Genomic DNA, 71010 nt, shown 5'->3' with positions numbered 1-71010 from the left:
CTCAGAGCACTTGTCCTCACGCAGCCTGGGATAGTATTGTCCTCGGAAAGGACCTCAGGGGGCCGGGCCAGTGGCCCAGGCGGCCACTCACGGGCGATGTGCAGTCTATGACCGGGGGCGCCGGCCCCTGGAGGCAGGCTGTCTGCCACCTGCCGGCTCTGACTCTGCTCGGGGCAAACAGTGTCTCTGGGCTTTTCATGAAAAGCAGCAGTAGCATACCCCCCCGCCCCCTGCAACTCCCGCCCTTCCCACACCTGCCTGCCCTTCCGAAGCAGGTAATCTCAATCAAGTCACTCCTCTTTGTGTTTACCTCCGTCTCCTCCACAAAACACGCTTACACTGCTTTTCCTTGACTTTTTTTCCTTTTTAGATTATATACGTATCGATTTCCTATTATGGAGAGTGATGGTTTCATTCTCCCCCGCTTCCCCTCCAAACCTGACAACCTTCTCATAAAGGGGTTTCAATCGCCTCACCCCCTCCCCTCGGCAAGACCGGGGCTCAGCCTCGGCAGCCCTGTCGATATGCAAACAGCGCTCGCGGCTGTCACGTCAGCTTTATTTCCTGTAAAACATTTTGTTGCCCTCGTGTTAATATTTCCTTTCTGTGTCTATCACCCGTTTATCAGGACGTTGGCATGAAACCTCTTTTCTGAGGAGTCAACGTGCCAGGAATCCTGGGACCTCCTCTGCCCTCCTGGACACTCTTTCCAGAGCCTTCTAACTGCTCAGCCGGCCACCGAGGCTCCTCGCCTGGGGGACCCCCGCCCTCCTGGACACAGGCTGAGGTCAGTGCAGCACCTCTGGTTGTATCCTGGGAACTAAAAGTGATTACAGCTCAGACGCGTGCTAAGTCGCTGCAGTCGAGTCTCTTTGCAGCCCCATGGACTGCAGCCCGACAGGCTCCTCTGCCCCCGGCATCACCCGGGCAAGGGTTCTAGAGTGGGTTGCCATGCCCTTCTGCAGGGGACCTTCCCCACCCAGGGGTTGGACCTGCGTCTCCCGTGACTCCTGCTTTGCAGGCACAGTCTCTACCGCTGAGCCGCCAGGGAAGCCCATTAGAGCTGGCATGTCTGCTCTCAGGGGTGAGGGGTAGTTGGACCAGCGGCAGAATTCCAGGCTGGAAACTGCTGCCCCTCAGAGGCTGGAGGCACCGCTTCTCCCTGAGCCCAGGGGTGCTGCTGCGAATGGTGATATTACCCTGACTCGGGTCTTGTTAATGTCACATGACTTGCCTTCCTGTCTTTCTGAATTAAAAAACAAAACAAAACTATTTCTTTCCATCACTGATGTTCTGAAATTTCACAGGATTGCGCTCTTGGAGCTGGTCTTTTTTCAGGCACCTGAGAGCTTGTCTCTGGACTTCCAGACTTAAAATGCAAGTCCTTCAAACCCGGGAGAAGTCTTTTCATTCGTCTGACGCCTTCCTTTCGGCATCCCTGCTCCTGCTCCTGGAACTTCTGCTTTCCTGACTAAACCTGCGGGCTGGTTTCCTCTCGACCTTCACGCCCAGGCCCCTTCGGGACACCTTGGTTTGCTGTTCTGAACGGGGCGTATCCTCAGGGTCGACTCCTTCCTTCAGTCATGTCTGTGTCTGCTCCCATATTTCCAGTTTCCTCCTTGTTCTCCGCGAGCCTTTATTTCCACCCGTCCTGGCCTCGGGGTGAGGCTGTCGACTCTCTGGAGACGGGACGTGTTTCTGTCTTGCCCGGCTGCCTCTGCCTAGGGGCCCAGGTCAGAACAGGGGCTGGGACCCGTCTCCCTCTACTCCCCTCTGCCCACCCCATGGCCCCCACCTCGCTAGTCTCAGTGAACCTGCGCCGTCCTTTTCAGAGGGTCACTCTGCCGCCGGCTGCTCTGCAGGGAGGGGACGGGGTCTGAGTGTCCCTCCTGGGGATTCTCCATGGTCCCCCACCCCGTGCTGTGAGCACATGGACCCCGCCTTCCGGGGGCCTCGCTAGCGACCTGTGACTCCTGGCGCCTCCGGTCTGCGAGGCACCTCCACCTGCAGATATCTCCTTGGGTCTCCGTGGGCCTGCGTGGTGAGCCCGCTTCTCGCTTCCCCTGAGCCCCTCCCGCCCTGGTTCTCTTTTCTCTCTGGTGTGTGTGTCCTGTGGGCGTCACCTGGGGGGGGGGGGTGGTCACTGCTGAGACAGAAGCACCCCGTGTCGAAGCCGCAAGTACCAGGGGTCCTGCAGCTTCCTGGGTACATCCAACCCTCCACCCCACACCCAGGGCCTGCTGCCCCCACACCTCCCCCCACAGGGAATCAGCTGGGATCCCCCCAGAGACCCCAGGACCCTGGCCCGGGGGACCCCAGGTACCCACCCCCCAGAAGTGGTTTTCCTGAGCCAAGGTGCCTGCACATCACAAATGGGGAAGATTCCTGAAGCCCGTTTGATGGACGTCTCCCCACCCGCTCAGCTTTCCTGTTCTCAGGAGTGAGACCTGACGTGGCTCAGCTGAGGGTGATGGGGATGATGATGGCGGTGGGTGGGGAGCAGCAGGCGCGAGCCGGGCACCGGTTACCTTCCTCAGCAGGTGAAGGCTCGCCTGAGACCCGCAGGGAGAGCTCCCCGGCATCCCTGTCCCAGGGAGCTCTGCCTCCAATAGCTGAGTCCAGACGCCAAGGCTGCCGGCGCTGTTTGCCAAGATTCTCCTACCGCTTCTGGGCAAGTTTCCCCCCGGGGGCAGGGGCGTCAACAGGAGCGATCAGGTCGCTGCCACTTACCTCCCGGGCTCCCTCCGCCCCCTTGCACGTCAGGCTCAGAGCACGAGCTGCGAGCTGAGCTGCGTGGACACGGCAGGGTCGGGCCTGGAGGGGGCGGGCGTCCCAGGCAGAGGAGTGGGGTTTCTCCCGGAAATTCTCTGAGTGGGGTTGGACCCAGTGCTGGCCAGAGAGACGGTCCTCGGTCTGGGATCCTAAGGGACAAACGTGGGGTCTGAGGTGGTCTTCAGCTGGACGCAAAGTCACACAGAAAACCAGGTGATTAACATCAAACCAAAGAGCCTGCCCAGGCAGAGCCAGGACACCGCGCGCACCAGCCGGAATTAATTCAGTTCTGTTGTCTGCGCTTGGGGCCGGCGGGGAGGGCGAGGGGGTGGGGGCCGGCGAAGGGGGCGGGGGAAGGGGCGGGGGGGGAAGGGGGAGGGGGGGGGGGGGGAGGGGGAGGGGAGGGGAGGGAGGGGGAGGGGGAGGGGAGGGGAGGAGGGAGGAGGAGGGGGCGGAGGGGGCGACGGTTGGTGGGGCGCCGGCGGGGCGGGAAGCGGGGCAGGGGGGCGGGGAGGGCGAGGGGGCTGGGGAGGGGGTGGTGTCGGCACCGCTTGCAGGCGATGTGATTATGTTCGTATCTTAATTTCATCTGCCTCCTCTCACCCCCAGACAGCTTGCAGAAACGCCTAGATGAGCGCCACACGCCAGCGGCTCGGCCCGGGGCTCCTGGGTCCCACCGGGAGCCGTGCCAGCCCCCGGGGCAGTGAGCCGGCTGCCCCGCAGTGGGGACGCCTCTGAGCGCAGCGAGGACCCTTCCTCGGGGAGTGCGCAGCGTGGGCAGCCTGCCCCCGCCCGCCCTCAGTCCCCGGGGGCGCCCCGGCCCCTCCGCAGGGCACCCGGAGCTCACCGGCCCCAGGACAGCTCGCTGCCCGGGCCCCGCCGTCCCTCAGACCGAAGCCCCTCGGAGGTTCTGGACGCTCTCCGCCCGCCCCCATGCGCCCCGGCACCTCACACAAGCTGGGGGCTTGTCCCCAGCCTCCCAGCTCCCGCCAGGCTCTGCTCGTGTTTGCACCCTGCCCGGCCCGGGGCGTGGGCTCAGCAAACGGCCGGTGGGGCATAGGGAGGTGGCGCTTGGGCACAGGGCAGAGCGGGCAGAGAGGACCAGCCAGCAGAGGGCGCCAGCACAGCGTCCCGCCCGAGCCTCGGGGGCGGGCTTGGGGAAGCGAGGGCGGGTCTCTGGGCTCCCGAGCTGTGAGAGGGTTTCTGTGCGGTCCTGCCCGCGGGGTCCTGCCCCCGCGGCCTGGGACACTGGCACCTGTGGGTGAGGAGGGCGTGACCTTGGGCGGGGCCCCTGGACAGCCCTGGAGGGTGGTCCCCGCCGCTCCCCAGGGAGGGGGTCGGAGCCCGTCCCCAGGAGGCGGCCCCCTCTGTCCACTCCCACCGGGATGGGCCAGGACCCCTCCTGAACTGGGAAGGAGGCGGCCTCCCCTCCCAGGGGATCCCTGCGTCCCCAGGACTTAGCTGGCCCGGTGCTGGGTCCACCCCCGTGTCCCCTGTCTGTGCTCCCGGGAGCCTGGTGAGAGATGGCCCTGTCAGCCCGGTGGCCGTGCTGCTCCGTGCCGTCCCCGCGTCCCCGCCCCGTCCTTCCTCCTCCCGGGATACAGCCTCGGAGCCGCCAAGCCCGCTGTGCATCTGTGCCCTTGAGAAGCAGCAGAGGAGAAGCCGGCTGCCCTCATTAGAGGCCTGATTAATGGCCCCAAACAGCCGGCCCGTGAGCGGTCCCCGCCCGACGTGGCCGAGACGGCAGCTCTTGGCATCCCATCCATTGCAGGCCTGATGGCATGGGAGAGGTGAGCGGGAGGCGAGGGCAGAGCCGGGCGGACGGACGAGGCATCCGGCGCCGTGGGCCATATGGACGGCAGAGAGGTGCGACCTGCAGGCTGACCTCAGCGGAGCAGGGGACTCAGCTGAGCTTCAGAGGAACAGGTCCTTGGGGCAGAATCTCTGTGCGGACTACGGGAGCCGCCCAGCTGGTCCTGTGGCCCAGTGCCTGTTGCCGTGCTGAGCCTGGCATGGTCAGTGCCCCCTGTGCCCGGCCAGCCGGTGGGGCCTCACCCCGGCCCAGGAGAGGGGGCACAGGTGAGCATCGGGGATGGCGAGAGGCGAGGTCGCAGGCAGGAGTCCCGGGGGAAGGGCTGGCAGCGCAGCCCTGGTGGGTGGGTCAGTGGGTCAGGCAGGAGCGAGAGGCACTGACTGCCTGCTGGCCTCCCCAGCCTGGCATGGCCCCCGGGGGCAGAGGTCAGCGGGGGGCAGGGGGTGCCAGCAGGACCTTGCAGACAGCCCTGCCCCTCCGGTCTGAGCCTGGTTTCCTGCTCTGTAGATGGGGTGACGCGGCGACTTCTCGTCAGTCGTCACAGGACGACACGGGTCCCTCCGAGTATCTGGGAGCAGGCCTCATCTCCAGAACTGTTAGCTGGGACCAAGGTCAGGAGTTTCAGGAAAACTGCAGCTACGGTTAGAAACGGAGTCTCACCTCAGACACGAGGACAAAGTCATCACAGTAAACCCTGAGAATGCCCGGTGCTGGCGTGTTTGGGTGGAAATAAGCTCCCCCAGGTTTTCAGGAGGGGATGGTTCATCGTTTTCATCTTGTCGGACCAGAGCTGGAGATTTTCTTAGAGAGAAGTGGCCAGGCCCCACATGAGAGCCGTGTTCTCGCGGTAAAACAAAGAGAGTGGAAGGGAAGGGCAGCAAAGCCACACAAGGCGCCTTCCCGGGACCCGGCACAGCCGTGCAGGAGCCAAGGTTCAGCCACGGCTCGCCCACCACGCAGGGCTGACGCACCTGCAAACCAGCCTACACGGCGAGCAAGGGAATCAAGGACACTTCATGCTCAGGAAATGCTTTAAGTGAAAATAAAACAGTGATTTGTATATTGTTAGCAGCTTAATCCTCCAACTGAAACCGAAGGAGCCCATTTTCCATAACCAGGTGTTCATCATCTCGGTGTTGTCCTTCACGCCGTGCGTCAGACACTATTTTTTTCTTTTTTTGTTTGGGAAGATATAAGTCATTTATTGGCCATATCACATGGCATGCGGGATCTTAGTTCCCCGAGCGGGGATCGAACGCGGGCCCCTGCGGTGGAAGCGGAGCACTGAGCCCTGGGCTGTCAGGGAAGCGCTAGACAGTTTCTGGGAGAGTTGGGTCAACGTGTGCTGCTCACAACGGATGGCGCCTGCGCAGGCTGCCTCTGGGTGGGGGCACAGGAGGTGCTGACGGGCGCCCCGCCCGCCCTCACCTCAGGGTCTGCCTGGAAGGATGGGCGGGGCGGAAGGGCTGCACACACCGGCACCGCAGTTTGTGTGGCCCCGGGCCACACGCAGAGACCTGGGCTCCTCTGTCCTGAGCTGCTCGGCGGTGGCAGCTGTCCCGCTGTGCGCCTTCCTTCCACAAAGCCGTGGTGGCCAGACAGCGTGCGGCTGGTGGGAATGAGGTGAGCGGGGCGGGCAGCGTTAATTTCACGACTGTGTATGCACACACACACACATGCGCACACTCACACACACACACTCGGGAAATCTACAGAAAGACAGGCCAGCGTCCCCAGGCTCCCCCGGTCCCCCCGGAGCTCCTTGCTCATCGCCTGGACCGACTGCCCGAGGGGCTGCAGAGGCCGGGTTCGCTTCCGTCCTCTCTCCTCACATCACAGCTGCGCCCTCCAGAAGCGGCAGTTTCCTCCTCGACCCTCCTTGTGCAGGAAATCGGGCTAAGTGCCCGCCCGTCCTGCCCCTCCGTCACCAGTTTTTTGAGTAATAGGGCTATTCTCTGGTTTTCCCTTAAACCAACCAGCTTTTTTCTGGCCGGGGGTGGGGGGTCATTTGACATCCCGTGTCTCACGTGTTTGATCTGTTTTAGCTGAGTGCCACTATTCCCCCGATACTCAAATGGCTGCGTCTTTTCACCTGCCAACAGCAGCACGCCAGCGCGGAGGCTTTGCTGGCAGGCTCTGCACTGAAAGCAGGGCTAAGCTACTTTCAGCCCCAGTCTTTTTCCCACTAAGGATGGCCCATCACTTATCGTCCAGAAGTCGTGTAAGAGTTCCTTCCGTGCAGTTCACCTTCTAGGTTAATGCAAACTTCAGTTCGTTTCTTTCATCTTTGGAATTTTAGAATTGCCTTTCACGTCAGTTTACCTTTGGTTTGTAATCATGTAAAGCAGGTCAGGAAGATCCCTGGAGAAGGAAATAGCAACCCACTCCAGTATTCGTGTCTGGAGAGCCCCATGGGCCAAGGGGCCAATACCCAGGGCCACAGTCCATGGGGTCACGGAGAGTCAGACACGCCGAGCCACTCGGCGGCGGAGGCATGTGAAGCCCTCGGGTGCCGGGCGCTTTATTCCGACGTACGCTTGCCCGTGTTGTCTTGCCCACACAGGGAGCCAGCTCTACCCTCATTTACAGATGGGGAAACTGAGGCACGGGGCGGCCACGTGTCCTGCTGGGCGTCACATGGGAGGGGAAGGGGAGGCCGACCTGGGGCAGCTGAGGCCTTGTCAGTGGGGGAGGGCGGCCCTGCTGAGCCTGGAGGTCCAAGGACTGAGGTTGGGGCAGGCACAGCTGCACTCCACCTGTGCCCACCCGGGGCAGAAGGCCGGCCCAGAAGGGGACGCGCCCACTGAGGCAGGGTCTGGGTGGGGACACCTGGGGCTCCAGTGAGGAGAGCCAGCAGCAGTCAGGTGACACCTCTCCTCCGCCACCTCCTGGTATACACGGGGGTGCCCAGCCCTGAGCATAGGAGGCTGGGGGCACCCTGGGCAGGGGTGGCTCATGAGCTGTGCTCTGCCTAGCGGGCCACAGGCCACTCAGGGCCGAGCCCGCCCGACCTCCCCACCCTGCCCCCCTCCTTCAAGGCCTGGGTGGAGTGATTCAGCTGCTCTGGGCTCTCGGCCCCATCGCAGACCAGATCCCGAAGCACAAGCATCTCCCACGCAGCCAGGCAGAGAGACAGGGACCCTCCCTGGTGCCTGGGAGGGGAGAAGCAGACACCAGCCCACCACCATCTTCCTGCCTCCACTCACCCTCCTCCCTGCCAGATGCGCCCACCCTGAGGTGTGGCGGGTAAGCCAGACCCCACTGAAGTGGGGCACAGAGCCTCCTGGGGCCAGTCCACCCTCGCCTGTCCTGGCAGCCAGCCAGTGCTGCGGCCCGTCTGGGGTCCTGACGAGGCTCCCTGTGTCTCTGGCGCTTCCGGCCTCCACCGGGAGCTGTCCAGCTTGACCTGCCCCTGTCTGCTCCCCTGCCTGGCTGCCTGGGACGCCGGGGTCCCCCTCCCTGCCTGGAGCCCCTCCCCACGTCTGGGCCGCCTGTCTCTAAAGGCTGCCATCTGGCCCTTGATAATTCCTCCTTCCAAAGAGACCTCATCTCCTGATTGATTTTTCAGCAGCTCTGGCTTTTCTCCCCCAAAATTGAAAAGGGTTTTACACAATTGGCAGATTATAAAAACAGGTCTATCAGAGTGATTTATCTTCTCAAGGGAGCGGCTCCTCTTCAAGATGCAAGCAGCCACTGTGCTCTGCTTGCCTGGGGCTGGGCTGGGGGCTGGGCTGGGGGCTGGGCTGGGGGTGGCATGCTGGCCAGGCTGGGGGCCGGGCTCGGGGTGGGGTGAGGGCGCATCATTTCTCTTCTAGGAGAAAGAGAAACACCGCAGTCTCCAAATCCATGGACTCAACTTGTTCTGAATCCTTGCCGGGCACCAGGGTAGGGGGAGGGAGGTGGACACGGCTGCAGCCCGCTGGTCCTGGGGTCTCACCTTCCAGACAAATAAGCCCCCTCCAGCCCCTGGGTGATGCCTCCCTCTCGAGGGTGGGCCGGCCCCCAGCCCATGCTTCCAGCAGGGACAAGAAGGGGGTCCTGAGGGGCAGGGCACCCCTACTTCCTCCCCAGGGTAGCTGGGCGGCCAGGATGGTGTCAGGCAGCCTGCAAAACACTTGAGACGCGTTCTTCCATGAAATCTCCACCATGTGTTGTAAAGCGGGCCTCCATGAGGCCAGGTCATGGGCCCAAGGTCAGACCCCAGGACACAGCTGCCGTCCTCTCTGCGGTCAGTCCGATGGAGACACGACGTCCTCAGCTGCAGACAGAAGCTTTCTGTAGCCACCCGCCAGGGAGCAGCCAGCGGAGGCTCCCTTTCCCGGATCATCAGAGCACAGTGCAGATAGAAATCGCTCCCAGCGCACACGGCAGGCCTGGGGCAAAGTTGACTCCACGATTAGATAAATTATAAACCATCCAATTCATCTGCCCATCTCTCTAATTAGCCTTCCCGCCTGTATCTGCCGCAGACACTGGGATCCACACCTTTAATAAACGGAAGGGAATGAGGCTGCCCTAATCTCCCGGCAGCTGGAGATAAAAGATTCACCCTGTTTACTTGGGATTAGAGGGGAGCTTTGACCTTGAGCAGGGAGTTATTGTTTTCCGAGTCACTTTCAATTGGAAACATTGTTGTCTTTCAAAGGAAACCGGGGACTGAAGATGTAAGGAGGCTCAAACAATGCGTGGTCTGCTAGGAGGGCCCAGATAAATCCGGAGCCACCTTATCGAAAGAAAATAACTCATTTCAAACTGTTATTGCATCCGGAGACCCAGCAACAATGTTTGCTAATCTGGTGGAGGTGCAGCAGGCTGATCTGGGTAGTGCGTGCTTTCGCAGTAATTAGATGCTTAGTAGGCTAATTATTTTGTGAATAAAATCAAACACAATCAAGTAATTAAACAACAGGCAGAGACTGTCTAAAGCCCTGTCCTGAACGCTGGTGGAAACCCGATTCCCTGGGTGCTTTGTGGCCAGAGGGGGTCTTCATCACCGCAGCATGCCTGTCACCTTAAACTGGAGAGGGTCCCCGAAAAACAGGAGCAGGGACCCAGTGTTCTGGGAAATTCTGGGCGAGCATCAGGTTACACGGGTCCCAGGAGGGCTGGTCGTGTTCTGCGTCAGCCTGAGCCCTGCAGGTTTCCCTGTTCTACGACACCTGTGCAGACGCTCTGCTCATGGACGCAGGGGTCCACAGGGCGGCTGCCTTCTCCCTGCCTCCCCCGCAGCTCCCTGTCTGCAGCCCCTGGGCCGCCTCCTTCTCACTCTGCGCTGGTAGCCCTGGAGGGACTCGGCAGAGTCAGGCCGTGTGGGATCGGGCCCTGCGGGACAGCTCAGGAGCCGAGCCGACCTCCTGTGGGCCTGACCCAGGGGCGGAGGGGAGCCGCGCTCACCACCTGGGCAGGAGAGGGCATCGCTGAGGACGGGCCGGGCCTGCTGCTGCTGCCTTCTGCTTTCTAAGCTGGAGAGACAAGCCCATCCTCCCTGGGAGGACCCTCTGCTCTTTAGTTTCCTGATTCACGGGATCAGCTTAGCCTTTACTCAGTCACCGTTTACCTGGGGTGGGTCTGGGGACCCAAGGCTGACAGGTGTGGCCTTTTCTCTTAAGATGCTAAGTACCCAGTGGAGACAAGGGGTTGACCCACTTGTTTTGTAAAGTACATATTAAATGAGTGCTGTTTACTTGCTAAGTTGTGTCTGACTCTTTGCAACCCCATGGACTGTAGCCCGCCAGGCTCCTCTGTCCCTGGGATTTCCCAGGCAAGAATACTGGAGTGGGCTGCCATTTCCTTCTCCTGGGGGATCTTCCCGACCCAGGGACTGAAACTGCATCTCTGGCACTGCAGGCAGACTCTTTACGCTGAGCCACCAGGGAAGAACACATATTAAGGGGAGTAAAGGAGGGCTTCAGGCTGTGTAATGTCACCCTGCTTATTTAACTTCTATGCAGAGTACATCATGAGAAACGCTGGGCTGGAGGAAGCACAAGCTGGAATCCAGATTGCTGGGAAAAATATCAATCACCTCAGATATGCAGATGACACCACCCTTATGGCAGAAAGTGAAGAGGAACTAAAAAAACCTCTTGATGAAAGTGAAAGAGGAGAGCGAAAAAGGTGGCTTAAAACTCAACACTCAGGAAATGAAGATCATGGCATCTGGTCCCATCACTTCATGGGAAATAGATGGAGAAACAGTGGAAACAGTGTCAGACTTTTATTTTGGGGGCTCCAAAATCACTGCAGATGGTGACTGCAGCCATGAAATTAAAAGACGCTTACTCCTTGGAAGAAAAGTTATGACCAACCTAGATAGCATATTCAGAAGCAGAGACATTACTTTGCCAACTAAGGTCCGTCTAGTCAAAGCTATGGTTTTTCCAGTAGTCATGTATAGATGTGAGAGTTGGACTGTGAAGAAGGCTGAGCACCGAAGAATTGATGCTTTTGAACTGTGCTGTTGGAGAAGACTCTTGAGAGTCCCTTGGACTGCAAGGAGATCCAACCAGTCCATTCTGAAGGAGATCAGCCCTGGGATTTCTTTGGAAGGACTGATGCTAAAGCTGAAGCTCCGGTACTTTGGCCACCTCATGTGAAGAGTTGACTCATTGGAAAAGACTCTGATGCTGGGAGGGATTGGGGGCAGGAGAAGAAGGGGACGACCGAGGATGAGATGGCTGGATGGCATCACGGATTCGATGGACGTGAGTCTGAGTGAACTCCGGGAGTTGGTGATGGACAGGGAGGCCTGGCGTGCTGTGATTCATGGGGTCGCAAAGAGTTGGACGCGACTGAGCAATTGAACTGAACTGAACTGAATGGTTAATTCTATGTTGTTTTTCAGTAACTAAGCCATGCCCAGCACTGCGACCCCATGGACCAGGCTTCCCTGTCCTTCACCATCTCCTGGAGTTTGCTCAGACTCACGTCCATTGAGCCGGTAATGCCATCCAGCCTCATCTGTTAATGCTATAAAGAGGCAGGATGTAAATATTTCAGGCCTCACGGGCCATGTGACACTCGGCTCTGCTGTTTCAGTGCATAAGAAGTCATAGACAATGAGTAAACAAACGGACAAGGTTGTTTGCCAATAAAGCTTTATTGATAACAAGCAGAGGCCTGGATGTGGCCTTTGGGTTATCCTTTGTTGCCCCAGATGGAGATGGTAACCAACTAGGGCCAACTGGTCAAATCCACCCTCCTCTTTGGGCGGAGGGGCTTCATACCCTCAGGTGTCATCTGCCCCCATCCCTGCAGACCGCTCGGCTCTGAGCCCTTTGCCCAGGACCCATAGACATGTCAGCCTCTGCACACGGGCTCCCAGCCACAGGCCAGCCATCTTCAGCAGTCACGGCACAGGGGACTCTCCCTAGAAAGACTGTCGCCGTCCAACAGTGATCCTATGTGAGGCATCAGTGGATTTATTATCTTATCGAGAACTGAGGAATCAAGTCACTTCAAACCAAACACCTGTCGTGGAGCTCCTGTCCTTTCTAGGAGGCAGTGGAGCAGATGGTTAAGGCCAGTGAGATTAGAGCTCTAAGACTGTGCTAGTGGCCCAGGGGTTAAGAATCTGCCTTCGAATGCGGGGGACGCAGGTTCGATCCCTGGTCTGGGAACTAAAATCCCACATGCTAGGGGGCAAGTAAGCCCACAGGCCACAACCAAAATCCCATACAGGCAAATAAATAAATAAAATTTTAAGAAATGTTAGAATCCCACAGAGCAGTTCCTTACACTCAGCCTCACTTCTCCAAAGTCTCAGTTTTTACATCTGTTTGTAGAGGTGTTGCTCAAGAAAGACCGCGGCAGGTGTTCAACGAGACAGTGATTTTGAAACGCTCTTCCCACCATTTCCAGCGGCCAACCCTGCCCGGGAGGAACCCACGTGGCGTGAGACGTACGGGCAGATTCACCACCCACGAAGGCAGCGTCTTCAAGCCTCTCAGTTCTCTGCAAAAATCTAAGGCTTGAAGTCACAGCCTCACAGGGGAACAGCTGCTAACTCTAGCATCAACTGCACGCGCAGAGACTTGGCACTTGGGATGCGGGGAGAGGAGTCTGGCCAGGCACCCTAAAATAGGCGGTTATGTTCAATCCTGGCCCAAAACACAGACGCCACGCTGGTGCAGGCACAGCTGTCTGTTTCCATACAGTCTGGCAGGTCTGGAAAATAAGCACGCCACCCCTCCTCCAGTCTGGGAGGGACTGAGGAATCCGATTAAGCCCTTTCCTCGGAGTGGAGCTGTTCCAACCAGGGTAAAGTGGATTTGGAAGGTACAGCATCCTGGCTGTTAAAATGCACAGTGGGGGAGGGAGGGCATTCATTCACTTCAAACTGGCTTTAAACGTTGTCTGCTCTTTAATTAGATTCCACTTTATGAAGTTATCCTTTGCGCCCGGGGAGCTTGCCCACCCCTCCCATCCCAGACAGTGGGCTGGCAGAGTGGCTGGCTCACTGAGGCTCTCGATCCTGGGCCGGGCTCTGGGTCGGGCAGGCAGGGACCAACCCACCGTTGGCACCAAGGCCTGGGCTGTGTTGGCTCCAGGGGCCTGCCCCTATAACAGCAGTGTCTGAGCGGTGCCCTGGTCCCCAGGTGCCCACCAGCCTTAGCTTCTCTTGCCCCGCCCCCTCCTTCCTCCCCACCTCCAGAGGCGTCACCAGCCCTGCTCGGGTGGGGGCCCAGCAGAGAGCATAAAGGGCCAAACCCAGCACACAGGGAGGGTTCCCTTCAAGAGAAGGGGCAGGCTGTGGAAGGAGTAAAGCAGAGAGCCCGCGGCTCTGTCGCCTGTGGTCAGTGGGGGCTATGAGAGACACACAGTGGGGGGAGGCGAGACGGGAGGGAGGTGGCTAAATTTCAGCTTGGACAGGTGAGGGGGGCCTTCCCAGATGGTGGATGTTGGTGGATGGTGTGGATGTGCAAACGAGGGAGGAAACGGCCCTGGGGAGACGGCAAAAGAGCTGAGGCCCTAAGGCACCTCCAGGATCCGAGGTTGCCTGGGGGAGGGGCAGGGTGGAGGGGGTGGCCTTGGGGATCGACGTTTCCTGGAGCAACAGCGCCAGCCTGGGGGGCAGGAACGTCCCCCGAGTCACAGATCCCGGGGTCACTGGTGGCTGGGGGTTGTCCGTGGGGGGGGCGCTCTGGAAAACCACCAGTGGGCAGCGTGCTGGCTCACCCCTCCCCCACCCTCTACCCCTCCCCACCCCCCGCCCCCCTGCCCCGAGGCTCCCCTGGGTGCCGGCATCAGACCTCTGCTTTATGGCACCTGGGGTCACAGCGAATGGTGGCTGCCTGCCTGAGCCCTGGACGCCTGGCTCCTGCAGCTGGTCTTCCTGACCGCTGTGTGCAGCTATGCACACTTCCGTGTGTGTGCGTGTGTTTGCTCATGTGTGCTTGTCTGCGTGTGTGTGTGTGTTTCTCTGTGTAGGCACTTGTACGTGTGTGTACAGTGTGTTTCTGTGTGCGCAGGTCTACATGTGTGTGTGTTTCTCTGTGTATGTGTGTGTCATGCGTGTATGTGTGTGTCATGCGTGTATGTGTCATGCGTGTATGTGTGAGTATGCGTGTGTGCGCGCGTGTATGTGTGTGCCTGCGTGTGAACGTGTGCGTGCACACACCCGCACAAGCCTGTCCGCGTGGTGTGTGTGACTAACAGGCCAGGGTTAGATAGCAAAGAGCTTTCCCATGCCGTGGGGTCAGTGAGCGGCTCTTGGTGCCCGAGGGGACAGTGAGCCCCGGGCCGGGTAGAGACGACGGCCTCCCGGGGAAGCCCACCCCCAAGGCTTCCTGTCTCCCACATGCTGATTATACTTGGGGAAGCCCCAAGAAGGGCAGAAGGTGAAGCGCCAGTGGGAGGCAGAGAAAGAGGACCAGACCGGCCACCTCTGCGCTCAAGGAGGGGAAGGAGAGGCGCGTGTGGGCCCCAGAGCGGCAGCCACACTGCCCTGACCCAGACCAGCGCCAGCTGAGTGACCAGCCCTGTGGATGGTCTGCATCTCGGAGAGAAGCCCCAGCCCTGCAGTGATCACGGTGACAAATGGCTGCAGCAGCCCAGCCACTGTCCAGTGACCCCAGAGGGATAGATGCGGGCCGCCCCGTCTGACCCACAGCCCCCAGGAGAGGCCCTCCCCTGCGGCCTGCATGCAGGGTCCGCCCTGGCCATGCAGGAAGGTCCTAAGGGCTGTTCCTAATGATCACGAAGCCGGCTTTCACCAAAGCATCTGCTGATGGGATGCCTTCCATCCAGGATAATCAAAGTCAGGGAGGAGCGGCCCAACCCCAGAGCCCCCGACCTTAAATCTGCAAAGCGCCCCCGCCACGTCACCTGGAGAACATCCCCCGCGGGCCGCGGGGAGACACCCCCCCACCCCGCCAGGAGGGTCCAGGGAGAGCTGCCTCTTCGGGCTCTAAGAGGAGATGGAAAGCGACCACTGTCCCCTCCGCTGAGGGCTGGCCCAGGTTTGGAGCTGTTGGTCTCTGTACTGTGGGGTGGGGATTCTTCCAAATCTACACCCGCTAAGCAGGATCCCTGGAGATGCCCTGGGCCCTCACCCTGGCCGGGAGCTCTCAAACCTCTAGCACAGAATGCACTGCTCAGAAAAGAACAATAAGATCGGGGTGCACTCCGGCGGGGGCAATGCCAGTGTCAGAATCCCAGGACAGAGGGAGGCTGGGAAGCAATAAAAATGTTCTGGAGCCGGAGCCGTGGGGTCGTTGCAGGAGGCTCCGGACGGGAAATCAGTGGCTCCCCTTACACCACTCTTTGAAAACAAGATGGTTAAACACACGAACCCTTGAGCGCTAATGTTGACACTGAGGCTGAGAAGGTCTTAATTCTCTCCTGTCAGACCTACGCGGCGGCCTGCGGGCGGCCCCAATCCCAGGGCACTATTCTCCAGGTGTGTCCTAAATGGGTCTCTGTCCCGCGCTGGGCGAGAGCCTGTCCTTAGTGCGTCAGGAGCTGTGACAAGCACCATCAGGGGGACACACACCTCTGGAGCCCCTCCCCCAGATGCCAGGGCCCCCGTACTCCTGGTCCCTCAGTGGGGAACTTCCCCGAGGACAAGAAGGCTCAGTGCAGCCCCCAGGAGCCCCTGGAATCCTGGAGCACCCAGAACCCTCTGGGGAAGCTCGCAGACAGAGAAGCTCAGCAGCCCCTTGCTGGCGACTGTCCCTGCCCCATGAGCTGGCCTGGGACACTGCTCTTGGCCCTTTCCAGGGCACGGGGCAGATGGGACGCAGGACTGACTGGCTCTGTCAAGGTGCGCAGCTGAGTTTATGGTCCCCAAAGACCCGTGTCCCGAAACCTGTAGAGGTGGCTTTGTTTGAAAAACGGGGTTTGCAGATGTAACCCAGCGACGGCTCTGGGGTGAGGCCATGTCAGGTCAGGAGGAGCCCTGAACCCTGTGCCCGGTGTCCTTGTCGGAACCCGGGAGGGGCTTGGGCGGAGGGAGACGGAGACGGGAGGGTGTGGCCGCAAGCCAAGGGATGCGGCCAGGAGGCTGGGAAGGACCGCCCCTGCGGGTGGAGCGAGCGCGGTCCTGCGCACACTTGGCCCTGGCTCAGGCCTCAGCCTGCGGGGGAAGGGGCTTCAGCCCCCGGCTGTGGCACCTCCTTACAGCGGCCCCAGGAAGTGTGGCAAGGAGCAGCGCCCGAGCCCCAGCCAAGCCGGCCCCTCCTCCAGCAGGCGCGTCCCACCCCCAGGGCGCCTCTCTGGGACCCCCACCTCTGCCCCGGCCTCAGGGCGTCCTCAGGGGCAGAAGGAGGAGGCGGCCCCTCCCCGTGGGCTGGGCACCCTCCCCTCTCCACCTTCTGAGAACCTCACCTCAGGGGACCCGTGTAGACCACAGTGGTGTTGGCCGAAGCAGATGGAAGCAGATGGCCGCGGCCGGCGTCTGTCCCACGCCCTGGGACTTCTCGCTTCTGGGACTGCTGAGGCTCTCCCGAATCTGGACCCAGCACAGCTGCCCGGAGGGACCAGAAAGGACCTCTGTCCTGTGGGCTGGTCCTCACCACGGGGCGGGGAGTCAGGGTCACGCTGACCGGGGTCCCCAGTGGCTTTCCCTAAGAGGGGGGCTGAGGGCTCTCGGACAGGCGGGCATTTCCGCCTCGGCTCACGGGGTCCTGGGAGTGAGCATGCAGGGCTCACTGCCCACTAACAGAGGGGGCTGGTCAAGGGCCTGCCCAGGGCCCGGCCGAGCTGGACCCGACCTGGACCTCTGCGGCCCCTGAGCTCCCGGAAGTCCACCTCCTGGCCTGTCCAGCGCAGGGCCAACCTCGGGGCTCGCCCCAGGACCAGCCGGGCTCTCAGCCCGAGACCGGAGGTGTTGCAGAAAGGAAGCCAGTTCGGACTCCATGTTGCTCTTGTTATTATAATCATGGAGAATGGCCTGCCTCAGAGAGCCCTGCCCCTCTGCCTGACTGCACACTGAAGTGCTTTGTTCAGAACCCGGTCCACCTGTGGATGGCAGGCAGGAAGGAATCAACACACCCCCTGACTGAGACGTGCCATTCCGGGAGATGCTGGCGAGATTAATGGCCTGTTGACTCTACTTCCTCACCTCCCCCATCTCTGATCTGTAAAAGAACCTGGCATCCAGACCCCGATGAAATGGCTATTTTGAGGTGCTAACCTGCCGTCTTCTCGGTCAGCTGGATCCCCTGTTAAAACAGTTTTCCCAGCTTCAACTCCTCATCCCTCAGATTCACTGTCCTGTCCTGCAGCAGCTTGGGATCCAGGGCCTGGAGAGAAGGCAGAGCCGCTGGCCACCTGCACGGAAGCGGGTTCCTTCTGTCTCCTGCCCAGTCAGCGTGGGTCTGGCTTTGGTCCCTGGAAGCGCTGAGAACCGTCACTCCTTCCTTCCCAGGAAAGGCCCTGAGGTCCAGGCGTCCAGTGAGGCCTCTTCTCTACCCAAGCCTGGGGCCGGGTGTGCGAGGCCCAGGGGGAAGGCAGGCACCCCGAGCCCCCCAGGGTTGGGCCCAGCCCTGAGGCAGACGGGGCGGGGATGGGGGGTGACCTGGCAGTGTGAACGTCAAATCCAGCTGGTGAAACTGGACTTACATGCCAGGATCTGAGCCTCTTAAAATGAGAAGACTCAGCAGGCCTGTCTCCCAGGCTCTCTCACAAGCACGCACGTATACACGTGCACGCTCACAGGCGTGATGACTTCCTGGCGGGAACAGAGATCCGATTCGCTGAGACTGCTGCCCCGGGGGCCGCCCGCCCTCCCCCGTGCCCCCGACCCCGCACCTGTGCCCCGCGGTCAGGCTCTGCCCTGGGGGCCCCCCGCCCTCCCCCGTGCCCCCCGCACCTGTGCCCCGCGGTCAGGCTCTTCCAGGAGCAGGTCTCTGCCGGCGTCAGCCGCTGGCCCGGGACACCCTGGGGCGAGGAGAAGGACACGGACACTTCATCGCCCTGGAGTGGTGCTTCTAGGCTAGGGAGACCCTGGTCTCAGGCGTCTGGGCATCCCCGGTTTAAGTACATCCATCCACAGGCGTGTTGCCACGGCAACACGTGCACCCTGTGTGTACACACACGTGCACCCGTACACACCAACGTGCACACGCTCACACAGCAGACCCACATGCACGGCAGAGCCTTCTTGACTCTGGAGCCTTGAACTTGCCTGAGGGGACCACACAGGACCAGCCCGGGTGGGGCAGACAGCTTTGCATAGCTAGAGTGGACAGTTGCCATCTTTCAGGACCGGTAAGGCAGGCACCGGGCAGTCCTTGTATCTGACTAGGTAACTCACATCACAGCCCGAGGGGCCATTTCCACGGCTGAAATACCAGGGCTATGGTCTGGCTGTGCCCGGGGAAGGGGCAGAGCTGGCCCCACCTGGGGCTTTGGGACCCAGGGCCCCCGTCCCCACCACGCAGCCTCCACATTGGAGAGAAGCCGGGGAGGGCGGGATGGAGGGTGACTGCGTCTGCACTCAGATGCCAGGAGGCAGCCTGGATGCACCTGTCAGCGTCTGGGGTGAGCTTGGAGGAAGCGCCCCTGTTTAAAGGTACTCATGGCACCTGCGATGTTTGTTTGTGCAACACAGAAATATTTACACAAAGGTGCGAGAAGTTCGGGCCTCCCAGGCGGCGTTAGCGGTAAAGAACCTGCCTGCCAGTGCAGGAGACGTAAGAGACTCGATTTCGGCCCCTGGGTCGGGAGCAGCCCCTGGAGGAGGGCATGGCAACTCACTTCACTGTTTGAGCTGCAGAATCACACACCCAGAGGAGACCGGCAGGCTGCAGCCCGTCGGGTGGCAGGGAGTTGAGCATGACTGAAGCGACTTAGCGAGCATGCACACAAAAGCTTTCAGGTTGAAGACCTGGGGTCTATCCTGGCTGGGTGGTCTGGCAGACAGCGAAGGGAGGGAGGGACGAAGCAGGGGCCGAGGTGATTGCCTGCCCCCGCCCACCTGCCGGCCTGAGCGTCCTGCTTCTGCTTGGCCTGGCAGCCTGGACACCCGATGGCCCTGCCCCGGTCCCTCTGTGCACGACTCCACGAGGTGCTGGAGTCCTGGCGCTTTTATCTGAAGCACGTGGGTGAGGACAGGCTGGGCTCAGGGCGTCCTGAGCTCGCACGTGAGCAGGAGGGGCCTAGAGCCTCCCTGGGTCAGCCTGGCTGGAGTCGCTTTGGTCTGAGCAGTGAGGCTTGCAGTCTGCCTGATGAGTTGTCTCTTTAATACAACTTTCTTGGCCTCCCAGGTCTGGCCAGGGTCGGGGCCCCACTCCCCACCTCCAGGGAGTCTGCCAGGCCACCCCTCCTGGTCCTCCATCCGGCCCGACTTCTCCCCCAGGGCGCCTCCTCTTGAGCTTTCCTCACCCTTGTCCGGCCGAACCCTCAGTGAGACTGGCTTCTGTCTTACCTGGGGGGTTGCTGTCAGCCTCTGTGCAGAGGTGGCTGTCCTGCCCAGGGCTGGTCCTGGAGGCCAGACCCGGGCCAGATGTCGTGCAGACAGAGCGTGACGCATGAGGGGTGGGGAGATAATGCCTGAGGCTGACGGACAGGTGGGCCACCAGCCACGGAGCTACAGAACCACTGTGCCTTCGCCACCAGGATGCCAGCGTCTAGAGGCCCGAGTGTCTCAGAGCTCAGTTGGTAAAGAATCCGCCTGCAATGCAGGAGACCCCGGTTTGATTCCTGGGTCGGGAAGATCCACTGGAGAAGGGATGGGCTACCCACTCCAGTATTCTTGGGCTTCCCCTGTGGCTCAGCTTGTAGAAAATCTGCCTGCAATGCAGGAGACCTGAGTTCGATCCCTGGGTTGGGAAGAGCCCTGGAGAAGGAAACGGCTACACACTCCCGCATTCTGGCCTGGAAAATTCCAGGGACTACACAGTCCGTGGGGTCGCTGAGTCAGACACAACTGAGTGACTTTCACTTTCACTCACTCATGCCGTGTTAACGCCATGAGCTGGCTCTAGATAAGTGTGTGTTGAGTGAAACGTGAAAGGCTTCCCTTTAAGTCACAGTTAATGTAAGTATTTTCATGTTCTAAGTAATTCTAAATAAAATGTACCATTAGTTTTTCACTTCTCCTCTCCTAAAGGCATCTGAGAACCCCATCTCGGAACAAGCAGGAAGAAGAAGGGAATGATGGGGAGACGTGTTGAAATAGCTTTCTTGGCCATATTTAGGGGGAGCCATTACCTGAAATGCTAGAAAAAAAGGAAAGTGTTTATTAACAGCAGGTCAACCTCCAAACTCTGCGCAAGCTCCGTCTCCTTCAGATAAGAACCCGCTTATGTAAATGCATGTCCCTGCTCCTGCAGAAATAAGGCTCAAAATAATAGAACATCAAATGCCAACATAAAATATCGTCTATTATTTTTAACTTTCAGTGTGGAGGTTGAATACATTTTATGCTGGGAAGGAAACAACCAAATTTTTGACTGTGTTCTTTGCAGTTTCTCCTTTGAAGACATGACTTTAAAAGGCTCGGGACGGGGATGTGAACTTGACAATGACTTGGAAGCAAATTAGATCCTGTTAATGACTCAGTGAGAAGAGACAGAGGGAAAACACAATGAGGAGGCATGATCCCACCTATAGCAGGGGGTCTGGAGGCAGAGAGAGGCCAAATAACTTACCCACGGTGGAGCGGCGGGTGGGTGGCAAGCCAGGGCTTCAAAGTGAGCCCTGCCTGAAGAGAACGTCCTTGCTCGGCACACCACCTCTCTGATGAGAGCAAGAAGCAGCCCGCCCTCGTCCATGCTATCTCGTCTCTGCGGCTACTCACTGGAAACCAGACTAAATGAAGTCATTCCACGTGACTTTTGCAAAAGAAGGTGTGAGCCAGTCCTGCAGAAGTAACCTTGAAAAGTGGAAAAGCGGTACTATTTTAGGATAGGAAAATCTTAATTACTGATAATGTCAGCTTTTTCTTTAGGGTCACATAAAGTTCTGCTTCTGTTTGCAGTTTATATTTCTAGCAGTAGGCAAGTTGGTTACAAAGTTTATCAGGAAGAAATAAAGCTGCCAAGAAAACCCTAATATAAAGGCATCGTGGATGGAGGGCTAGTCTGCCAGATATTAAACAGACACGGTGAGTCCTCCGTAACTGTGAGAGCAAAGCGTCAGCGCAGGAACAGGCAGGCCAGTGTGGGAGCGTAGAGAGCCCAGAAGCAGACAGAAGTGCGTGTGAAAGCTTGGCACGCGGTGGGGGCACCAGCCCCAGCACCAGAAGAAGGATGGACTCTGAGCAGCACCGAGGGACTGGGCGGGTGCTGCGTGCTTAGTCGCTCAGCCCTGTGACTCTTCCGTGGCCCTGTGGACTGTAGCCTCCCAGGCTCCTCTGTCTACGGGGTTCTCCAGGCAAAACTGTTGGCGTAGGTTGCCATCTCCTCTTCCAAGGATCACCCCGACTCAGGGATCCAAGCCGTGTCTCTGGCGTCTCCTGCACTGCATCAGGGAAAAAGCACTGAGTACCTGGGGAACCACGTGGAAAGCTGCGTCCATTTCTCACACTGTTTGTGAGGATAAATTCCAACTCTTGAGAAAAAAGAAAAGCAGACAAACCAAGATAGAAGAGATGCGATGAGTCTGGCTGTACTGTGGGGGATCGCCTTGAGCATATAAAAAGCAAAGACACCCGTGCATGGCAAAAATGTACAACCAAACTGCAGTGACGTAGGACAAGCTGGGACGACGCACACGGCTGATCTCAGACGGAAATAAGGATCCTTGATGCAAAGACAGGCTTTTAAAGCAATGACACAGAGAGACCAGCTCCAGTGAGGGCGAGGGACTGGGGCCGTGAACACAGAGCGTAAGTGCAAGCTGCCGTTCACCACGGGGAAGGACGTTCGGCCACTCTCACAGGAACGGAAATAAAGAGGAAACTTGCACCACGGGGACAGGGTTCTGGGCAAGACCGGGCAAGCGCCCAGCACCCTGCCGTCCCGGGCTTAAGTCCAAAGCAAAAGGGAGCTCAAGTTTAGGGAACCGATTTACACGTATTAACTGACTATAGAGAAAACAAAATCCATTACCCTCTGGATAAACACAAGGTGTATCCCATAGATTGGATGCCCATCTAACTTTTAAACGGATTGACAGATTAACAATGCAAAGTGTCTTCTTTAACTTGTTTATATTACCATGCGTCGATCACAAGCCTGCAGAAAATACCCGTATTAAGGCTGGAAATCAGCGGTGTCTCCACCTCTGACATAGACACCTTCCTGCCACCGCTTCCTCCTGCTGCGTTTAGATTCCGAGTGGCCCCCACCCCCCACAGCTCATCTCCTCAGGCTCTGTTGCCCCAGAGTCTAAGCACCAGGGAACTCACTCTTCTCAGCATCTCCAGGGCCGCTGATGTAGACTGGCATAAAATGGTGCTCCTTACACGCAGGAGCGGGTAGGGAATGGCAAAGAAACAAGACGCGGGTAACCACAGCTGCTCACACACACGCTGTAGGTATCAAAAAGAAAGACGTTTTTAAAGATGCATAATTATTTGCAGATGGAGTGAAAGTAAACGGAAAACCCAATAGACCGAAATGACAACGATCACAATTATTCCAAGAATTAGAGAAGGTGACCAGGTATCAGACAAAATTACCTCAACCAGGAGCTTTACTATAGGCCTACAATAATTAAGGAAAACACATTCATATTAAAAATAGAAAACTCAGACCATCCAGAGAAAAAGTATATTTATATGAAAAGTAATGCAGAGATTTAAGAAAGTTATAAACATTATTGAAAACACATAGAAGAGAGCCCATCTAACGGGAGAGATAAACTGTGCTTTTGTTGGGGAAAATTATTACTGTCAGGATACAATTTCTTCCCAAATGACTGTATAAAGTTAATGCAATTCCAGTCAAAGTCCCAATGTCATGCCTTTTGAAATGTAATCTTAAAATATATGTGAAGTTGAGAGTTGGCGAGTCTTACCACGATAAGGCGGAGAAGGCAATGGCAACCCACTCCATGATAAGACTTCCGTGATGGTTCAGTTGGAAGAGAACCCACCTTGCAATGCAAGAGACGAGCGTTCGACCCCTGAGTCAGGAAGATCCCCTGGAGGGGGCAATGGTAACCCACTCCAGTATTCTTGCCTGGAGAATCCCATGGACAGAGGAGCTTGAAGAGCTGCAGTCCATGGGGTTGCAGAGTCGGACACGACTTAGAGACATTCCCTTCACTTTTACCGTGATAATACAGGTAAAGGGCAATGCAGTCAAGTTTCCAATCAGATATCAAGCAAAACTGGGCAACAGTGAATTCAAAAGTTACTGTGTTAGCACAGGGTAAAAATAGGAACGTAACAGAAGAAAGGATAATAAGATCCAGAGAAAGACCAAAGCCTATGTAAGAATTTGGCATGTGATAAAGGTTGCGCTGACAAATAGCACTGAAATCACAGTTTTAATAAATTATATTGAGACCATTACATCAGGGGAAGAGATAACTACTCCAAGCAACAAATAACACAAAATCACATATAGAACTCAGATGCTGCGATCCAAGACAGATTTGTCAACATGAAAATTAAAATATCTGATAGAGATGGCATCTGAAGCGATGTGAGGAGAAATAATAGGGAAAATGTTTGCAATATATGCAAAACCAAAGATTAATATTCCCAATATATCAGGAGATACACAGAAGAGAACCGGGCAAGAAAGCGCATAAGCAATTCACGGGAGAAAGACTCTGCGAAACAGGAGAAGTGGGCCGGGGATGGGAATTCAGGCGTGGGGAGCGCAAGGCCCTGCAGCCACACTTACGGTGGGAAAATTCACAGGTTCAGCCTTCCCAGTGGCAACCTGACCACCTCCTTCCACCTGAAACGCGTCTCCTCCTTGCTCCAGGACAGGCTCGCCCCTGGGAGCCCAGGCTCAGGCCAGAATGTCTCTGTGGCAGCATGTTTACAAGGAAAACCAGAGACGCACATCCGTGCCCATCAGCAAGGAAGCTGCTGCCTGTGGAGTCTGTGTGCTCAGCACTACCCGAGGGGCAGAGCTCTGTGCACACGGAAGGATCCTAAGAGGCAGCGTGAGAGTGAGTGTGCAATGGGCGCGCCAGTGTGAGGAGAGCAGGGGCAAGCCACGGATGTTCCCGCGGACAGGCCGGTCCATCCACATTCGTCCCTGCCTTCGCCTGCACATTTCTGCATCCCTGCCCGCTGACCTCAGGGAGGAAGGGTGTCACTCCTTGCCATTAGTCTCATCTGAGGTTTTCCTTGTGGCTTGCAAGACACAGAGTGGGTGGACATGAATTCGGGACATCTTTGGACCTGGAGCAGTGGTAGGAATATTTTTAAGCAGAAGAAGATGAAGGAGAAAACAGGAAAGGGGGGAGGAGGGGCAGAGGGAAGAAGGGGAGGACCGACACGTGGAGTGAAATAGAGACAGGACACCCCCGCTTCCCAGGCGGAAATGCAGAAGAGGGCTGGCCGTCACCACGCCAGCCTTCCCCGGCAGCTCTGCTGTGACGCCTGCCCCCAAGCCGGCCTCTGAGCCCCTGAAGGCAGATTGCCTGGTCAGGACAGGCTCTGCTGGCCTTCCTGGGGTCCCCTGCCCCATTGTCCCTGTCCCCACCCCTTGCCCAGTAATTAGTAGTGTTCAGAGCTGCCTCCTGGACACACCAGGAATACCTGCCAAGGGGGCAAGTGTGTTTACATGTGGCCACCGGTCAACTGAACCAAAAACCACACAACCTGAAAGCTGAGAACCGTTTTATCCGGGGCATCACTGGGGACCATAGCCCAGGAGATGGCCTCTCGGGGAGCTCTCAGGGGGAGCCAGGATACACAGGAGCTTCTGTGGGGGAAAAATGTGGTCAGACATCAAAAGTTGACCGCTAATGCCCAAACCCAGATGTCTCAAGTTAATGAATTTAGGGCTTTTCTGTGTGCGGGAAGGTGCAGGAGTCCAGGCTCATGGGACTTGCTCCTTTGATCTGCGTCCTGACCATCCAGGGCTGGCGGTTGGTCCTGCTCTTCTGCATCCTGAGCCCCTCGGGGAGCCCCCCGGGGGAGGGCGGCTGCAGTGGCTGAGGGCTGGATGGCCACAGCATCCTTCATTCACTGAAATGCAGGCGACCTCCCAGCGCTTAGCCGGGCAGACCCAGAGCCAGGCCCACTGAATGGAGTAACCTGCTGAGTGCACGAGTGTGAGAGCATGTGCACGAGTGTCTGAGTGTGCACGAGCAGCTGAGAGTGTGCACGAGTGTCAGAGTGTGCATGAGTGTCTGAGTGTGCGCAAGTATCTGAGAGTGTGCACGAGTGTCTGAGAGTGTGCACAAGTGTCTAAGTGTGCACGAGTGTCTGAGTGTGCACGAGTGTCTGAGAGTGTGCACAAGTGTCTAAGTGTGCACGAGTGTCTGAGTGTGCATGAGTGTCTGAGTGTGCATGAGTATCTGAGAGTGTGCACGAGTGTCTGAGTGTGCACAAGTGTCAGAGTGTGCATGAGTGTCAGAGTGTGTGCACAAGTGTCTGAGTGTGCATGAGTGAGTGTGCATGAGTGTCTGAGTGTGCACGAGTGTCTGAGAGTGTGCACGAGTGTCTGAGTGTGCACAAGTGTCAGAGTGTGTGCACAAGTGTCTAAGTGTGCACGAGTGTCTGAGTGTACATGAGTATCTGAGAGTGTGCACGAGTGTCTGAGTGTGCACGAGTAGCTGAGAGTGTGCACGAGTGTCAGAGTGTGCATGAGTGTCTGAGTGTGTACAAGTATCTGAGAGTGTGCACGAGTGTCTGAGAGTGTGCACAAGTGTCTAAGTGTGCATGAGTGTCTGAGTGTGCATGAGTATCTGAGAGTATGCACGAGTGTCTGAGTGTGCACAAGTATCTGAGAGTGTGCACAAGTGTCAGAGTGTGCACGAGTGTCAGAGTGTGCACGAGTGTCAGTGTGCACGAGTGTCTGAGTGTGCACAAGTGTCTGAGTGTGCACGAGTGTCTGAGAGTGTGCACAAGTGTCTAAGTGTGCAGCTGCTGCCTGTGTGTTCACCAGCATCCGTGGCACTGCTGGTTGTCTTGCGTGTCCCTGGTGCGTGTCCAGGCTGGTCCTCAGGTGCCCTTCTGTTCCAGTGTGAGAAGCAGAGGGTCAAGGTCACAGCCCTGCTTTGGTTGCGGGTGGCTCATTGCAGGCAGTGACTCCCTCAGAGGGGTCCCCCGCACTTGCACCGAGAATGAGGGGCCCAGCAGGTGAGCTTTACACACTCAGTGAGTGTCCAGAGAGCTGCTGGCTGGGCCCACACTGGTGAGGCTGTCAGAGAATCGGGGGCCCCTCCAGCTCTGGGGGCCAGCCTCCCCCCGTCCAGCACCCCAGCTCCCTGGCCCCAGACCATGGCCAAGGAGGGCTTGGTTCTGGTATTGGCCATGGGTATTGACAAAGGCCTTCAAAGTCACAGGTTGACTTGCCCAATCAATAATGGTGCAGGGAAATAATTAAAACTGTCAGATTTAGAAAGTATTAGAAGTGCTTAGAGCTTTCTGCCAACTATGGAAAACAGGGATTAATGGGTGTTATCTGGACCGCTTCTAAGTTACAGAGCAAGTTCTTAAAGTCTTTCTCTGACACTCATTTGCAGTGAAGGGTCAACACCAAGGGTTTCAGAGCAAATTGCTGGAGTCCATTAAATCTCAGCACGGCCAAGTCCCCACTCAGAGCCAGGGACGCCTTCCAGCAGAGCCTGCAAAGTGAAAAGTCCCTTAGCGCTGAGCACATCGTCCTGGGGCTCAGCTGCAAAGGGTGACCCCACCTGGGGAGAGCAGACCTCAGGGTCTCTGCAGCCCCACACAGAGGCCCTGAGGGACTTACCTCTGGCTGCAGGTTGGGTCATCTCACTGCTGGGATGGGGGCAGGGCTGAGTGGAACTGCGGTGTGTTGGGGAGACCCTGGCCAGCTGCTGGGCACAGGGGAGGGGTGGTGTCCAGGTTGGAATGAGGGCTCCCTCCCCAGGACAGCTCCCTGCCCGCCTGCCCGCCCTGCCAGGACTCGACCCCGCTCAGCCTGACCCTCTGCCTGTGACACCCCTCTCCCTCCATGCCTTTCCCTTTGCCTCAGCATTTCTGCCGGAAGAAGGTACCTGAGACCCAGAGGGGCAGAGGCGACCAAGAGACAGTGACCCCACTATTGGGAGACTCACTGCCTGGGCAGACGGGCTCTCTGAAGCTCAAGATCCAAGCAGACGGGGCTCATGGACAGATGCTGAGGGTCCTCGGGGCACAAAGTAGGGCGTGACCCTGGGGTGTGGCCAGGTGGTCCACCCACGAATCCGAAAGGCTCTGCTGAGGTGGGTGATGTAGGGTGGGCTTGGGGCCACAGAAGTACAGTAACCTCCTCAGCTTCAGAGAGTTTCTCCAGACCTGGCCGATCCCCGGGGGCGGGGGGGACCCTGGGGACTCGCCATTCGCGAGACTAGACCTCGATCCTGAGCTGCCAGGGGTGGAATCAGAGACACTGTGGATCGTGTGGGCCTCTCCCCTGGGAGGGGCCAGCACAGCCACCCCACCTGACCCACACCCTCCACGCCTCCCTTGCGGCCTGGAGTGTCCCTTGCCCCGTCCCCCTACCCTTGCTTGTAGGAGCCTCTTTAACCCCTGGATGAAGCTGATTTACTGGAGACATGACGGTCACCCCAGAGGCAGCAGCTCTCCTGCAGGACCGCGGCGGCCTCTGATGCGTCCCACAGCTTCACGTGTAGAACGCAGGGCAACGTGCAGCAGCTGCCCAGCTCCTTACCTGTGGGGCAAACGTGTTCCTCTTATGGCAAATGTTAGCGAGGTTATCTGTGGGCCTTGGGCTTACAAGAGATGCCATCTGTTTATCTATCCTACTCACATTACTTCTACGTATGGAAAATACAATCCTTCACTAAGTTAGCACATTTTCTACATTTGAAAGAGAGAAGTCTGAATACCTCAGGATGACCACGCCTGCAGCGAGTGTTGGAAAACCTGTGCTACCTCGAGACGCCATATGGAAGCCACTTCGCATACGCTTGTCTTCGGGATGATGCTAAGCTTGTCTGGATGCACTGTGAGAGAGGGTCCCTCACTTGGGGCCTGAGATGACACACCAGTAACTGGGACTCTGCATGAGTCTGGGCCTCAGTAGCCTCAGAACAGGCCTTCAGAGGTGGTGGAAGTATGGAGTGAGCCTGCCCACTGAAGGGGAAGGGCCTGGGAGAGGGGGCGGGTCTGAGGGACCATCAGATGAGGGGTTAGGTGTGGGAGACCTGTGGCTGAGTCCTGATTGGGTGACTAACCCACGGTGAGACCCTAGGCTGGGCACAGGAAAGCATTACCAGGAAACAGTGGTAACAATGATGACAGTGATGATGAAGAAGGTGGTGACAACAATGGTGACAACAATGATGCTGATGCTGTTAGTGCTGACAGTCCAGCTCCTGAGGGTGACAATGGGATGCTCATGACGACGAGCACAGTGATGGTGATGATGCTGGTGGTGATGGTGGTGGTGGTGATGGTGATGGTGGTGGTGGTGATGGTGGTGGTGGTGGTGGTGGTGATGGTGGTGATGGTGATGGTGGTGGTGATGGTGGTGGTGGTGATGGTGGTGGTGGTGATGGTCGTGGTGATGGTGGTGATGGTGGTGGTGGTGGTGGTGGTGGTGATGGTGGTGGTGATGGTGGTGGTGGTGGTGGTGGTGGTGATGGTGGTGGTGGTGATGGTGGTGGTGGTGATGGTGGTGATGGTGGTGGTGATGGTGGTGATGGTGATGGTGGTGGTGGTGGTGATGGTGATGGTGGTGATGGTGGTGGTGGTGGTGGTGATGGTGATGGTGGTGATGGTCGTGGTGATGGTGGTGATGGTGGTGGTGGTAATTGTGATGGTGGTGGTGGTGATGGTCGTGGTGATGGTGGTGATGGTGGTAATTGTGATGGTGATGGTGGTGGTGGTGGTGGTGATGGTCGTGGTGATGGTGGTGATGGTGGTAATTGTGATGGTGATGGTGGTGGTGGTGGTGGTGATGGTGGTGGTGATGGTGGTAATTGTGATGGTGATGGTGGTGATGGTGGTGGTGATGGTGGTGATGGTGATGGTGGTGGTGGTGATGGTGGTGGTGGTGATGGTGGTGGTGGTGATGGTGGTCATGGTGATGGTGGTGGTGATGGTGGTGGTGGTGGTGATGGTGATGGTGGTGATGGTGGTGATGGTGATGGTGGTGGTGGTGGTGATGGTGATGGTGCTGCTGGTGATGGTGGTGGTGGTGGTGGTGGTCATGGTGATGGTGGTGGTGATGGTGGTGATGGTGATGGTGGTGGTGATGGTGGTGGTGGTGGTGGTGGTGGTGATGGTGGTGGTGGTGATGGTGGTGATGGTGATGGTGGTGGTGGTGGTGATGGTGATGGTGGTGGTGGTGATGGTGGTGGTGGTGATGGTGGTGGTGGTGATGGTGGTCATGGTGATGGTGGTGGTGATGGTGATGGTGGTGATGGTGATGGTGGTGATGGTGGTGGTGGTGGTGGTGATGGTGGTGGTGGTGGTGGTGGTGATGGTGGTGATGGTGGTGGTGGTAATTGTGATGGTGGTGGTGGTGATGGTGGTAATTGTGATGGTGATGGTGGTGGTGGTGGTGGTGATGGTCGTGGTGATGGTGGTGATGGTGGTAATTGTGATGGTGATGGTGGTGATGGTGGTGATGGTGGTGATGGTGATGGTGGTGGTGGTGATGGTGGTGATGGTGGTCATGGTGATGGTGGTGGTGATGGTGGTGGTGGTGATGGTGATGGTGGTGATGGTGGTGATGGTGATGGTGGTGGTGGTGATGGTGATGGTGGTGATGGTGGTGATGGTAATGGTGGTGATGGTGGTGGTGGTGGTGGTGATGGTGATGGTGGTGGTGATGGTGGTGATGGTGGTGGTGGTGATGGTGGTGGTGGTGATGGTGGTGGTGATGGTGGTGGTGATGGTGGTGATGGTGGTGATGGTGGTGGTGGTGGTGGTGGTGGTGATGGTGAAGGTGATGGTGGTGCTGATGATGACTGATAATGATGGTGGTGATGGTGGTGGTGATGGTGCTGGTGGTGATGGTGGTCATGGTGATGGTGGTGTTGATGGTAGTGATGGTGGTGATCGTGGTGGTGGTGGTGGTGATGGTCGTGGTGATGGTGGTGATGGTGGTGGTGGTGATGGTGGTGGTGGTGATGGTGGTGGTGGTGATGGTGGTGATGGTGGTGATGGTGATGGTGGTAATTGTCACGGTGGTGGTGGTGATGCCAGTGAAAATGATGAAGTCACACTTCCCGAGACGTCATCCTGTGCTTTTCCCCCACCACTTCCTCTAACTCTCACAACTCCCCCCCCCTTTTTTTTTTTTTTCTTAAACGATAGAAACTTATTTTCTCCCAGTTCTGGAGACTGAAAGTCCAAGATCAGGCTGTCAGCTCCTAACTCCCTTCCTGACAACGGCTGGTAGGACAATAAGAATACCCGCACACAGCGTCCTGGGAACACTCACCCTGCCTCCTCAGGCATGTGGCTGAGCTGCTGCTCCCTGTCGGGGACCCTGGGTCTGAGTTTTCAGAGTGAAAACCAGCAAAGAGCAGGAGGTGCAGAAAGCCACGTGGATGGGAGGGACCAACCCAGGGCTCCCTGCACCCATGTGCACGCGGGCCCTGCCACTCTGCCGCCTGCTGCCCCAGGTCAGGTGAGGCCTGTGACCACCAGGGCTCCAGGGAGCATGCTGTGGGGGGGACCCAGATCAGCAGGGGCCTCAGCACTGACTGCAGGGGACGCTACGGGGGTCCAGGCTGTTCCCAGACCCCAGCACCTGGTGCCTCCCTGACTCTGGAACAGACACGGCCCGTCTCGGGCCAGGGCACAGTGGAAGCTGCCTGGGCTCTGCCAGCTGTTAATCACGGACAAATGGTCAGGAGGCTCATCCAAGCCATGCTGCACCTGCTCTCAGCCACTTTGCCGCCTTCTGTGCTCCCGCTCTGCCCTGGCCTCATCACCCTTGCCCTGGCCTGGTTGGCCACGGCCCAGGTCCCAGCCGTGTCAGAGCCTGAGTCTCCTCACTTTAGCCCCCCCAGCCCCTGCAGGGAGCTGGAGGCGTCACTTGGGGCACAGCCTGGAAGCCTCTGGCGGGGGCGGGAGTGATAGTTAATGCCAGACTTAACCAAGACTCCTTTTCCTCATTTAAAAATGAGATCCTCAAAGTACACCTGCACAGGTGTAGGGAAGGAGAAGCGATCCCGTGGAAGGTGAAGAACAGGACATTGAAAGGCTGTTGCTGAGCCGTGAAAGACGCTGGGATTCTTGGCCTCCGTGGGAGAGGAATTCAATATGGGGCCAGTGATGAGGCTTGATTGCTCAGAGCTTTTGTGTAGTAGAGTTTTATTAAAGGATAAAAGAGAGAGAGAAAGCTTCTGACGTAGACATCAGAAGGGAGTAGAAAGAGTTGCCCCCCTGCTAGCCTTTAAGAGAAAGTTATATACCTACTAGCAGGCTGCTAATTAGAGAAAGGAAAAGACTCCAAACTCAGAGTGGCACCAGGCCCCTCACCCACAACATGCATTTTAAGATAACATTGGCACAAGGTGAGTCATCCCCGCCATAAAACGACTGACATGAACCTCGAAGAAAAGCAGGTTTCCAGGCAAATACATCGTCTCATTAACATACATTAGGAGAGCAACTGTATGAGTAAAACAGACTCGTTTGTTGAGCCATTATCGGTTCTGACTAATCAGAACCGACTTGAAGACAGAGTCTAGGGTAAATACATGTTCATTAACATAGCTTAGGAAAAACATTTCCAAAAGGAAAAAGCATTGGTTAGCTCAAGGTTTGAGAAAAGTTAAGTTCAGGTGGAACCCGGTGTCGTCATGGCAACACACATTTTAAAAGAAAGCTCCTTTTAATTTTGTGTAGAGAAGGAAAAACATCTGACGCTTGTAGTTTCTTCCCTCCTGCTGCTTAAGACAGAGAGAAAAATGTCTGACACCTGCAGCCTACTTCTCCCTTTGGAGACCCCCGGCCTTCCTGCCTGTTACCCTCTCAAAGTACTGGCGTCTCCTGGGGCCTCGTTACTCCCGTCACCACGTGCAGCCCAAGTCTGGTGGACAGGGCCCTGACGCTCCGGGAGGTTGGAGGCAGCAGGCCCGCAGCAAGGCCCCTGCAGCGTGTGTCCCGGGCTCTCCCGGTGCAGCCACAGTCCCTCTGGCTTCTGAACGCCCTGCAGGCTGAGACCCTGGTGTCCGGACAGACGCAGGCTGAGACCCTGGTGTCCGGACAGACGCAGGCTGAGACCCTGGTGTCCGGACAGACGGGGTGGGTGGTGCTGGGACGTCTTGCCTGCCTGCCATCCTCCAGCTGGACTCCAGCGCCCACCCATCTGCCAGGGGCACTCGGCGGGCCGGATGGAGACTCTTGGGAACAAGGTGAGGTCAGACCCTCCTCCTCCCTGTGGGTCTGGTCCCTGACCAGCCAGCCGGTTGGTCGGCTGCACCCTGGGCGTGGTCCTATGAGATAGCCTTGGACGGTGCCCTGGGCTTTGGGGCCCTCTCTCAGCCCCCAGGAGCCTGTCCTGACTTCGAAGAGCCCAGGCTGACCACCCTCACCAGCAGGCGTGGAGCACTTGGGCCGCGGGTGTCGGGGGCGGGGAGGGGTTGGCGCTGAGCAAGCTCTCATCCTGGGTCCCTGAGCTCAGAGCAGGCAGAGCCGCGGGACCACCCTGCCCCTCCCTTTCCACCCAGACCAGGGCAGCCCCACTGTGGGCAAGGAAAACAGGCATCCCTCTCAGGCCCCTCCACCCGACACCTGACCCCCTACCCTCTTCCTGCTCCTCCCAGACGCTGGCTCCTTCCGGGGCAGCTCCGAGGTGAGCTCAGCCTGGGGGCAGAGCCGGGAGACGGGGGCTCAGCCTGGGGGCTCCCTGCACAGGAGGGGGGGGGAGAGTGTCACTGGGAATAACGCACCCCCAGACGGCCTCTGGGGACCCCGGGGGGCTTTGGCAGATCTCATCATACACACACATACACACACACACCCCACACAAACCACACACACACACACATTAACACACACTAACATACAAACCACACACACACACACACAAACCACACACACATTAACACACAAACCACACACTAACACAAACCACACAGTACTCATACACTAACACACAGAACACACACACTAACACAAACCACACAACACACACACTAAAACATACACTAACACACAGACCACACACACACATATACTACACTAACACACAAACTACCCAACACACACACACGAACACACAAACCACATACAAATAACACACAGGCCACACACACACAAACCACACACACACACAAACTACACCACACACACACACAAACCATACAAACCACACACACAGTAACACACAGGCCACATCACATACACACTGACACACAAACCACACCACACACACAAACCACACACCACACACACACTAACACACAAACCATACAACACACACTAACACAAACCATAGCGCACAGAAACCACCCAATACACACACACTAATACACAAACCACACAACACACACACACAAACCACACACCACACACACTAACACACAAACCACACCACACAGAAACCGTACAATACACACACACTAACACACAAACCATAGCACACACACACAAAACTCCACACACACAGACACACGTGCATCCACTTCATTTTAGGATGAAATATTGCATTATGCATCCTAAGCTTTATTGATAGACTTTATTTTCTTGGGCTCCAAAATCACTGTGGGTGGTGACTGCAGCCATGAAATTAAAAGATGCTACCCCCTTGAAAGCAACGCTATGACAAAACTAGATGGTGTGTTAGAAAACAGAGACATTACTTCGCAGACAAAGTCCACGTAGTCAAAGTTTTGGTTTTTCCAGGAGTCATGCATGGATGTGAGAGTTGGACCATAAAGAAGGCTGAGTGCTGAAGAATTGATGCTTTCAAACTGTGGTACTGGAGAAGACTCTTGAGACTCCCTTGGACTCTGGCTGGACTGCAAGGAGATCCAACCAATCAACCCTAAAGGAAATCATCCCTTAATGTTCACTGGAAGGACTGATTCTGAAACTGAAGCTCCAATACTTTGCCCATCTGTTGTGAAGAGCGGACTCATTGGAAAAGACCGTGGTGCTGGGAAAGACTGAGGGCAGGATGAGAAGGGGGCAGCAGAGGATGAGAGGGTTGGATGGCATCACCGACTCAATGGACATGAGTTTGAGCAAACTCCAGGAGATGGTGAAGAACAGGGAAGCCTAGCGTGCTGCAGTTCACGGGGCTGCAAAGAGTTGGATACGACTTAGGGACGGAAGAGCAACAACAAAAGCCTTGTTGTGCGTGACCCACCGCACTTGTGATGCAATCCATGCCTCTGGCTTGGCTGTTGCTCTGTGTAAGGAACCAGAGTTTCGGGCACGGGTCTGCCTCCCACTGTCCAACACAGCCCACTGTCCACATCAGCCCCAGCACCACTCAGGGTTGCCCTTATTTCTTGGGGATGAATATTCAGAAGGGGAAGGCTGGGTCCATGGTTTTGTGTGTTTTTAATTTAAATATATATTTCCAGATGGCTTCCCAAAAGAGCAGTTAAAATTCACATCTCCAGTAATAAGATGCAAATGCTCTTTCCTTCACATACCCGCCAGAAGGTGTTACCTCTTTCTGAGACTATCTGAGAGGTGAAAATTGATATCTCCTTATTCAAATAATTTGCATTTTCTGGCTACTTGGGACTTTGTGTAACTTTTCCTACTATTTTGGCCATTTGGGGACTTTCTAATAAGTGTCTATTCATATAGTTTACCTAGCTGTCTCTTATGTGTCTTTTTAAATGCTGCTGCTGCTGCTAAGTCACTTCAGTCGTGTCCGACTCTGTGCGACCCCATAGACGGTAGCCCACGAGGCTCCCCCGTCCCTGGGATTCTCCAGGTGAGGACACTGGAGTGGGTTGCCATTTCCTTCTCCAATGCATGAAAGGGAAAAGTGAAAGTGAAGTCGCTCAGTCGTGTCCGACTCTTTGCGACCCCATGGACTGCAGCCTTCCAGGCTCCTCCGTCCATGGGATTTTCCAGGCAAGAGCACTGGAGTGGGTCGCCGTTGCCTTCTCCGGTCTTTTTAAATAATCAGTTGTAAAACTCTTCATGTATTATGTGGCTCAGCTGGTAAAGAATCCACCTGCAATGTGGGAGACCTGAGTTCGATCCCTGGGGTGAGAAGATCCCCTGGAGAAGGGAAAGGCTACCCACGGCAGTATTCTGGCGTGGAGAATTCCATGGACTGTATAGTCCATGGGGTCACAAAGAGTCAGCCACAACTGAGCTTTTCATGTATTTTGGCTGTGAAGCCTCAGACTGCTCTCCTGTCATTTCTCTTTGGGGTCACAGCCTCCTTACACACATATTGGTTAAAATGTAGTCATGTGTTTCTTTATCACTTTTTCTTTAAGTTTCTTAGTTGGCAATATTCATTAAAATCATTACCTAAACCACAGGTTACACACATGTTCACTTTCTCTTAAGACTTTATTCTCTTATATTTTAAAATTCGCTGCATGATAAATTGCTTCAGTCCTGTCTGACTCTTTGAGACCCCATGGACTGTAGCCTTCCAGGCTCCTCTGTCCATGGGATTGTCCAGGCAAGAATACTGGAGTGGGCTGCCATGCCCTCCTCCAGGGGACCTTCCTGGCCCAGGGATCGAAGCCGCCTTTCTTGCGTCTCCTGCGTTGGCAGGCAGGTTCTTTACCATTGTGTCACCTGGGAAGCGACTAGCTTCCCAGACGGCGCTAGATGTCTGCAGATACTTGCTGCATCTTCTACTTATTTCTGAACATGAGCTGAGTGAGAAGCTCGGCTGATCTGCTTCACTATGAACACCTCCTTCCTGGTATAGAAGTACAGCCTTCCCCCAGCTGGTCTCCACCCCTGAGCCACCCCAGCCACACCTCTGCCACAGTTTTCACTCTAGATGCTCTAATACTTCTCAGGCAAGAGCTGCTTCAATCTTCTTTTTCTGCAGTTTTTCTAGATTGCTGTTGTTCAGTCGCTGAGTTGCATCCGACTCTGAAACCACATGGACAACAGCATGCCAGGCGCCCCTGTCCTTCACTATCCCCCAGAGTTTGCTGAGATCCATGTCCATTGAGTCAGTGGTGCCATCCAACCATCTCATCCTCTGTCGTCCCCTTCTCCTCCTGCCCTCAATCTTTCCCAACATCAGGGTCTTTTCCAATGAGTCAGTTCTTCCCATCAGGTGGCCGGAGTATTGGAGCTTCAACTTCGGCATCAGTCCTTCCAATGAATATTCAGGTTTATCCTTGCCCCATTGTATATTCTTGCCGCCTTTGTAAAAAATAAGGTACCCAGAAATGGCAACCCACTCCAGTATTCTTGCCTGGAAAACCCCATGGATGGAGGAAACTGGCAGACTACAGCCCATGGGGTCTCAAAGAGGTGGAGACGACTGAGCGACTTCACTTCACTATAGATGTGTGGGGGTTTATCTCTGGGCTCTCTATCTTGCTCCATTGGTCTTTATTTCTGTTTTTGTTCCAGCATCATACTGTCTTGATGACTGTAGCTTTATAGTATAACCTGAAGTCAGGAAGGTTGATTCCTCCAGCTCCATTCTTTCTCAAGACTGTTTTGGCTATTCAGGGTCTTTTGTGTTTCCATATGAATTGGAAATTTTTTGTTCTAGGTCTGTGAAAAGTGCAACTGATAATTTGATATGGATCTCATGAATCTGCAGATTCCATTTGGTAGTATAGTCATTTTCTCAAAATTATGGCAGAAAGTGAAGAGGAGCTAAAAAGCCTCTTGATGAAAGTGAAAGAGGAGAGTGAAAAAGTTGGCTTAAAGCTCAACATTCAGAAAATGAAGATACTGGCATCTGGTCCCATCACTTCATGGGAAATAGATGGGGAAACAGTAGAAACAGTGTCAGACTTTATTTTTGGGGGGCTCCAAAATCACTGCAGATGGTGACTGCAGCCATGAAATTAAAAGACGCTTACTCCTTGGAAGAAAAGTTATGACCAACCTAGATAGCATATTCAAAACCAGAGACATTACTTTGCTGACTAAGGTCCGTCTAGTCAAGGCTATGGTTTTTCCTGTGGTCATGTATGGATGTGAGAGTTGGACTGTGAAGAAGGCTAAGTGCTGAAGAATGGATGCTTTTGAACTGTGGTGTTGGAGAAGACTCTTGAGAGTCCCTTGGACTGCAAGGAGATCTAACCAGCCCATTCTGAAGGAGATCAGCCCTGGGATTTCTTTGGAAGGAATGATGCTAAAGCTGAAACTCCAGTACTTTGGCCACCTCATGTGAAGAGTTGACTCATTGGGAAAGACTCTGATGCTGGGAGGGATTGGGGGCAGGAGGAGAAGGGGATGACCGAGGATGAGATGGCTGGATGGCATCACGGACTCGATGGATGTGAGTCTGAGTGAACTCCGGGAGTTGGTGATGGACAGGGAGGCCTGGCGTGCTGCAATTCATGGGGTCACAAAGAGTCAGACATGACTGAGCGACTGAACTGAATGGAACTGACCCAGGAACATGGAATATCTTTCCATCTGTCTATGTCATCTTGGATTTCTTTCATCAGCGTCTTATGATTTTCCCTGTATAGCTCTTTTGTCTCCTTAGGTGGGTTTATTCTTAGATATTTTATTCTTTTGGTTGCAGTGGTGAATGGGATTGATTCCTTAATTTTTCCTTCTGATTTTTCATTGTTAGTATATAGGAATGCTAGGGATTTCTGTGTATTGACCTTGTATCCTGCAAAATAAGTGGTGATGGGAAAACTGGATAGCTATGTGCAAAAGAATGAAATTGGAACACTTTCTAATGCCATACACAAAGATAAACTCAAAACGGATAAAAAGGCCTAAGTGTAAGACCAGAAACAATAAAACTGTTAGAGGAAAACATAGGGAGAACATTTGATGACATAAAGCAAAGCAAGATCCTCTATGACCCTCCTCCTAGAGTAATGGGAATAAAGACAAAAATAAGCAAGTGGGACCTAATTAAACTTAAAAGCTTTTGCACAGCAAAGGAAACTACAAGCAAGGTGAAAAGACAACCCTCGGAATGGGAGAAAATAATAGCAAAGGAAACAACTGAGAAAGAATTAATTTTAAAAATATACAAGCAGCTCATACAATCAAATACCAGAAAAGTAAACAACCTAATCAAAGAGTGGGGAGAAGACCTAACAGACATTTCTCCAAAGAAAACATACAGATGGCTAACAAACACCTGAAAAGATGCTCAGCATCGCTCATTGTTAGAGAAAAGCAAATCAAAACCACCATGTGATAGCGCCTCACACCGGTCAGAATGGCCACCATCAAAAAGCCTACAGACAATAAATGCTGGAGAGGGTGTGGAGAAAAAGGGAACACTCTTACATTGCTGGTGGGATTTAAGTTGATAAGACACTATGGAAGACGGTAAGAACATTCTTTAAAAAACTGGGAATAAAACCACCATATGACCCAGCAATCCCAGTTCTAGGCATATAGCCTGAGGAAGCCAAAATTGAAAAAGACACATGTACCCCAGTGTTCATTGTAGCACTATTTACAAAAGCTAGAACCTGGAGGCAGCCTAGATGCCCACGGACAGATGAATGGACAGTGGTACATGTACACAGTGGACTATTACTCAGCCATAGCATGTACACAGTGGACTATTACTCAGCCATAGCATGTACACAGTGGACTATTACTCAGCCATAGCATGTACACAGTGGACTATTACTCAGCCATAAGTTGTACACAGTGGACTATTACTCAGCCATAGCATGTACACAGTGGACTATTACTCAGCCATAGCATGTACACAGTGGACTATTACTCAGCCATAAGTTGTACACAGTGGACTATTACTCAGCCATAGCATGTACACAGTGGACTATTACTCAGCCATAGCATGTACACAGTGGACTATTACTCAGCCATAAGTTGTACACAGTGGACTATTACTCAGCCATAGCATGTACACAGTGGACTATTACTCAGCCATAGCATGTACACAGTGGACTATTACTCAGCCATAGCACGTACACAGTGGACTATTACTCAGCCATAGCATGTACACAATAGACTATTACTCAGCCATAGCATGTACACAGTGGACTATTACTCAGCCATAGCACGTACACAGTGGACTATTACTCAGCCATAGCATGTACACAATAGACTATTACTCAGCCATAGCATGTACACAGTGGACTATTACTCAGCCATAGCACGTACACAGTGGACTATTACTCAGCCATAGCATGTACACAATAGACTATTACTCAGCCATAGCATGTACACAGTGGACTATTACTCAGCCATAGCATGTACACAATAGACTATTACTCAGCCATAGCATGTACACAGTGGACTATTACTCAGCCATAGCATGTACACAATAGACTATTACTCAGCCATAGCATGTACACAGTGGACTATTACTCAGCCATAGCATGTACACAGTGGACTATTACTCAGCCATAGCATGTACACAGTGGACTATTACTCAGCCATAGCATGTACACAATGGACTATTACTCAGCCATAGCATGTATACAATGGACTATTACTCAGCCATAGCATGTACGCAATGGACTATTACTCAGTCATAGCATGTACGCAATGGACTATTACTCAGCCATAGCACGTGCACAATAGACTATTACTCAGCCATAGCACGTACACAGTGGACTATTACTCAGCCATAGCACGTACACAGTGGACTATTACTCAGCCATAGCACGTACACAGTGGACTATTACTCAGCCATAGCACGTACACAATGGACTATTACTCAGCCATAGCATGTATGCAATGGACTATTACTCAGCCATAGCATGTATGCAATGGACGATTACTCAGCCATAGCATGTACGCAATGGACTATTACTCAGCCATAGCATGTACACAGTGGACTATTACTCAGCCATAGCATGTACGCAATGGACTATTACTCAGCCATAGCACGTGCACAATAGACTATTACTCAGCCATAGCACGTACACAGTGGACTATTACTCAGCCATAGCATGTACGCAATGGACTATTACTCAGTCATAGCACGTGCACAATAGACTATTACTCAGCCATAGCACGTACACAGTGGACTATTACTCAGCCATAGCATGTACACAGTGGACTATTACTCAGCCATAGCATGTACGCAATGGACTATTACTCAGCCATAGCACGTGCGCAATAGACTATTACTCAGCCATAGCACGTACACAGTGGACTATTACTCAGCCATAGCATGTACACAGTGGACTATTACTCAGCCATAGCACGTACACAGTGGACTATTACTCAGCCATAGCACGTACACAGTGGACTATTACTCAGCCATAGCACGTACACAGTGGACTATTACTCAGCCATAGCATGTACACAGTGGACTATTACTCAGCCATAGCATGTACACAGTGGACTATTACTCAGCCATAGCATGTACACAGTGGACTATTACTCAGCCACAGCACGTACACAGTGGACTATTACTCAGCCATAGCACGTACACAGTGGACTATTACTCAGCCATAGCACGTACACAGTGGACTATTACTCAGCCACAACACGTACACAGTGGACTATTACTCAGCCATAGCATGTAGCATGTACACAGTGGACTATTACTCAGCCACAGCATGTACACAGTGGACTATTACTCAGCCACAGCATGTACGCAGTGGACTATTACTCAGCCACAGCACGTACACAGTGGACTATTACTCAGCCATAGCACGTACACAGTGGACTATTACTCAGCCACAGCATGTACACAGTGGACTATTACTCAGCCATAGCATGTGCACAGTGGACTGTTACTCAGCCATAGCATGTACACAGTGGACTATTACTCAGCCATAAAAAGGAACACAGTTGTGTCAGTTCTAATGAGGTGGATGAACCTAGAGCCTACTATACAGAGTGAAGTCAGAAAGAGAAAGATAAATATCATATAGTGAAAGTGAAGTGAAGTCGCTCAGTCGTGTCCGACTCTTTGCGATCCCATGGACTGTAGTCTACTAGGCTTCTCTGTCCATGGGATTTTCCAGGCAAGAGTACTGGAGTAGATTGCCATTTCCTTCTCCAGGGGATCTTACTGACACGTATATATGGAATCTGAAGAGATGACACTGATGAATTTATTTCCTGGGCAGCAGTGGAGAAACAGACAGAGAGAACAGACCTATGGACACGGTGGGAGGGGAGGAGGGAGAAGGGGAGATGTACGGAGAGACTAGCATGGAAATTCACAATACCATAGTGAGATAGACAGGCAATGGGAATTCGCTGCATGACTCAGGGGACTGAATCAGGGGCTCTGCCACAGGCGGGAGGGTGGGGTGGGGTGGGAGACGGGAGGAGGGGACAGGGGTGGGTGGGGCAGGGCAGGAAACGAGAGGAGGGGACAGGGCTGTGCCTCTGGCTGATTCTTGTTCACGTATGACAGAGAAGCACAAAATTCTGTGAAGAAATTATCCTTCAATTAAAAAAAATAAAGTGGAAAAAAAATTCAGGATTTATTTACTTTAGGATGGACTGGTTTCATTTCCTTGCTGTCCAAGGAGCTCTCAAGAGTCTTCTCCAGCACCACAGTTCGAAGCTTCAATTCTCTGGGGCTCAGCTTTCTTTATAGTCCAACTCTCACATCCATGCACGACCACTGGAAAAACCATAGCTTTGATATACGGAGTTATAGACATGTATCCTGTTCTATGAATTTAAGATTATTTGATCCAAATTGCACACTCATGCACAGAAACACACTGGAATTCTAGTTGGCGTTGCTTAGAGTTTCATAGGAACCTGCGGGGATTGGTCCTTTTTCTGGTTTAGTATGTCTTTCCGACCAATAACCATGCATTCCTGTGCAAACATTCAGATCTTATTTTCCTTCCTCCAAGAGTATTTCATGATTCTTCACTGAGGTCCTGCAGACTCGGGCCCCTGGGTCCCGTTCCCCAACCCTCCTGCGGGCTCTCATTCCTGGGATCAGGGAGGCGCCGTGGTGCTCAGTGATGATGGCTGGCACCCTGCTCCCGTTCCAGGCCGGGCAGCCTTCTCCTGGGGGACTTTCCCTCCCGGCAGAACCTGCAAGCTGGGGCCTCCTCACTGTCTCCTTCAAACGTGTTCTGTGCTCAGAGCTGGGGACACACAGGCGTGCACACCTGGTTTTCTTCCTGTGTGTGTGTGTGTGTGTGTGTGTGTGTGTGTGTGTGTGTGTGAGCTGCTTAGTCGTGTCCGACTCTTTGCAACCCCATAGACCATAGCCCACCAGGCCCCTTCGTCCACGGGATTCTCCAGGCAAGAACACTGGAGTGGATTGCCATTTCCTCCTCCAAAAGGAACCATAGAAAGAAAGAAAGTGAATTCCCTCAGTCGTGTCCGACTTTTGCGACCCGTGGACTGCAGCCCACCAGGCTCCTCCGTCCGTGGGATTTTCCAGGCAAGAGTGCTGGAGTGGGAGGCCATTGCTTTCTCCAGGTTTTCTTCTTAGACAAACACAAAAGGCAGGAGACGGACGACCCTGCTGCCCGTAACCCGTGTGTAGAAGTGACTTCCGCAGGCTGCTGTGCTGGAAGCCGGGGACACGGCTGGGACACAGACACCCCCGCTGGGCAGGGCCAGGGGCCGGAGAGTGGGCCCGTGACCCTGTGATGGCCGCCCGGGAAATAGGAGCAGCCGGGGCCAGAAGGAGGGTGCGGCAGAGGGGGCAGAAGCTCAGCTGTGTGGCCGGAGGCGGGGCCCTGAGTCCAGGCTCAGGCAGGCACAACAGCCCACAGGGCGGCTGTTCCATGGGAGGAGAGGAAACCAGCCTGGGAGGTCTCTTGGAAGACGGTTCATGCCGACGGCCGAGCCTGTGGGAGAGGCAGGGGAGCCGCTCCGTCCCATTGACACACGTGCCCTCCCGCTGGGGCTCCAGGCACCGGCTCCCCCGAAGATCTAGGAGGTCTACCCGGGTGTTCGCTTCCGTGGGAACACCCAGCCTCATCTCCAGGAGGTGTGCCCGGCCCAAGGGAGGAGAGGCCAGTTAGGAGGAGGCCCCCTTGCCTGCGGGTGCAGTGCAGTCCGGGGGGATGGGGGCCAGTCCCCTGGCTCTAGACTCCCCGGTTCCCCGTGGGTGGAGCTGCTGTCGGCCTGGATTGATCGTGACGCTTGGGCCTGCCTCCTGAAAGATAAAGCCCCACGTTCCCGAGGTTTTCTGTTGCACGTAACTGAAGCCGGGAAGGCAGGAGGAACAGTTAAATGCCAGCCTAGGCAACCTGAATATGATCCATCAGGAGCCTCGTATCCCATCCCGCCGGCTCATTCATCAAAATGTCAGTTACTCCAGATATGCTGCTATCTCATTAATGCTAATTTCTTCCACGGAAAGACTAGTGATTTTACCGTTCAGTGGTTATTGGGGAGCTGGAAGGAGCGCCGTGCATCCGAATTCAGCAGGTTGCCTTATTTACCGCCGGCGTATTTACAGGCAGCTGCTGCTCTCTCCCTCCTTGGCACTGGGCTCCCTCAGCCACAGAGGGGCTGGTCCCGGCCAGTCAGCTCAGGGCTTTCTGCCCCTTCCCTTCCCCGTGTGCGATGTGGGAACCCCGGGAACGGTTGGTCTCTACATGGCCGTGGAGTCGCTGCTCAGACAGCCCAACAGGACCTGGCATGTCCGACGAACGTCACTCCGCATCCCGTATGTAACGCCCACTGTGCCAGGCTGCATCTGGTGATGGGACGAGCCCACGTGGACAGCGCTTCCCTCAAGATTCCTGGGCCTGAAAATGCCGCCTCCCCTCCTTCATCAGCCTTGGCCCTTCCGGGCATCGGGCCCCCAGGACTGAAGAGGCAGGAGGTGCATCATGGGTGGGTGGGCAAGTCAGAGGCTGCGTGGCCACCACCAGGCGGCCCTGAGTCCGGAGCATCAGGGCCCAGCCCTCCCCTCCCTGAAACAAAGCTCTCTTCCTGGCCACTCAGGACTCCAGCAGCTCGTCTTAAGTAACACGTTTGAAAATGATTTGAAGAGTCAGGAATCAAGAGCCTCTTTGGCAGAAATGCATAATGAATGGTGAGTCAGCAGGTCTGGGGAATATATGGTCGATAAAGAGACAGATAAAGGATAAGCAGCGAGAGATAACTAGATGCTGGAGCCGATAGGCACCTCTGGACCTGGGGTAGAGGGGTACTTGTGCTTTGGTGCCACCAAATACTTGGAGCAAATTCTGGGTTGTAGTGAAGGACAGGGAAGACTGGGGTGCTGCAGTCCACGGGGTCACAAGGAGTCGGACATGACTGAGCAGCTGCTCGACAAAATACTGAGTAAGGCATCCTTCACGTTAGAGTGTTCAGGAAATGAGATTAAACGGAGCTGCTTTCGTCCGTCTCTTTCTCACCTGACAGGCTCCGTGGGGACCTGGCGCCCACTCTGCTCGCGTTCCGTCTGCGCTTGGTCCAGCTGTCGGGGGAGGTGTGCATCTAGCTGCATTGGGTGGAGGTGTCTGCCAGGTACCAGCCCGGGTGCCAGCCAGACCCTGATCACCTGCTCCAGGATCGGACCGCGACAGACTCTGGGGGAGAACGGGCCAAGCAGGTGACCAGAACTCGTGGGAACACTGATGTCACGGCTGCCTGGCCCAAGTGCTCCAGGGGACCGCCTGGGAGCAGGTGCGTCAGGCCAGGTTATTCGCATCCGCAGTTGGCAGGCTCCAGGAAGCTAGAGCATCAAAGATCCATGCAGCTGTCCAGGGGGGTGTGGATGGGCTGTAACGGGCGCCACGTTCGGTCAGATGGGCTGCACAGGAGGACCTGCTCTGAGTGGGGAAAAGCACAGGAAAAGGCCTGTAAGACCTTGTGGCACAGCTGGCCGCGAAGGCAGCCACATGTGTCATCACGCAGACTCCGGGGCTGGGCAGGCTCCCACTGGGGAGCTCACTCACTTCCGTGCAACTCTGACTGCCTCCCAGGAGGCACCGGGAGCTCAGCAATCAGCTGCTCTTCGTTATTGCTATAAATCAACGAATCGACTCATATCATTAATGCAAATCAATATATTAAATTCACTTCCTATTTTCGTCATGTTTCTTCCTGTGAACTATTTCAACCAAACATAAATACAATCATAGAGAATAAACAGTGTAAAAGCATGCTTCATTAATCATTGTCTTTAACAAATTTTTAAATCATCTGTATTTGTTTCTGATGAGGGTTTTTGAAAACAAACTATTACAGCTATAAAGAAACCCCGTCTGCCCCTACACACTTCCAGTCCCTTCTCACCCCAGAGGCAAACTTGAGGCAGGGGTTACATCCTTTCATCTTCCACTTCCTCTGGGCATTGTCCTGGAGTAGAGATGGGATTGCCGGAGCACCAACAGCCATCTTGGAACATGAGGCAACCTTGAGAACAGAAGCTGTTCACAAAAGGCAGTGGGGCAGAGAAATGATGGGAGCCTATGATTCTAACGTCACCATAAAGCAGCATACAAGCCCTGGATATCTGGCCTTCTAGTGTATACAGGAGAAAGTAGTTTCCCACTTTGTTTAACCTGTTTTCACATGAGCAGATGTCTGTGTTGTGCAGCTGAAGTTGTCTCTAACAAAAGCAGCCACTCTCCCAAGTCAGGTCTCCAGCAGGGCTCCCAGACTCACGTATCCCTAAACAACACATACGCCATCCTGCTCCTGTTCCCACCTTACACAGTGGTAGTTTGCAGGGCAAGTTGCTCTGCATATTTTCACTCGACACGGTTTTGGAAACTTATTCGTGTTGCTAGACACATCTCTTGTTTGCTCACTTGACTGCTGAATAGTATTCTCACTTCATACTCATGAATATTTAGGTTATTTCAAGAAAGGTTTTATCACTAAGAGCCCACTGCAGTGGCGTTCTTGCTGGCTTTCTCCTTTCGCCAGGGGGTTGTGGTTACAACCCCCACATGGACATCTAGAAGAGGGCTTCTGGGCCACTGGCCTGTGCATTTGATTGCAGGAGGTCCTGTGAATTTCCCACCTCCCTGGGTGTCACCCACCCCTCCTCACAGCCCTACCAGTTACACTTTGGACAGTCCAAATTGTGTGATTTCATATTGGACTGCCTGGATTTTTATTTTTCTGATTACTGTCAAGTTCAGAAGTTTTGAATGTCATTGGCCTTTATTTTCTCCCTCTGTGTCTGCTCATCCCCTTGGCTGGAGCTTTGTTCAGCTGTCTGTCTTCAGCTTACTTCCTTGTGCGGTTTTCGGTGCTCTGAGCATCACCCCGTACCAGCCACAGGCACCACAGCATCTCCTGCAGGTCTTCTCAGCCTCTTGTTTCCCAGGGACGTCATTCAGTGCATTTGAATGATGCTGAGGCTGACGCTCCAATCTTTGGGATGAGCCAACTGATGGGAAGAACCGACTCACTGGAAAAGATCCTGATGCTGGGAAAGACTGAGGACAGGGGGAGAAGGGGACAACAGAGGATGAGATGGTTGGATGGCATCACCGACTCGATGGACATGAGTTTGAGGAAGCTCCGGGAGTTGGTGACGGACAGGGAGGCCTGGCGTGCTGCCATCCATGGGGTCACAGAGAGTCGGGCATGACTTAGCTATGGAACAACAAAAGATCAATTTTATTTTTTTCCGTTTGAGGAGCCCATTGTCCAGCATATGGTCACCTGCCCATCCCCCCTCCACTGCCAACGTTCACGCCACATGGGCTGCGTCTCTGTGTGCTCACTTTTCTATCCTCAAGGGCTTTTGTGTCCTTTGGTGATGTTTTATATATAAATATATTTCCCCTAAAGAGTCTTACAAACCTCTTTTACATCTTTGCACAGGGAACTAACTGATGGAGAAAACTGGAATTTGGACTTAAAAGCTGTCAACAGTTTGAGCCCAAAAAACAAAAAATAAACACACCCGAGGAATGAGCTCCTTTCTGTCCCCTTGGGCGTGTCGGCCTGTGAGGAAAGCCTGGGATAAAGGGTCAAGCGCTAAGGGATGCTGAAACCCTACTTGGGCTAATACGGTACCATGGCCACTCCCACTGGGAGACACCCCCCAGCTCTGGCTGCACAGGACCAGCACCCCGAGACATCCCCTGAGGCCAGCATCCCGTTGTGTGAGGGTGATCCTGGAGGGGTCCGACTTTCCTCATCACTTGAACAGCGGGAGATTGACACTGTGACCTCTGGGTCCTGTGACAGCTGATCTGGGTGGTCTGTCTTCTCACTTTAAGTTTGGGTTGTGGAGACGGTCCTGAGCAGAGGGGTTAGAGTAAGAATCAGGAGACGCTGTGGACTGGCAGCTGGCTGACTGGATGCATTCACTCCAGGGACAGACATGCACTGAGCGCCTCACCTGTACCTACTTCCTGGACCAGAGGCCACCCTGCCGGCTGGCCTGAAGTCCTGGAGCCCAGCGTACAGCCACCTGGGGGGGGGGGTGCAGGGCCTCGCCACTGGCAGACAAACAGGTGGTGCGGGGGCTGCGTCCCTGCCTCCTGCTCCCACGTGTCCGGATGGTAGCCACGTAGCCACAGGTGCATTCTGGACCATGGACAGAAGAGTGTAACCCTGCTCGTGCCCGGCCCCTGGGGGCTGCCGCGGTGTTCCCGTGTGTTCCTGACACACTCTTCCACGGGATTTAGCACAAGACAAGGGAGGATTCATAGAGCACAGCACCGGGGCGCAGTCGGGGATGAGAACCCGTGGCAGATGCAGGAGCAGGCCCATGCCCTGCTGAAACACATGGGCAGCATCCCGGTTAGAGGGGCCGGCGGTGCGCCAACTCTGCTAAGGGCAGGGGGCCTTTGTCACAGGCTGGAGCACCCTGCCTCCGTCGTCTCCCTCCCAGGTCGTGTGCTGCCGGCAAGGCCCCCCAGCCCTGAGGCCCCAAGGCAGCATCTCCAAGATGGGATGGCAGAGCCGGTGCCCAGAGGGAGGCTGTCCTCCCGAGACACCAGGACCGCCAGCCTGATCCATCAGAACCACCCAGCCCTTGGGCGCCACACTATCGGACCCAAGTCAGGGCTTCGAGGTTCTTCCCAGAGCCTGAGGCTGCACCTTACCTTACCCGTCTCAGAGGTTCCCTTGCGCTCAGAGTTCCGCCCTCCTCCGGGTGCTGCTCGCAGACGCCCCTCCCTTCTCCCTGGTGATGTCCGCGGATGCCCCCTCCCTCCTCCCCGGTGCTGCCCGTGGACACCCCTCCCTCCTGCCCACAGCAGGGTGGGGCTGATGCCCCAGGGCCTCCCTGGCCGGAGCCTAGTCCAGGTATTGGCTCCAGAACTTCCAGCCAAACTTCCTCCCTCTGCTTCTGGTATGGAATTTTCCAGAGAAGCTGAGGGGTTTGGGGGCGAGCACTCTGCCCTGTCTCTCCAGGGGTGCCCAGCTCCCACCACCATCAGCAAGCAGGCCCAGCAGCCCTCCTGCCTCTAACCTGTCACGCTGTGGACTTTCCCACACGACTGTCTCATTTTGCTAATTAGAAGAACCTGCTTTCCCTGGGTGGCGTTTGGGTGCTCCCCGGGGGATCTCAGATGCGCCGGTCACCCCCAGCTGGGCAAGTGGGATCCTTGGCTCCAGGCTAGTTCTCATGGGATTAGGAACAAACCTGAAATCCTTGCTGAAACGGCAGGAAGCACAGTCTTTTCACATTTTCCTGTGCTTTCTGTCCCCTTTTTATGTTTGTGGAGAAAAGAACGCCTGCATGCTTCGAGCAAATGTTCTTTCTAATATTCCTGTGGAAAGGCAGAAAAACACTTAAAATGATTGGCCTCGCTCTTCTCTAATCACAGAAAACTGACTTACTGAGGAAAATGAAATGTGAATTTTCTGAAGAAATATCCCCAGTGTTGACAACCAGCCAGTTTTGTGAGCGTGGGTCACCTGGGGACGAGGAAGGCTCGGCTGAGCCCTCAGCATCGCGTCTCATGAAAGGCTCTGACTTGTTCCAATTAGTCAGCTCAATAAAGGGGGCGATTTTATGCCTTCTCTCAAAAAATATTCCAGATATTTAGTCCGAAGACTGAGACGAGGTGGGCGTGGTGGTCTCCGCGCCCAGATGACCCCGGTAAAGACGCTGAGGAGCTTTCGCTTGTAGGATATTAGGGATAAATTACCTGCATTTCAGCTTTTCTGAGCGACCTGAGAGACCAATCCCGGCCCAGCGCCCTGCGGGCCCCGGCCCCGCCTCTCCCAGCCCCCGGTCCTGCCTCCCCGGGGCCCCGGCCCCGCCTCTCCCAGCCCCCGGTCCGGCCTCTCCCGGTCCCGGCCCCGCCTCCCCCGGCCCCGGCCCCGCCTCCCCCGGCCTCGGCCCCGCCTCCCCGGGCCCCCGGCCCCGCCTCCCCAGGGCCCCGGCCCCGCCTCCCCCGGGCCCCCGGCACCGCCTCCCCAGGGACCCGGCCCCGCCTCCCCAGGGCCCCGGCCCCGCCTCCCCCGGCCCCGGCCCCGCCTCCCCCGGCCTCGGCCCCGCCTCCCCGGCCCCGGCCCCGCCTCCCCCGGCCCCGGCCCCGCCTCCCCCGGGCGTCTCCTGCTGAAGCGTTGTGGGGGCGGGGGCGAGCCTGTGCACAGAGCGGGCAGAAACTGGGCTCCTGGCTGGGTCGCGAAGGCCTGGGTGTGGACCCAGGGCAGGTTCTGAAGTGGCTAAAGAGGAGGCGATCATCTGGGGGCCAGAAGGAGACCTCCGGGACGACAGCCGGAGGGAGCGTTACAGTACGGACCTCCGGGGGCCAGGGAGGCGCACCCCCTCCCCCGAGGAGGGCAGTGGGGGGCCTCATGGTGACCAGGACAACAGGGAGGGCCGGGGGTAAACACAGCATCTCCCTCCCCAGCGGCCCTCCCTCCCCTCTCCTCCCCTTCCCTCCCCGACCTGTCCTCCCCTCCCCCTTCCCCTCGCACTCCCTCCCCTCCCCCTCCCCTCCCCCCTCCCCCCTTCCCCTCTCTTCTCCCCCCCACCCTCCCCTCCCCTTCCAAAACTGAGGTGTCTTCTCAGGTCTGGCCACATGCAGCTCACAGACAAGACCCTCTGATGGCTTTTCTTCAGAGCAGAAGTATTCGCTGTCAAGTCTTAATTTCCATTTTGTGGGGGAGAAGCCCAGTTGTTCAGGAGTCTGTAATGAGATGACTTCACTGCAGTGCGTTTGCCCTTGCAAGAATCTTCCAACGTTCCAGGCCAAAAAGGAGCATTTGGGTGCTGAGTTGCAGGGCAGGGGGGTAGAGGGTGGAGAGTGAATGGGGGGCGGCGTCTCCAGATGAGGGGTGGCAGGCGGCGCTGGAGCCCCAGGGGCTTTCTGTGGGGCTGGGGGTGGGATGAGCAGGAAGGCCACGACCCCAGGGGCGAGCAGGAGGGGCCCTGGGGTGGCCCTGGGCCTGTTCCTGCCCTGGAGTCGGGGTGGGGGCCTAGACCTGCTGGACAGGCCCTGCCAGGCTCACCACTTGAACTGCTGCTCTGGGTCTACGTCCTCCTGTGAGTCAGCCGCGCAGTTCAGTTTAGAATACACGGGGGGGGGGGGTTGGGGGGGTGCACTGGCCTGCATACTCACCCACGTGCAAGTGCACACGCCCACACACGCACACACGCGCACACACAAGAGCACACGTGTGTACAGGCACCACAGCGCTTCCTGGAGGGGCCGGTGTTCTGCTTTTGCTCTGCGTTCCTAACTGTGCTCTTTCCTTCACCCTGAGCCCTCCATCCTGCCCAGGGAAGAAGGCACAGAGGAGCCGGGTCAGCCCGGGCTGCCGTCCCCTGCTCACAGCCAGCAGGGCACCCAGGTGGGTTCTGGAAGGAGCCCGCCAGGGCAGGGGGGCCACTGGGAATTTTGATGGAAGAGGCAGGAGGTGGGGCTCGCACACAGGAGGCTCAGATTGTCACCCATCACAGGCACGTGTGGGCCCAGGAGGACTCGGTTCCCACCAGGAGCACCGGGAGTCCCGAGTTGCGGGCTTTGGCCACATCTTCGTGACAAGGCAGCAGTTCCTTCTTTCCCGAGGACATGGGGACCAGCCTGTGACCTCCACGGTGACAGACATCACTCTCCTGGTTCAGGACAGCTGCTGACCATGTGGGGCCAATGGGGAGAGTCCCATTTCAAATTTCCACCTGGACTCCCAGACCCTGACTCTGGCGGAGACCCTCCCCTGGTGCCATCAGGACAAACCTGCCCCCAGGTAAAAGTCTCAGAGGGCGAAAGGTGCACATCACCACTGATCAGGACTCTTGGACACACGATTTTGTTTCACCTCATCCCCACCAACACGCAGGTCTCCACGCCGCAGCCCTGGCCCAGCACTACTCTCCCCTGCCTTTCGCCATGGTCTGTGCTCAGCACGCTGAATCTGAGACTACTTGGTGTGGCAGCTGATTCTGATGATAACGGTAAAAATTTACACACAAATTTTTTATTAAGATAATGTAGGTTTTCATGCAGTTTTAAGATAGAGAACCCTTGTACCCTTTGCCCAGTCTCTCTCAATGGTAGCATTCTACAAAACCATAATGTAATATATTGATATCAATATAGGTCAGCAAAGCCATCCAGTTTCCCCAGGCTGGCTTGAATTTCTGCGTGTGTTTAGTTCTGTATGCGTTTATCACCCGGATAGGTATGTGTTTTCATTACCACCGTCCAGACACTGACAAGTTCTTCACAAAGATCCTTTCCACTGACTTTTTATAACTACTACATCTCCATCCATTCCTAACCCCTGGCAGGCACCAATCTGTCCTCTGTTTCTGAAATTTTTCCATCTAATGGCGTTAATGGACTCATACCACAAGAACCCTCTTGGGAGAGAACGTTTCTACTCAGCATAATTCCCTAGAGATCCATCCATGTTGCTGGGTATCACCGGTTCTTTTTTTATTCTTAGTGCTTTGCCACAGTCTGGATGAACTACAGTTAGTCTAACCATCAGCTCATTGAAGGGCGTGCTGTTTTATTTTCTGGCTATTGCACATCTGCTATCATACTAATTTTTCTCTAGGATAAATGCTCATGAGTGTAATCGCTAGGTAGTTTGGTAATTGCATACTTAGTTTTTAAAGAAACTGTAAAATCGGGAGTGCTTTTATTTGTCTGCAGTCCCATCAGCATTTGACCTTACCACTTGTTTATTCCCAGTAAGTGCATAGTGGTGTCTCATTGTGGTTTTATTTTGATTTCCCCAAAATCTAATGAAATTGACCATCTTTACATTCGGGGCTAATTTAGTTGATCAGTTTTTCCTTTTTGGATAGTTCTTTTGGTGTCAAGTTTTAGAACTATTTGCCTAACCATAGAGCCTGAAATTTTTTCCCATTATTTTGACAACAGAGTTATAACTTTACACTTTAGATACAAGTCTAAGATCTATTTTGAGTTAACTTTTTGCAAGGTTTGAAGTTTAGATTCATTATTTTTGCCCACGGATGTCCACTTGCTGCAGACTATTTGTTGAAAAGGTGATCCTTTATTTAATTGCTTTTGTATCTTTGTCAAAAATCGCTTGAGCATATTTGTGTGGACCTGTTTCTGGATGCTTTATTCTGTTTTATTGACCTGTGTTTCTATGCTTTTGCTAAGACCAGGGTCTTTTGTTTACTGTAGCTATACAATAAGTCATAAGGTTGGGTAGAGAGATTTCCCTCACTGTATTATTCTTTGCCAAGATTATGTTAACCATCCTAAGATCTGCTTGTTTCCATATAAAGAATTGCTATGACCCTGTATACAAGAAACCCTATTGGAATTTTGTTATGAATTGCATTAAACCTAAAGATCAATTAGTGGACTGAGGGTAAGAGAAACTGACATCTTTATTAAGTTTAGCCCATAGTTTGCCTCTTCATTTATTTCAGTCTTCCTTGAATACCTGCATTTGCATTTAAAGCAATTTTAGCATCCCAATCCTATGCATGTTTTGTTAAATATCTGCTGAAATGAGATGTCTAATTATTTTTGGAGTGATTGTAAATGCCATTGTTTTTCATTTCAATTTCCTCATGCTCTGTTAGTGTATAGATTTTCAAGTGATCTTTCTATGTTGATCTTGTATTTGAAAACTTTTTTGAACTCACTAGTTCTGGAGACATTTGTAGATTTCTTGGGCTTTTCCACTTTTAAGTATTAGTGTCATCTGCAGAGATAGTTTTATTTCTCCCTTTCCGACCTTTATGCAGGTCAGGAAGCAACAGTTAGAACTGGACATGGAACAACAGACTGCTTCCAACTTGGGAAAGGACCACGTCAAGGCTGTATACTGTCACCCTGCTTATTTAACTTATATGCAGAGTACATCATGAGAAACGCTGGGCTGGAGGAAGCACAAGCTGGAATCAAGATTACCAGGGGAAATGCAGAACTGCAGATATGCAGATGACACCACCCTCATGGCAGAAAGTGAAGAAGAACCGAAAAGCCTCTTGATGAAAGTGAAAGAGGAGAGTGAAAAAGTTGGCTTAAAGCTCAACATTCAGAAAACAAAGATCATGGCATTTGGTCCCATCACTCCATGGCAAATAGATTGGGCAACAGTGACAGACTTTATTTTTTGGCCTCCAAAATCACTGCAGATGGTGACTGCAGCCAAGAAAATAAAAGATGGTTGCTCCTTGGAAGAAAAGCTATGACTAACCTAGCCAGTGTATTAAAAAACAGAGACATTACTTTGCTGACAAATGTCCGTCTAGTCACAGCTATGGTTTTTCTAGTAGTCATGTACAGTTGTGAGAGCTGGACTATAAAGAAAGCTGAGCACCGAAGAATTGATGCTTTTGAGCTGTGGTGTTGGAGAAGACTCTTGCGAGTCCCTTGGAATGCAAGGAGATCCAACCAGTCCATCCTAAAGGAAATCAGTCCTGAATAGTCATTGGGAGGACTGATGCTGAAGCTGAAACTCCAAAACTTTGGCCACCTGATGCGAATAACTGACTCATTTGAAAAGACCCTGATGCTGGGAAAGATTGAAGGCAGGAGAAGAAGGGGACGACAGAGGATGAGATGTTTGGATGGCATCACCGACTCAATGGACATGAGTTTGGGTAAACTCTGGGAGTTGGTGATGGACAGGGAGGCCTGGCGTGCTGCAGTCCATAGGGTCGCAAAGAGTCAGACACGACTGAGCGACCGAACTGAACTGAACTTCCAACCTTTAGGCTTTTTCCTCTTGCCTTATTTTAGTAGCTAATATTTCTAGTACTATGTTTATGTTGAATGAAAGTAACAAGAGAGGACATGCTGGTCTTGTTCTCAATGTTAAGGGAAACACAATCTGTATTTCACCATTAAATATAACACCAGGGGCAGGCTTTCTGTACACGCTCCTCATCAGTAGGTAGTCCCATTCAGTTCCTGACTTGCTGAGGGTTTTTCTCATGAATGGGCATTGTACATGGTCAGATGTTTTTTCTGGATCAGCTGATGTGATCATATGCTTTTTTTCCTCTGGCTTCTTTACATGGTAGATAACGTTGATTTGCAGATGTTTCATACATAGAAGAAATCCCACTTGATTGTGGCTTATACATGTTTTTATACTTGATTGAATTCAGCTTGCTAGTATTTTGTTGAGTATTTTGCACTTAAGTTCATGAGAGATGTTGGCCCGTGTTTTTTGCTGCTGCTGTGGCTCTGCCCGTGTCTGGTTTTGGTATTAAGGTCTTACTGGCCTCGTAAGACGCGTGCCACATGTCGCTTCTATTTTTTTCCAAAATTGTTGCATAAAATTGGTATTAATTCTTCTTTAAGTATTTTGTAGAGTTCTCTAGTGAAACTATTGGAGCCTGGAGATGTCTTTCTCAGGAGCTTTTCAATTACAAATGTAATAATGTTTAAGAACTATAGGACTGTTTAGATTTTCTATTTCATCTTGGCTGAACTGTAATACTTTGCAGCTTCAAGGAGTTAATCTTTTAAGTTGTTGCATGTCTGAGAGTAAATTTTGTAGTTTGCCTTTGTTGCATATTGAAAGGCTATCGAATATGCAGTGAGATCCTCTACCGCACTTCTGATATTGATTCTTTGTTCTTTACGCTTGTACTCTTGCATTTTTTTCAATCTTGATAAAAATTGATCCATTTCGTTGATATCTTTAAGACCCAGATTTCTGTGTAATTGGTTCTCTCTCTTGTTTTCCTACTTTTAATTCCATCGGTTTCTCCTCTTATCATTTATTTCCTTCTGCTGCTTTTGGGTTTAGTTTGCTTCTTTTTCTAGGTCCTTAAGGTGGTTTCAGTTACTGACTGGTAACTCAGGTGAACGTTTGATATTACGAATTTCATTCTCAGCACTGGTTTAACTGCATCAGGGTTTGTTATGTTGTGTTTCTATCTCCTTTGGGTCTACGTCTTTTTAAATTTATTTGGAGACTTTCTGTTTAACTTATAGATTATTTCGGATTGTGTTGTTTAATTTCTAACCATTAAACAATTTTTTGTTATTGAGTCTTAGTTTGACCCCTTTATGGCCAAAGAGCACATTCTTACGATGTCAGCTCTTTAAACTTTGTTTTCTGGCCCAGGATGTGGTCCCTCCCGCCTCCTGAGTCTTGAAGCTGTACTGCTTGGCGTGCGCACGTCTGGGATTGCCAGGTCTTTCTGGTAGGCTGATCCTTAGATCATCTGATGCCGCTCATTATTGTTAGTGATTTTCTTAGTTGTGGAGTCTCCATTTTTCCCCTCAGCTGATGTTTGCATGGTGCGTGGTGTGTCCTTTTCCGTCCTCTTACGCAGGCTTCTCTATGCCTTTGAATATAGAGTTTCTGGGATCAGTGTACAGTTGGACTGTGTTTACTTTTTACTCACGCTGAAAATCTCCGTTTCTTTATGTGTATATTTAAACCATTTGCATTTAATGTAATCATTGATCAGCTGGAATTTAAACACCACTTTGATGTTTTCTGTTTGTTCCTTTATATCTCATTCTCGCTTAAAACTTTCCTCTAAGTCATCTGTTCATATTTAGAACTTCCGGATTAATTCCAGAATTCCAGATTGATTTATGGTGGTGTTACGGCATCTTTTTGTACAGTTTTATAGTAGTTTCTGTGGGTATTTCAGTGCACATATGTGACTCTACCTGTATCAGCGTTTTATAGCTTGAAGTAAAGTGTGGAATCCTCACTATTATAGGTCCTTTTATCTTTATCACTTTTAATGTCATAGTTTTGACTATTGAAAGATTTATCATTTTTGTTTAATCAACTCATATTCATAAAGTTCTATGTACCCATACTTCTACTCTTCTTACTGCTCCAAGTTTCCTTGGCTTGCCGTTTCCTTTCTGTTTGAAGAGCTCATTTCACCAATTTCAAAGGGTGGGTCTAGTAGTGTAAATATACCAAGGGAACATTTCATGCCAAGATGGGCTCGATAAAGGGCAGAGATGGCATGGCTCCTACAGAAGCGGAAGATATCAAGAAGAGGCGGCAAGAATACACAGAAGAGCCGTGCAAAAAAGGTCTTCACGACCCAGATAACCACAGTGGTGTGATCACTCACCCAGAGCCAGACATCCTGGAACGTGAAGTCAAGTGGGCCTTAGGAAGCATCACTACGAACAAAGCTAGTGGAGGTGATGGAATTCCAGTTGAGCTATTTCAAATCTTGAAAGATGACGCTGTGAAAGTGCTGTACTCAGTATGCCAGCAAATCTGGAAAACTCACCAGTGACTACAGGACTGGAAAAGGTCAGTTTTCATTCCATTCCCAAAGAAAGGCAATGCCAAAGAATGTTCAAACTACTGCAGAATTGCACTCATCTCACATGCTAGTAAAGTAATGCACAAAATTTTCCAAGCCAGGCTTCAAATCTACACAAACCAAGAACTTCAAGCTGGTTTTAGAAAAGGCAGAGGAACCAGAGATCAAGTTGCCAACACCCTTTGGATCATTGAAAAACCAAGAGAGTTCCAGAAAAACATCTATTTCTGCTTTATTGACTATGTCAAAGCCTTCGACTGTGTGGATCACAACAAACTGTGGAAAATTCTGAAAGAGATGGGAATACAAGACCACCTTATCTGTCTCCTGAAAAATCCGTATGCAGGTCAGGAAGCAACAGTTAGAACTGGGCATGGAACAACAGACTGGTTCCAAATAGGAAAAGGAGTACATCAAGACTGTATATTGTCACCCTGCTTATTTAACTTCTATGCAGAGTACATCATGAGAAACGCTAGACTGGAAGAAGCACAAGCTGAAATCAAGATTGCCGGGAGAAATAGCAATAATCTCAAATATGCAGATGACACCACCCTTATGGCAGAAAGCAAAGAACTAAAGAGCCTCTTGATGAAAGTGAAAGAGGAGAGTGAAAAAGCTGGCTTAAAACTCAACATTCAGAAAACTAAGATCATGGTATCTGGGCCCATCACTTCATGGCAAATAGATGGGGAAACAATGGAAACAGTGAGAGACTTTATTTTCTTGGGCTCCAAAATCACTGCAGATGGTGACTGCAGCCATGAAATTAAAAGATGGTTGCTCCTCGGAAGAAAAGCTATGACCGACCTAGATAGCATATTTAAAAACAGAGACATTACTTTGCCAACAAAGTTCTGTACAGTCAAAGCTATGGTTTTCCATTAGTTGTGTATGCTTGTGAGAGTTGGACCATAAAGAAGGCTGAGCACTGAAGAATTGATGCTTTCAAGCTGTGGTGTTAGAGAAGTCTCTTGAGAGTCCCTTGAACTGCAAGGAGATCCAACCAGTCCATCCTAAAGGAAATCAGTCCTGAATATTCATTGAAGGGACTGGTGCTAAAGTTGAAGCTCTAATACTTTGGCCACCTGATGCAGAGAGCTGACTCATTGGAAAAAACCCTGATGCTGGGAAAGATTGAGGGCAGGAGGAGAAAGGGACAACAGAGGATGAGATGGTTGGATGGCATCACTGACTCAATGGACATGAGTTTGAGCAAGCTCCGGGAGTTGGTGATGGACAGGGGGCCCTGGTGTGCTGCAGTCCATGGGGTCACAAAGAGTTGGACTTGACTGAGTGACTGAACTGAACTGACGTTACAATTCCGCAAAGCACACAATTCCGCAGTTCTAGCACACTCACAGAGGTGGGGTATCCTGTTGTTTTCCAGTCGCTAAGTTGTGTCCAGCTCTTCGTGACCCCGTGGACTATAGTGTGCCAGGCTTCCCTGTTGGGCTATCATTACTACTGTCTCATTCCAGAATATTTTCACCCTGGAGAAGAATCCCCACGCTCGTTAGCAGTCACCCCACCTCTTAGCTGTGCCCTGAGTTAGACGCTGGCACTGCAATTCAGGAGAGATCTGTGCCCACTCCCAGGAATCCACACTTAAGTCAGAGACCAGGACACAAGGAGCAAACAGGTCAGCACCAAACCCTCCATAATTATGATTGTTGTAGGTGAGGTCAAAGAAAGCAAGATGCCAGCAGTTGCTGGGGAGGACATGCCAACAGGGCTGGGCCAGGGCAGGCCATCTGGGGCGGCGATGTGCAGCCTGGATGTGCTGTGGGCACACACACACCAGCCCAGGGGTGGTGGAGACATTTCTGTGTCCTCTGGGGAAGGTCCTTCCATGGAGGATCAGGTGAAAACTGACATCACCAGGTGGGCTTGTGTATCAGGGGTGCTGGGCATCCTAGCAGCCTCTGAAGGCCTCCCTGGGCCAGCCCTGGAGGAGGGAGCAGAGGCTTCCAGCACAGAAAAGGTGTGTGTCCTGGCCAGCTGGCTTCAGAAGGATGGGCATCAGCTGCAATTCTGCGCCTGGGCCAGGAAGAGGCGAGGCAGAGGCCCCTGTGCGCCCTCGCCTTCCTCTCATCCTAGGACCACCTGCGGTCTGGATAAAGTGAGCCACTCTCCTCGTCCTGGAGTTTCGCCTTTTCTGATGGACTTTCAGACACCGGTCATCACAGACAATGTCACCTTTGTGGCCTGGTGACAGTAATCAGGAAAACTGCATGTCCTCCAGGAGGAGAGCCCAAGGAAGGGGACCTCAGCCTTTCCTTCCGAGGAAGGGCACCCACTGCAGCTGGAGCAGAGAACAGGATGCACACCAAGCAGGTCTGCGAAGGCCGAGCATCCAGGCCCTGCGGGGACTCAGGGAGGGGCAGGTGAGAGGGTGGAGACTCCCAGGCACGGACGGTGGAGAGTCGCTGATGGGAACCCTTTCTCGCACCGTCAGCCTCCACCCCTTGCTCGTCTCCTGTGCTGGAGACAGTGGGCAGGAGGGCGGGGCCTGTGGCTCCATGCCTGGCACTGCCTCTGTGCCTACGGGGCTGCAGATTCCAAACAGTAAATGGTACTAAGTCATTAAAGTGAATGCTCAAGAGCCGAACAAGAAAGCCGTTCTCCACTTCAGACACTTCCCTGGAGATCCTCATGCGTCCGACAGTGCTCATCTTTAGTCTTCTGCACCGGAGCAGCCAATCAGAGAGTCAGAGAATCTTCCTGACTACAAAACCATTGACTAAAACATTTTTATACAATGCAAATTTCCAAGATTTATCATCTCCGGTGCCCATGCCTTAGAATGCATTAGGCTGCTGTTATCGATTTTAATAGGCTTCCTAGCCAAAATTTGGATCAACGTCACTGGGTTTTTAAAAATTTCATTACTAGACTCACTGAAGACACAATATCCCATGAAGAAAGCACGCTCCTCTCTGGGAAGCAGGAGCGACGGTGCTGGCGGCCAGCCGGGGGCCTTGTTCTCCGTCTTGGTGTTTTTGAGCCTCCTCGGCCCTGGTGACGAGGCTGCCCCATATTTCCCACACCCGCATCTACAGGTTTCAACATCTTTTCTGTGCTTTGATACACTGAATTAATCCACTGAAGTGGCTCAGACACTAAAGAATCTGGCTGCAGTGTTGGTGACGCAGGTTTGATCCCTGGGTCAGGAAGATACCCCAGAGAAGGAAATGGCAACCCACTCCAGTATTCTTGCCTGGGTCATCCCATGGACAGAGGAGCCTGGCGGGCTACAGTCCATGAGGTTGCAAAGAGTTGGACGCTCCTGAAGCGACCCAGCACGCACGTGTCAGATGGCCTGTCAGGACCGCGCGGCATCGCAGCCTAGTCAAGGGCCGGGGTGGGGGGGGCTGGGGTTCACTTCACACAGCCTCATGCTGGCAGAGCCTGTGTGCTGGGTTTTCACCGCAAAGACCAGAAACCAGCTGAGAACCCTAATCTGTTTCAATCAGAAGAAGAATCAGCCAGGATCAGTTGCCCTGCCTGGCAGCTAAGAGGAGAGGCCCGTTCCGGATGCCCCTGGGCCCTGGGATCTTTCCCTGGAAACAAATCCTGACACTCAGATCCCTGCCCCCAGCAGCAGCAGAGGCGGGAGGAGCCTCTTTCTCTTTGGATGTCAAATGTCGCCAGCAACTCAGCAGGTGGAAATGTCTGGGTCACGCGGCTGCTGTCCATGGCTGGCAGCACACATCAACTTCGGACCAGCGATGTTTTCAGCACCAAATGGTGAAAACCTATACATGTTGTGTGCTCGCCCCTTGGGATCCGAAGTGGCTTTGACCAGCTCCCCAGACAGCTTTTCTGTGCAGGAGACAAAAGACATGCAAAGGCATAGAATGGAGAGAATCAATCTGTCACAGCAAGTGTAAAAAATAACAGAACTGTGAGGTCTGACGTGGGGTGATGGTGGGAAGCCCTGGGGACTGGCAGGGGTGGGCCAGGATGGAGGCTCCATCCAAGGAAGAGTGAAGGGCCACTGGTCCGGCCCATGGAGACCCTCCCGGCTCTCAGGCTGGCCTCTGAGTAGGGGACTAGTTTGCCCCTGATGTCTCGTTCTTTCTGGCAGAGGATCTGAGGGGTGGTCCAGGCGTTATCCTACTGGACAGACGTCCCTGATGCGGAAACAAACCCAGCAGATGCTCCCCGAGTGCCTCAGCTGTGTCTGCTCTGCCGGGCTGCAGGTTCTCTGAAGGCCCCGCGGGACCCCTGAAGGACAGAGACGTGTCCATGGTGGGGGCATGGTGAGCTCAAAGGTGGGGCTGTGTGCCGGGATTTGGGAAGGAAGCGCGCACGTTCACTGGGGAACATCGGACGTCATCAGCGCCAGTGTGACCGCTGAGCGGGGTCTGCAGGGTGTCTGGGTCCAGGCTGGTTACAGGTCCATGGATGGCAAGGTCCGCTCGGGATGGGAGGATGAAGGAGAACGAACCTGACTGAGGATTTGGGAAGATGCTGAGCTCGTCCCCAGGGTGTGGCTCCCGTTCCTCGGCATCTGCGATGGAGTTTGGGTGTGGAACCAACCGCCTCAAGAGGAGACCCAGCAACGTCTGATGGAGATGCAGCCTTGACCGGGGCCCAGCAGGAAAGGTGGGTCCCCAACCGTCTAAGCCTCAGGACCCTCCTGAAGAAGTCAGACAACAAATCTTCCCAGATGGACACAATACAAAGTGTTAGGGAAACAATAAAAAAAACAACCACCAAACCCACCCCGGTCTCCAGAAGGAGGGCTTTCCACCCAAAGACCCTCTGTGGACAGGATGCGAGGGCCAAGTGAAGACCCACTTTCCCACCCGCCCCTCGCAGTGGTCCCGCCTGTAGGAGGGGTGTCCCTGGGATCCGGATCTGTGTGCCCAGGCGTCTGGAGATGTGCAGACGACAGTTGGAGGAGTGTGTGTGTGTGTGTGTAAACGTATGTGTGTAAATGTATGTGTGTAAATGTGTGTGTGAGTGTGTGTGTAAATGTATATGTGTGTAAACGTATGTGTGTAAATGTGTGTGAGTGTGTATGTGTGCAAATGTATGTGTGTAAGTGTGTGTAAATGTATGTGTGTAAATGTATGTGTGTAAGTGTGTGTAAGTGTGTGTGTAAATGTATATGTGCAAATGTATGTGTGTATAAGTGAGTGTGTCTGTGTAAATGTATATGTGTATAAATGTGTAAGTGTATGTGTGTTTAAGTGTGTATGTGTGTAAATGTATGTGTGTGTAAATGTATGTGTGTGTAAATGTATGTGTGTGTATGTGTGTGTATGTATAAGTGTGTGTATATGTGTATATATATGTATATGCATGTGGGTATGTGTGTATAAGTGTGTGTGTATGTGTATGTGTGTAAATGTATGTGTTTAAATGTGTGTGTGTAAGTGTATGTGTGTTTAAATGTGTGAGTGTGTGTGTAAATGTGTGTAAATGTATGTGTGTGTATGTATGTAAGTGTATATGTGTGTGTATAAATGTATGTGTATATGTGTGTATGTGTGTGTGTATATGTGTATATGTATGTATATGCATGTGGGTATAAGTGTGTGTGTATGTGTATGTGTGTGTAAATGTATATGTGTATAAATGTGTGTGTATGTGTGTAAATGTATATGTGTGTAAATGTATGTGTGTGTAAATGTGTATGTGTAAGTGTGCGTGTATGTGTGTAAATGTATGTGTGTAAGTGTATTGTTTAAGTGTGTGTATGTGTGTAAATGTATGCGTGTGAGTGTGTATATGTGTAAATGTGTGTGTAAATGTGTGTGTAAATGTATGCGTGTAAATGTATGCGTGTGAGTGTGTAAATGTGTATGTGTATAAGTGTGTAAGTGTGCATGTATGTGTGTAAATGTATATGTGTGTAAATGTATATGTGTGCAAATGTATGTGTGTGTAAGTGAGTGAGTGTGTGTGTTGGGGGGGTCCTTCAGATGTCTGGCCTCACGGCACCGGTGCAGGAACCACCAACCCCGCTCATCTGAAGAGCCTAGCAGACTTACATGCCCCACACCTCTCCCCTATCCTGGTGCCCAGGGAGTCTTGTCCCCTTTCCACCCTGCGCCCAGAGCCCACAGGCACGGGAGGTGAGAGGAGGGCCGGCGTGCAGGGGGCGTGCCAGGTCAAGAGGCGCCAAGAGGGAGAGAGGTGCTTGGGCAAGTGAGAGCACGCCGTGGCCGGGGCCACGCAGCCGCCCCGCCGAGGTCTGCAGGAGACCAGGAGCCTCAGCCGCGGGTTTCCTTCTGCGGCGCCCATGAGTGGCTCAGCAGCTCTGCGGTGTCACCCAGGCTGAGACCCAGCCAAGTGACCACGGGCTGACCAGCATGGCCCTGCGTGTGCCCAACACGAACGCCCCCACACGTCCTGCTGGTGGGCGCTGTCAGAGGGCACGGCCAGCCAGACGGCCACGGTGGCCCTGACCTCCCAGCCTGAGAGTCCCAGGGCCGGCGATGGAGCCTCTGCCTGGAAACGTCCGCCCAGATGTTTGCACACGCCGCCCACACATGCGACTGAGGATGCTTTCCCAGCCACGGACAGAGGGGAAGCCGCCTGGCTTGGCTCATTATGTAAATGTTAGCATCACACGAGCCGTGGGCTTTGTTCAAAACTTCAGCTGAGCAGAAGAAAGTCCCGGAAACGTGGGCATCCTTCACAGACCTGTGAGCTCACGAGGGCGGCTTCTTTTCTAAGCGGGTAGCATTCCTCCTACAGAGACCGAGTGTTTTCACGAGCAGTGTTTATAGGGTTTTTCCTCAGTGCTTTGCCCACACAAAATTGTTTCAAATGGTCTCGGGGGACCCACCTGGTGCCTGGAGCCCTCCCAAGGCTGCAAGACTAATTGGGAACAGCATTGACACTCCATCCCCAGTGTCGCGATTGTCAGAAACCTCAGCCCAAGAAAAGAAAGACATTGGGCTGCAGGGGTGGTGAGGAAGTCCTGGGGTTTGCGGATTGTGCCCTGAGAAATGCCAGTCACCCCCCCCCCCGGCCAGCCTGAAGTCAGATGGGTGGGGGCGAAAGATGCCAAATTCACTCTCGCTATCTGTAGGGAGACCCCGGGCAGGTCTCAGGTCGTTGAGATCATCAGGGAGACGGAAGCTCAGCTGCCCTGAGGCACTTTGTTGTTGATTTGTGTGTAGATCTTATTTTTCCATCTTTCCAAGAAGGAGAGAACAGACTTCGTGAGTCCAAATGCTCTCTTTCTCCTGGAAGCCGGGCTAGGTTCCACGCTGGGGAGGTGAGGACAGGGCCTCAGCACAAAATCCAGGGCTGTGTCCACCCAGGCCGGTTGGGGAGGGGTGGGGGGCCGGGCCTCACAGGGTTTGATGGAAGGAAGGACAGTCCTGCTGCATGTTCTGGGGTCAACCGTCTGAGTCATGTCTGCATAGACAGAAAGAGATCTACCCCACGTGGACCCCAGAGGGGCTCCTGGCCACCATGTCACTTCTGCGTAGCTTCAGGACAGGCCAGAGGTGACCTTGTTTCGGAAGCTGACGACTTACTGAGGTCCCCGTAGGGGATCAGGTGGCAGAGGGGGTTGGAAACGTGTTTTCTTAGCACACAGCCTGGGCACTCTGCTCTGGCCAGCTGCTGGCTAGTTTTAGTTGACGAAGGTTAAGCTGAGCCTCCCTGGAGGAGCCCTGAGCATCGGGGTTGCCCCTCTGGTCAGATGATCACTTAAATGCAGACAAGGAAAGTCCAGAAGCTCTGGGTGTGCTCCTAAAGTGATGCCTTTTAACCGAGACAGGTTTACCAGCACCCCGGGAAATCCTGGTTTCTCCTCACTCTGGGGACCCTTGCAGCCCCAGGGAACACCTCCCTTCTTCAAGAACTTCTTATTTGCAGAGGTTCAGGCCCAATCGGAAATATCTAATTCAAATTGCAGCTTCCCATCTGACACAGTTGGTTTTATCCAAAATGATCTCTGATCATAGTCAGCCGACACGCTTCTTGGCAACTCATGGGCTTCAGGAATCTTGTGGGCGCTGGGAGATTCTGAAAATGAGCCGAGGGAAGCAGAGCAGGTGGGGACTTTGGTCGGCTCTGTTGCCTGGGTGCTGCTCGTGGGGGGTTGGGAGTCAGGCTGTTCCACCACGGCCCGCACCTCTGAGTCTGGAGGACGGGTTTTCAGTCCCCAGTCTTCAGGTTCTCATCTGTGAAAGGTGGGAATCACGTGCTTTCCTTCTGGGGTTCTCGTGTGATTACACAAGGCTGTGGACACGGAGGGCCTGACCTCCTGTGAGCTCCACCGTGCTGACGCTGCTGTGTCCTCACAGGCTCCCCCCGTTAGGCTGTTCTGGGCGGGAAATGCTGCTCTGAGGCGTGGGCCGGGTGCGGGGAGAGAAGGAAGGAGTCTGGGCTGTGGTTTGTCCACAGGTAGAGTCTACAAGGCCTGCCCTGGTGGCGCAGCTGGAAAAGAATCCGCTTGCAGTGCAGGAGACCCCGGTTCGATCCCTGGGTTGGGACAATCTCCTGCCAAAGGGATAGGCTACTCACTCTGGGATCCTTGGGCATCCCTGGCAGCTCAGATGGTAAAGAATCCGCCTGCGTCGCGGGAGACCTGGGTTGGGCATACCCACTGCAGTATTCTTCTCTGGAGAATTCCATGGACAGAGTGGGGTCCGTGGGGTCACAGAGAACTGGACACGACTGAGCGACTCACTTCCAGAGCCTACAAGCTCCCTGCGCCTGTCACCAAACACCCGGCCCTGAAGTGGGGCTCGTGTCTGCGTGCTCCCGGAGTCCGTATGTTGAAGGCCTCCCTCCCAGTGTGATGGCCTTGGCGGGGGGTATGGGAGGTGACTGGGTCATGAGACTAGGGTCCCATGAAGGGGGGCAGGGTCCTTCTAAGGAGCTCATCCGCTCTCCTGCCCCTTGAAGATGGAAGAAGGCAGGTCTGCACCTGGAAAAGGGTCCTCACCAAAACCGGCCACACTGGACCCTCATCTCAGCCTCCCAGCCTGCAGACACTCTGAGCCGCCTGCCCCACCGCGGCCGGCGGTATTTGCTTCCAGGGCCCAGGCTGGGACAGCTGAGGGTGGATGCACCGTCATCGCTTCCGCCACCGCGCGGATGACCTCGGCCATCATGGGGGAGGCAGGGGCAGAGTCAGTGCCCACCCTTTGCAGCCGGGGCTGAGTATCCTGCCACGTGGGCGCTGGCTCCCTTCCCCACGCTGGGCAGCCCGGCTCCGCAGACCCCTCTCCTGAGGCTCCTCAGCGGTCAGGGGCAGGATGCGGGGAGGGCACAGCCTGGGCAGAAGGAACAGCAGGCCAGAGGCTCTGTCCCTGAGGCTGGCCCCGGGAGCAGCTGTTGGCCGGGAGCACGGTGTGGCGGGTCCCCCAGGAACCAGGACGGGGAAGCTTCGCCGCACCGGCAGCGTCGGAGCTTTGCTGTTCCTGCGCTCCTAGGCATGTCTGGAACCCAGCGGTTTCTTTCTGGATGCGCTGCCTGATATTTTATCCAATTGGCTGCTCGAGGCTTTCCTCTCTGGGTCTAGGTTCCGTCTGCACCCCTGGAGATGCTTCTGACCCACAGCCGGGGCAGGGTCGTGGGGCGAGGCAGGGCGTCAGGAGGAGGAGGCTGTCACACGCCATTTGTGGGCAGCCCCAATCAAAGCAGCTCTCTTCTCCAGGAGCGGCTCCTCTCTGCCTCCTCCCGCATCCAGGCCTCCAGGGTCCCCTGGCTTGTGGCCGCGGCCCTCAGTCCCTGCCTCTGTCCTCACACGGCCACCCACCCCCAGGTCTCTCCTGTCGCATCAGGAGGCGCGCTGGATTTCCAGCTCACCTCGATCGCCCAGCGTGGTCTCATCTCCAGACCCCCGAGGGGTTGCATCTGCAAACACCCCCATCGGGCTCCCTCCCATCGCGGCTTCCGGTGCGCGTGCGCTTTCAGGGAGCGCTGCTCCTCCCACCACGGCGCCTGTTTCTATTTTCCTGCGAACATCCAGGTGACAGGTGCTGGCGTGGGCAGCCAGCTCCAAGCGCAGACACCGAAGTTAGCAACGGGGCCAGGAGGAGCTCCAGGAAGTTCACGGGAAGGCACGTGGCAGGACGTGCCTGCGAAGCGCGCCGCAGGGAAAGGTCAGGCTTTGCACACGAATGCCCTGAATTTGTGTTTCAAATTCATGTGCTGTATTCCCTGCAGCAGAGCTCTCAGCTGAGCAGAAAATATTTTCGCCAATGAGCCATTTCCTAGAACAAACCCTTCGTGCAGCTCCGGTGCCTTGGCAACGACCGCTGTGACAATTGGCTATGATTTAACTTTCAGATTTGAGATCGCGGGTTGATGGCCGCCATGACAAGCTGCCAGGGAGGTTCTCTACACGGAGAACAAACTTCCCCATGATTGTTCACGCCTGGCGGCAGCGGATGCTGCCTGCAGGTGCAAGAAGCGGCCTCAAGCCCCTCCCTCTGCTCTTTCCCCCTGCATCCTCACAGGCTTGGGAGAAGGGGATGGGGTTGGCCGTCGCTCCCTCCTCGACAAAGAGCTGCAGCCCCAGAATCTGTCTGGGGTCTTGGTTGAGACTCCTTCGCAGACCGCTTTTCTCCCCACCCTCAGTCTCTGCTCTCTCAGCATCTCTCAGGATCACCCAAACTCCTGCAAGCCACCCGAGCTGCTTCCACTCCCCTGGAGGACTCCCAGCTGGGAGTCTGTGTGGGGACTGTGCTCCCACAGCTCCAGCTCATTGGAAGAGGAGCAAAGCCGGGGGTTGGGGGTGGTGATCCTACACACGGCGATGGAGCCTCGTGAGGGCGGGCAGGGGGCCAACACGGGTTCTAAGCAGCAGCCTGGTCTCTCTGGTCTTTAGCTGGAGAGACCGGGGCTCCTGGGGCCTCAGGGTAACAGAGGAAGCCGTGGTCCCACGAGGGATGTTCCCAAGACCCCAGGTGAGGCCTGTTTCACCCCCAGGTATGCGAGTAGGTCCCAGACGGTGATGGAAACGAGAGCTCAGACTCCCACCATCCTGTGTGCCCTGTGGGCGGGGCCTCCGCAGGCCTGTCCACATCTTACTAGCTGGTGCAGTGGGATCTGGGTCCCGCACCCCTTCGTATCTGCACTCTGTGAGATGTATGCACTTCCTGCGTTGCTCTCATCTGTAATTTGTCAGCACTGGATATTAAGACTAAAATCTATAAACTAAGTCAGTACATTGAAATCTAGAGGTGCCTTTTCAGGCCTGAGAAAAGGCTTTAATGCAAGAAGGTAAAGCCCACGAGAGGCAGACCTCCAAAGACACACAGGTGTCCTTTGCTGTGGTTTAATCATGCCCCCCACCTCCCCGAGAAGATGCTGCAGTGCCAACCCCCACACCTTGAACATGACTCATTTGGAGGAAGGTCTTTGCAGAAGGTCAGATTTAGATGATGTTGTCGGGATGGGCCTCAATCCTGTAGGACTGGGGTCTGGATGAAAAGGGAAAATTCGACCAGGAGACAGGTGCGTACCGAGGGAAGAGGAGGGGCCAGACGTCCTACACACGGCAGGACGGCCAGGGACACACCAGTCACACCGGGGCCCGGGAGCTGGCCAGAAGCTGGGCCAGACCCTTCTGGGAACCTCAGGAGGTGCAGCCCCACCCACGCCTGGACCCTGGACTCCAGCCCCCAGGCCGGGAGCGTCCAGGCTGGCGCTCAAGGCTGGCCTGTGCTCTGGGCCAGCAGCCCCAGGACGCTGACGTGGCTGGGGTGGCTCCCGTAGCCTTCCCTGCCCACAAGGAGATGGAGGTGGGATGTTGCGGGTGAGTGGGGGGCGCACAGTGGCCCTGGGGGAGGGGTGTGGCTGGGGCCCTGGCCCTGCTCCCCTTGCCCCTCCATCCCACTCTGCATGAATCCCCCAGGTGAACCAAGGTTTTCTTTCTCTCAAGACCCTGGAGGCCGCAGGGAAGTCCCTGCACTGGTAACAAGGGCTTTGTTCATGAAAAGTTAGCGAAAGCCGGACGGCGAGCAAGGCCAGGGCCACCGGTGAGGCGGCGGTGCGTCTGGAGTGCTACTGAGGCTCCCACCTGCTCCCCCGCTGCCTGCGAGGCCAGCGAGGGCACCAGCTTCGCTTGTTGCTGACTTCATTCAGCCCGTCCTTCACGCGCTCTCTCCTTCACTCACACCAGGACGCACACTCCACAGTTCAGTTCAGTCTCAGTCGTGTCCGACTCTGCGACCCCAGGGACTGCAGCACGCCAGGCCTTCCTGTCCATCACCAACTCCCCGAGTTTATCCAAACTCATGTCCATTGAGTCGGTGATGCCCTCCAACCATCTCATCCTCTGTCGTCCCCGTTTCCTTCCGCCCTCAATCTTTCCCAGCATCAGGGTCTTTTCCAACGAGTCAGCTCTTCGCATCAGGTGGCCACGCTCCACAGGCTAAACATCTGCCTCGGAGAAGCAAGCGTCCAGCCCAGCTGGCAGCCCAGGACCAGGGGAGGTGAGTGGGCAGCGGGGCAGCCCGCCAGCTGAGAGGTGGTGTTGGGTGTGGGTGCGTGCCCGCCAGCAGTTCTAGGACCCCCTGCTGGCATGTCCTGGAGGCTTAGGGTCCTGGGGTCCAACACACCAGTTCTGGAGCCCCTCCTCACACCCCGAGGCTCCAGGAGCCGAGCACATCCACACTGAAACGGTGGCCCTTCTCTGACTCCGAGTGTGCGATGATGAACGGTCCTCTGGTTGCACCCCCTGAAGTCATTAAAGGTGAAAAAGCCGATTAAGCCTTCTCTCTGCATCCCCATCAAAGTTGGCTTAATTTCACCGAGACATGGAAGTTCCTCTTGAGGGAAACATCCTCTTAGGGTTTGAGAGCGATTCCTCATTAACAAAATGGCAAGCAGAGAGCGAGGTGTCAGAACCCTGAAGGATGGGCTGTAAATTGGCTCTTCCACCCCAGCTGGAGACTCCGATTCCTGCCTTTGGTGGGTGGGGCCCCTCCAGGGCGATGAACCTGTCAGCTGTCACTCAGCATTATTTAATTTCCCGCTGAGGGGGCATCCGGGGGCACACTGGATTGATGCTCCATGTGCCAAAGTGCCCCCCAGAGACGTCTCATCATGCGCCTCATCTCGGCCCATTATCCGTCTGTGGTTTGAGCAGTGGGGGTGCTGGACTGCAGGGATATCCACATCTTTCTGCTTCCTCCGCTGCTGGAAACCTGGCATTTCTCTCCCATTTTATGCAACAAGGAAAACAAAGTTTTCAGCAGTGGAGTGTTAACATAACCTGGTGACCGCTCTCCAGACGCAGGGGCTCAGGGTCCGCTTCTAACAGCACTCAGGACAGCCTGTGCCTGCGCTCATCTCCATCCTCAGGACCACGATCCTGTCTGGAGACTCCATCTCTGCCCAGGACATCTGCGCACTCGTCCAACTGGTCGACCCGCCTCCATCCATGCCCCTGTGGTGGGGAGCGCTGGCTGGAACCACAGGGAGCAGGGTGACCAGCTCAGACCCTTCCCTTAGAACAGGAGGTTCCAGAGGGGCCAGAACCCCTCACAGTTGTCACCCAGCTCTTCTCCTTCCCAAGACACAGTCCCCTCTCGTCTCTCCCTCTTCACCGGCTAAAATTCCCTTTGAGAAGTGTGGGTGTAGGTCGCCTCACACACGCTAAGTAGTCTGCCCCATCCTCAGGTCAGCCCAAGCCACTCACCGGGGTGGAAGGCGTGGCCATAGGCACCCCTCAAGGGTGCGTGTGCCCGTGGTGCAGAAAGCCACGCTCCGACAGCAGGCGTTCGCAGCAAAGTCAGCGCACGTTTGGACTTTCCAGGTGGTGCAGGGAGAGAGGGTCTGCCTGCTAGTGTGGGGGAGGCAAGAGATGAGATCTTCCCCTGGGTCGGGAAGATCCCCTGGAGAAAGAAGCGGCAACCCTCTCCAGTACTCTTGCCTGGGAAACCCCATGGACGGAGGAGCCTGGCGGGCCACAGTCCACGGGGACACAGAGAGTCGGACACGGCTGAGCACACATGCACGCGGGGGTGTTTGCAGGTGCTGAGCAAGGAGCAGAGGCAGCTCCACGCTGGACAGGCCCGAGCTTCCGGATGCTTCCAGGCAGGGCTTGTCAGAGACGGTGTGAGGGAAGAAGGTCTTAGGGTGCTTGTGGACCTTCTGACTGGCTGGTGGTGAGGTAACCGGCTGATGTTTCTGGAATCTCAATCATCAACCTTCTGGTCCCAACCAGTCTGGGGTCTAGTTCTTGTGGTCAACATGTAGCCACCATCCTCCACTGGGTGTGGGGGTCTTAATTTCCATAGAACAACTCAAACATAAGCATCAAATCTTAACTAG

At 54.3% G+C, this 71010-nt stretch overlaps 1 long non-coding RNA gene across 2 annotated transcripts; it reads left to right on the top strand.

The window, feature by feature from the left end:
- Positions 1–49623: 49623 nt before the first annotated feature.
- On the top strand, positions 49624–56277 carry LOC105610817 (uncharacterized). 2 transcript variants are annotated; one of them, XR_001039601.4, is made up of 5 exons: positions 49624–49778; positions 50059–50840; positions 50950–51236; positions 51330–51444; positions 53227–56277. It is a non-coding gene; the product is annotated as an uncharacterized LOC105610817 (long non-coding RNA). The 2 variants fall into 2 exon arrangements; XR_009600307.1 differs by having other exon boundaries at positions 49624–49872.
- The last annotated feature ends 14733 nt before the right edge of the window (positions 56278–71010 follow it).

The sequence above is a fragment of the Ovis aries genome, chromosome 3, assembly GCF_016772045.2.
Source record: "Ovis aries strain OAR_USU_Benz2616 breed Rambouillet chromosome 3, ARS-UI_Ramb_v3.0, whole genome shotgun sequence".
NCBI classification, from domain to species: Eukaryota; Metazoa; Chordata; class Mammalia; order Artiodactyla; family Bovidae; genus Ovis; species Ovis aries.
Note: the sequence above shows the minus strand (reverse complement) of the source record. Positions and strands in the feature narration are given on the sequence as shown.